Source organism: Mytilus californianus, unplaced genomic scaffold, assembly GCF_021869535.1.
Source record: "Mytilus californianus isolate M0D057914Y unplaced genomic scaffold, xbMytCali1.0.p SCAF_7, whole genome shotgun sequence".
In the NCBI taxonomy this organism is placed as follows: Eukaryota; Metazoa; Mollusca; class Bivalvia; order Mytilida; family Mytilidae; genus Mytilus; species Mytilus californianus.
The window spans coordinates 4,240,157-4,312,245 of NW_026262723.1; the positions used below are offsets into that span (position 1 = coordinate 4,240,157).

The following is a 72,089-nucleotide window of genomic DNA, read 5'->3' on the forward strand; positions in this document are numbered from 1 at the left end:
CCGGTATATCTAAAGTGCTCAGCTGTTAAGGAGTAACCATCCTCTGGTTTTCCTGTATGCAGTTTACAGATGGCTTTTTGATTTCCTCTTCCGTAAATTGTATGATGTCATTTTCATTGATGGTGGATTGCTGTACAATTGTGTTGATTAAATTGAATCTAAATTCGCATTCCTCCATATAATCTGTATCAAAATGTTCCTCTGTTACTGGGGTTGCTAATGTTTCGTAGAAGTCTGCAAATATGTCAGTTTGCTTTTCTTGTTCTACAATATCCTCTCCATTTGTATTCTTTATTATCAATGTTGTTGAATTATCTGTGTGTGCTCTGTTTTTCATAATAAGCCGATGGAAAGTGTTTGAGTCAGGGCTATTCATCATGTTATTGTAAAACCATTTGCTATTCAGATGATCTTCTTTGCGGACTTGTATTCTTACTTTTCTTTTGCAGTTCTTCATTTCAGAATATACTCTGTTGTCCTGATCTTGGTCTCCCATTTTGCTTCCAGATAAACAGGCATTCTTATTTTTTTATTTTAGCGTTAAACCTTCTCCGAGGCTTTCCAATTTGGTCCTTTTAGAGGAACTATTTTTTTCTTGACACTTGTATTGGTGGCTTGAGATAAAAAAATCAATGATGTTGAATCCCTGTTCTTTTATTATTTGTTTTTAAATTACGGTTGTTTCGCTGCTCCTGTAGTGTTTCTGTAGATTTCTGATATGGGTCAGGAATTATCCCATTTGAGTATGGGTTTTTGGTTTTGACTTTTTTCCTTATCGGATGCTATCGATATATTAATTTTTTCTCTTATTGAGACATTGCCTGATTCATTTAGATGGTATTGATCTTCTATTGATGTGCTCCTCAATACATCTGTATCGTTATTTGCTAGTATATAGTCTATTTGTGAGCTTGATTTACCATTATGGTGGTAAACGGTAGAGCCTTGACTGTTTTCTAATGTATGGGTCAGATGATGTTTTCTACAGAACTTTTTCAGAAGTTTATCGTGGTTGTTATTTCTGGTTGATATTAACGCATTTAGGACGCAAGTTATAATAAATCTAGTTATCATATTTGTCTATTATTAATGAGATTTGGTCCAGATGTTCTCTATATTTAGGTTCAGATCCTGTCATCATTGTTGGCACATAATTGTTGATTAGGATAACTTTATGAAGCTCTATACATATTTCAATTACCACTATCCTTTCCTCTTTTGCAAGTTTTTTTTTTATTTTGTGCGAACAAATTTTGGGCCATAGAGTTGTTACACCGCCTTTTCCTCTTCTATTGTGATTTTCTATATCAATTTTATTATTATCAAAACATGAGATATGGAATTCGTTATCGGGGACAACTGTGTGCAGTATATCAGTTTCATCTCCAAGTAACCAATGTTCTTGTAGACACAGAATATTTGAGTCGGACTGTAGTTCTTTGAGATATGGGGTGTTACCTTTGATCCCTTCAGTGTTAAAGGAGACAATCTCTAGCATTGTCTGTTGGTTCTTTCTATTTCGATTTCCTCTTGATTTATATCTGGAGGTATTTTGAAGTACGTCTCATCTCTAAAATATTAAATGATAGATGCGTACAGTTTTTCACATTGTCTTCTGTTCTGGAAGGTTTTCTTTCCGTTTTGTTTTGGTATGGCTTGCTTTCTTTCTGAAGCTGAAGTTATATTGGAGAGGGTTGGTTTGGGATTGCTCTGACTGTATGGTGGTGGTAGTAGAAATTGTCTGTTTAGTTATATTTCTGATGTCGCATGTAGCTTCTGTTCTGTGTATATTTTGATGTTCCATACTTTGTGTTGGCAATTGATTAGCTGGTTTTACTACAGGTTGTTGATAGTTTACTGGTATACAGGTATCTGTTGGGTAATATTTCATCTGATGTAAGTAGTTTGGTGGTTGTCTGTCTTGTTTTAGTTGATGTTGGTTTTGAAATTATTTACTTGGTTCATATGTTTTGTACTTTTCATATGATTGAATTAATCAATATTTCTGGCTTGATGACTTTTATTATGATCTCGGTGGTAAGTGTTCAGGTGGTTTTCTTTTCTGGTCATATGGTTTTGATGTATTCGATCCCTTCTTTGTCGAGGGAAAGCGGGTCTACTGTTTATGTTCTTTAAAAGACCTATTCTAGTAGAGTTATAGTCCCTTTCTGAAAAGTATTTTTTTCATCCTATCTGTTGAGTTTGATGTACTTGCTCAGTTGCATATCCTGGAAAAGATGGTGGACCATTTTTGTTGCCTTATTGACATGTTCTGTTGGATATATTCTGTTTTTGGAATCTGATGATATTGATTGATATTTCCAGCTTAGTGACTTCCATTATGATCATGATGGTAGCTGTTCAGGCCGTTTTCTTGTCTGTATAGGTGGTTTAGATGTTTTTGATCATTTCTTTGTCTTAGAAAAGGTGGTAGATCATTTATGTTGTCTAAAAAAAACTATTCTACTGGATTTATAGTCTGTGTCTGGTCTTAACTGTGACTAAGTTTCTCTTTTGAGCTTTTACATCTACATGGATTAGTGTTTATTGCTATTGCTGTGTTTCTTCCACATTTAGGTTGTCCTTTGTTTTCCAGCAGTTCTATGTATCGTTAAAGAAGATCAATGGTCTGATTTTGTTGATTCCAGTGAGGTTATATGAACTGTTTTATTTTCATCGCTTTTCTGATTTTGATTTTTTGCATACTTTCTTTGGGTAGACTTTGTATTTTTTTATTATTACTAATACTTGATATTAGTATTTCTTATGAGCGCATGCTGTTCACCTCTATTTGTTTTTGTGTTGTCTCTTCAATTTGGTTTATTGCGACTTATTACCGCAACCTTTATTTGCCTAAAGAACACGACTGATGCCAATTTGTCTGCATGACCAATTGATCGAAACAGTAGTTCACATCTATATAAACTTATATCTTCGGTCATGTTTGGGAATTGACGTACATTTATAAACAAATGGCAATGTCTTACATTTATACTGGAGACATTAATTAACGTCTATATAGTGTCGCCATATCTACCGAAGGGTTTACATTGCCCAATATTTTTCTTTTATTATTGTTTGTGTACATGTACTTTTGTATGTTCATTTTTCCGATCTTTATGTCTGTCTCTTGTCGACATACTGTTGTGATAACACCTTTTTATCATCCCTTAATTTTTCCGATTGTTTTCATATTGTATTAGTTCGTAATAGCAGTAAATATTTTGATTTAATGCAAATTGTGTAAAATTCAATCGACAGGAAAATAAGTAATTAAACACGATTTTTAGGCAACAACTACTTCCATTGACCATGCAAACTGCCACACCGTTTGCATTTATTGCTAAATATCAATGCAATTTACATTAAATTCCTAATCATAATAATAATACTGACATGATTTATAACTTTAAGGAAGATATTAAAACAAGAGTTCAAAGTGGTTTAGATACAATCATCATCCCTTCGAAAATTTTACGGACGCCATCACGAGTGTGACCTACTGAATTAGCCTTATCATCGTGTTTGGATGTACATGAGAAACACGACAGATGCCTCCGAGATCCTGAACACCTGCTACCACCCGCGGTTTTTTGGTGGAGTCCTTATTTTTCTATGTTGTGTTTTGTATATTAATGTCTTTTTGGTCTTATTTCAGTTTTTTTAATTGCCATGGCGTTGTCAGTTTATTTCGACATGAGTTTGAATGTCTCATAGTATCTTTTGCATTTCTTTTACACGACCCTGTCTTTTTTTGGTATAGGCAACATCCCAAAAAACTGCATTCATATTATACAAAGGTAGATAATTAGAAATAAGAAAAGTTTTGTAAAAGGTTGACATTTGTCAACTCCTTATATATGAATTGGAAGCATTGAATTTTTTTATCTTATTAAATGTATGTGCTATTGTATTACCTCCATAACATTTGATATCTGTTTCAATTAAAACAAAACATAACACATCGCACAACATTAAAATTTATTTATGAAATATATATAGTCAATTGACAAGAAAGACATTGTGGCCAGGATCAGACACGACATTGGACCCATTTTTTCTCTCCATTAAGAAACAGGTTTTGTTCTTTTTCACGAAGTCTGCAGCATGACATCCGTTCATATAAGCACACATGTATGTACATTGAATATTGCTATTTACGTGTGCTGTTTCAATGTTGCCGTCTTGTACATCATAACTGTGACCTTCAAATCCACATGTATAAGGCAAGGTCACTGAAAATATGTAATAATATCAAATTTATTATTTTTCTTGAAATTAATGCAATCATTAAATAATTGTGTCATGGTTCAAATGTTTCCGTTTTGATTTCGCTAGCCATTTCGACATTTTGTTAATTAGAATCAACTGCTTGTTATTGCATAACTCCTAATGTATTAAAATCTAAAGGTTCCACCTAATTATTGTATTAATGCCCTGGGGATATCAAATCAACGATCACTATGAAATCATTTAATATGCAGATAAATACAACTAACAGGAGAAAACATTGATCAAGCTCAGACTATAACTGGAGTAATTAATTACATTTCAGCAAATGCTAATAACAATTAAGATTAAGACATAATATATAAATTCAATATCGGAGAAGACAGTTTAAGAAATCGAAAACGTGCTCTTACAAAATACGCATCCTCCTTTTTAAGGTAGGCAACATTAGACTCGTTATTGTAAATCAAAACATAAGCCCATGCAATAAGCCACATGCATGAATTATCGTTCAAACTCAATCACTTTACAAGTGTAAATGTAAATACAAACTTATTGAAGGAGAGGCGAAAGATACCAAAGGAATAGTCGAAAACGGACTGACAATGTCATGGCAAAACAAAACAACAGTCTACAAACACAACATAGAAAACTGAAGACTGAGAAATAATAATCCCACCAAAACTCTGGGTGAAATCAGATTCTCCAGAAGGGTAATCAGATTCTGCTCCACATATGGCACCCGTCGTGCTGATCATATTGGCACAAAACCGTTGATAAGTCTTATCGATCTTTTATATAACACATTTCGCAGACTTCTTTACTGGAACTTTGGTGAATAATTGTCTTATTGGTAATCTTACCACATCTCCCTATTTTAATATAATGTAACCAGCGAGTAGATTGAATGAGAATGTGATCTCATGTTTTTTTTTATCGACCACGTTATATACACAGTCAATTTTGTGGAACACTTTTTGAAACATAAAAAAAACTAACCTGAATTTAAATCCTGCATAAATACTCCATGTACCTCAACTTCACATAAGGCTAAAGCATTCGGGTCTTTCAGCTGTATGCGAACATACCTTCCGATTGTCTCATGAGAACAGGTTGCATTTAGATAGATAGTAGCCTCCTGTCTGTGATGACATAGTGATGTTACTCCTTCAAACCAATGAGTTGAGTTTTTGCATGGCCTTATGACGTCAATGTTGAAATTTGAGAGTCTCTCAGCTACAATACATAACAAAGATGACTACAATAACATACAACTTGTCGTAGTCACGTCAACAAAACATATGTACTCGTCTGTAATACAAATATCGGACGCACCAACATCATAAAGTGTTATTTTCAAATCTTTGACAATAAAATGATGATAGAGTTTGCAGAGATCAATCTCTGCAAATTAACCAATAATAATTCTTGGTGTAATAGCTCCATAGTAGGCAGCAATCCTCGATCTAGGAATTCATATCAGAAAGTTAGGCCCGAACCTTCGTAATAATTGGGAATAACATACCGTTAAGGCAGGTGATGGTGGAATATAATTGCAAGTGCTGTATAAGAAAACATTTAAAGTTATGATTTCAACCATGAATACTTGTACATAGGTTTGCATTTTCCGTTTATATATATATATATATATATATATCGCCAATGGCAGTCAGCAGGGTTTAAGAACATCAGTTGTTCGACCTGCTAGTCAAATGCGTTTTGTTAAAATATACTTTTTCACTCATTTGGTCTTTTAGAAAATGTTGTTTGTGCTGTATTAAGACACCTCTACCAGGAAATTTGTTTTGCATGCACACGTATAAAAATTGCGGTTTTTATCCAACGCAATCATAGGTTTGAACGTTGTTTTCAGTTTAGACTTTTTATATTTTTCGTTTGGGATAGTATTATATTTGCTTTTGGGTTTATATAATCCGTTCATCCTATGCTAACTCTTTCAAAATTCAAGAGTCTATTCTAAATTGAGGTAAATTATATGGCCTTCCAAATACCGTTTCGATTCCTTACATCACTGGAGAGACATTAATTGTCGAAATCCGGATATGGTGTACAAATTTGTGCACCTCATGTTTGAGGTATACCATCTTTTCCGCAAGTTTATTGTTTTCTGTTTGGTAATAAATTAATAATAAGATCTATTTTGTTACATCTTGTGATCCGTTTATTTGGCAATCGCCAATGGCAGTCAGCAGGGTGTAAGAACATCATTTGTTCGACCTGCTAGTCAAATGCGTTTTGTTAAAATATACTTTTTCACTCATTTGGTCTTATTGAAAATGATGTTTGTGCTGTATTTAGACCCCTCTACCAGAAAATTTGTTTTGCACGCACACGTATAAAAATTGCGGTTTTTATCCAACGCAATCATAGGTTTGAACTTTGTTTTCAATTTAGATTTGTATATATCTATATATATACATCGAATTCAAGTTATATGAAAACAAATATTAAAAAGTTTTAATCATAAAAAACGTTGTAATATACATTTTAACTAACATAAGTATAGTAAAACTAAAGATTAGTGTTGTCAACAATCATGTGCTGTGAACATTTCGCTTCATTGACTTATGATTAATGAAATTAACATGTTGATCTTTATGACATATGACAGTTGTTTACCATTCGTTCAGTTAGTTGATAAAGTTTAGCTTTTGATCTTGTTAGTTTTTATGGACTTCCCCTTTTTGAATTTACCTTGAAGTTTGGTATTTTTGTTAATACTTTTTTACCTTAACACGCCTTTCATTCGGAATATCGAGACAATCGATAGTAAAAGATTTACAGTAACGGTGATAAATAAAGTATTGTGATTGGGAAAAAAAATTCTGTAAAAATTCATCAAAGATACCAGACATATAGTTGTGTTCACTAGCGGTAACTGTCGTCTATATTTGACTTATTAGTAGCAATCGAATCAAAACTGTTTGAAGACCAAATTAAATAAGAAGTTCACGAGCATTCAAATTGACAATTCCAAAAACATATTTAAGTAATTCGAACAATTCAAAATTTATAAACAGGAAAGATACAGAAAACTAATCTAAAAATGATATTTCATTTCAAAAGCGTCCAGCATTATGATCCCTTTCTGAATACATCAAAGTTAAATCATCCACCATTTCACGAAACCACAAAAGGCGATCTGCCCATAAGCATTTAAATATCATACAAAATGTTCACAAACATATTTATTTGTTTTTAATATAAATGACCAAATTACTTTTCAGTGAACAATGACGTTCGAAATTATTTTTTCAAATGGCTCTTAAAATTGTTTTGCAGAGATTTATGCAAAATGTTTAAAAAATCAGAATATTCATATATAGATTTAATTTCTGATCATGAACACAAAAAAATAGTTTTTAAGATCATCGTTAAAAAGATCATGAAATATGTCTATTTTGCAGCGTTCGTATCATTCTGTAATTATATGATAATTTATCATTTTAGTTTATTGGATTGAAAACTGGACTAACACGACCTATTGATGTTCATTTTTGATTTTGGTTTATTCACGATTTATTCTACTAAACAAACGCGTTAACAAACTATAAGTATATAGCATAACAATATGTAAACGGAACCTTTAGTGTGGTCATTCATTGACTATCACATCCCAAATAAGTCTTTTCTTTTAATAAAATGAACTTTTGTCCATTTAAACTTAAATAAATTCATCATAGATACCAGGATTGATATTTTGTATCTGCGTTAGACGCGCGTTTCGTCTACAAAAGACTCATCAGTGACGCTCGAATCAAACAAAGTTAAAAAGGCAAAATAAAGTACGAAGTTGAAGAGCATTGAGAACCAAAAATTCCTAAAAGTTTTGCCAAATACAGTTAAGGTAATCTATTTCTGAGGTTAAATGTACTTTCAGATACACTGAAGATTTAGTTTCAAATATAGCATGATATATTGGAATGTGAACATACTAAATTCTATATGTTTTTTTATAATACTTTGCGTAAGGATATGAATCGTATTTACTTTTTTTTTATTTAACTAAATGCGCAGTTTCATCGCATGAATGACACTTTTTTGTAACGTATCCAAACTTTTGCTTATTCTAAGAATTTTTTTCACATATTATGATGTTGAATTGTATTCATTATCCGATCGGAAACTTCTTCTATCACGATCATTGTTCGCGATATACTAAATAAAAGGCTTGCTAAAAATAAGGATCAATTTTACATTCGATTTCACAACAATAATCTAAATTAGAATGTTTCGTTTTGTAATCAACGTCGTCAGACAATGTGACTGTTTGATGTTTATATCATTGAATGTTGCCATTAGAATTATTTTGCAGAGCCAAACATAATAGATAGAACGATCTCGCACTATTCATTATACAACTTTTTTATGTTTGTTTTTCAAAAATGATTTACAAAAACTGTTACATTACTGATAATGATTTTACCACATTAAAAATATGAATGTATATTTAAAACAAACATGCCGAGAATAATATCGTTTTGTAATCGTAAGTGAGCAACCTTCAGATTGATCGACAAAACGTGTTTAAAATTTATTAAAGAAATTAAAAGAAAAGTTGCTGTAACATAAACAAGCAATTTTTCAATTTTTTACAACCTTTTTCAACATGTGCAGTGTCGAACAGATATCATTGCGATCATTTGCGCTAATCTCAAATTGATACTTGTGTATAAACTCCGTTGAAACGTACGTTTAAACTTTAGGCGACAGAAGTTTATTGGTGTTCAAATCTCGTAAATCGATTACGAAAAGACATATTAAGGTCACAGACAAAATTTGAGAGAATCAAAAAAGGCGTAGGATAACCATTTCCGCCAAAATTTAAACATTATAATGTTTAACACATTTTACACATGAGACACCTCGTCCTCGACGCCTTGTTTCTTTCAACACTTGCCATTTAACCTTATAAATAATAATGTTTCAAGCCAAGCTGGGGTTGTTAGTTTAAAGCGATTCTGCATACAAATTTAGCAACCATTTTTTTGTTGTTGTTGTGTTTTTTTTTGGGGGGAGGGGTGCAGTTGTATTTATTCAAACAAAAGGACTTCAAAATAACTGAAATACATACTGTATACATAGAATTTATAAAAACTGTCTATATTTCTGACTTTGTACTTTTTGAAGTACATAATAGGTTATACCTGGTTTGACAGCTACCTCAACCTCCCACTTGTAGGACAATTGACTTTAGTTGAATGTTAAAAAATATATAACATAAATATCAAACTCTAAATTAAATTCAAAAAGGGGAAAGACCATCAAACCTGACAAAATCAAACGTTAGACTTTATCAACCAACGGAACGAATAGGAATCAACTGCCATATTCCTGCCCGAAGACATTGGTCGGTTGAACTTGGTGATTTAAATGCTGCATAGTGCATTCAAAAAACAAAATTAATGTGCAAACTTATAGACAAAGTCCAATTTGCTGACTTTTTGATTCGTCTTTAATCTATAAACGAAATATAAATATTACATGGATAATATGAAATCTTAATTATTTTGAAATGATAGCGTAGAGAAGAACGAATGTTATGAACTATTTTACAATTCTTTAAACACTCCAATAAATTAAATGTTCACATTATTTTTTTCTGGTATTTTTTTCTCTGTTTACATTTATGACATAGCAAAACAATATAGCAGTCGACCCGATTAAAGATTAAATACTAAATATTCTTTTAATTTCGTGTTTTTTGTGGATTGAGGAATAACTAGGTTTTTTCTAACAACTAACACATAAGTCTATAAGAAATTGGTATTCCGTTGAACACTCAAATTCTTAGTTCACCTTTATCAATGACATCAATATATTGAGGATTAACTGCGTTTTCGTGGATCTTACTGAAGTGGTATTGTTACATTTTTCACGCAACCCTATAAGAAATTGATATTTCGTTGATTACCTAATTTCTTGGTTCAACAGGTTCAACTATGTGAATGAAATCATAAAAATACATGTACAGATGTGTATTGCCACAAGTAAATATATGAAGTATTATAAGCCTATCATGTCAGTTCAACAGCAATAGTTGGGATGTAATTAAAGCCTTCGTACAATTATGTGAGACCTTATTCAAAATATTAATATAAGGGATAAAAAGTGACCATATCGTACCTTCTCTTTTAAGTAAAGTGTTAATTAGAATTTACCAGTACAGTTTATGTTTCCAAAAAAGAAATTAAGAAATATGTGAGTGAGAACTTACAACAGCAGTCTGTTCTACCAAAAATAACAACATTACTAATAGCATAAATTGCTCCAAGATCCACCGCCCACCAATGACGTTGATCATCAGGTAGAGCAGTGTGTGTACACCCTGATGTTAGCCACATATTTTGTTCGTATTCTCCATCTACTGCATTTGCAGACTTTCTACTGCCGATATCATCATCAGAGAATGTTGACTGGGCGGTTTGTTTGTACTTCGCAATGTTCAATTGCAACTGTAATATAAAATGACGTAAATAAATGAAAACAATTGTTCTCTTATTAAAAACAATTAGTTATGCGTTTAGGAATGAATGATTCTTTCATAATAGGGTGTGTAAATACAAAATTCTCCCAATCTTCCATAATTGCAAGTAATGTGAAGTAAAGATAGTAAAATCATATATTGAAATTTGTACTCGACAGCAGATTGTCACGTATAGATCGAGGCAATGAAGTGCTTTTGTTGACGTTCCTTCGATTTTACGGCTCGAAACCCGTTCTTAACGATTCAAACATTGTTTGGCAACCTGTACCCATTAGAATTTTAAAAAGATATGGAACAGTAGTTTACTTACATTCAATCTCGTATCATTAATTATAAACATATAAAAACGAAGGCGTAGTAAAACAAGTTTTATTTGATAAAAAGTCAATAAACAAAAGTTGTACAAGTAGATATTAAAACAAGAGACTCCTCAGATAGAACTGATAGAAGGCTTGATCCAAAGAAGATTGAAGGAATAGACACCTTGCTCTTTTCACAGCGCTACAATTGAAAATCTATAAACACCAACCTCAACAATAGTTTCCGGTTTGGAGTATTTTTTTGTTAGTTTTATTTTAATAGGGAGGAGCACTTCTGGTCGTTTATTGTGGCGAGATAAGATTATAATTTCGGATCAGCCTCAAAATTTTACGGGGTCAAGTTTTAAACTATTTCATGGGCATGTGTACATAGTGCGCATAAAGTTTGGAAAGATGTGAAGATGTGTGAATATTTTCCAAAGACAGTGAAGTATGTGTAGAGTATTAATGACACCTACTTACTTTACTTTTCTTATAACGAGGATATCATCGTAAAAAGGTAAATCAATCGACCCTGTGATTGCTTGAGTAAAACAAACGAAGGAATCACATAAATATCTAAAACCTGGTGTGTCGATAAGGTAAACGTCATACAATCGAAAAGATGATATTTTATTACGTAGGAACAGGAAGCTGACAATGAGCAATTAGAAATATATAATTACGTTTGCGTAGTTCCTTTTTTTAAAGTTTTGAGATATGAAACTTAAACACTTATATTTTATGTTTTGTCTTTGGGAGTGTTTTATATATTCTGCTCATATGAATACAAATGTAAAGGTCCAGTATATTGCGATGAAATTGTTTGCAGTGTATTTTTCACATATTAGTTATTTCTTCAAAAGTGAGAGGTTCCTTAGAATAAATTATGTTGCTTTAACAATAGAGTTAAGACAGTAATAAAAACATTGAAAAAATACATAATTATATTTTATCAAGATTTTATTAAGTACAATGTAGATAATCTTTAAAGGAGATAAATGACTCACTTTTTCTTCAACATTGTTCAACACAAAATATACTTTAATATTCAAATGAGATAAATTTTTGTATATTAAACACGAAAGATTCAGGTACTTAGAAGTAACAATAAAATGTTCAAATTATGAAAGGACTTTCTTAACTTTTAATTAACTAGTAATTGATCAAACTACGCAGCAGGAAAGAAATCAACAACTAATTAACGTTAAAGACATTGCAGTGTTTATATGCACAAATTTATCAATAAAGTGACATATTTCATAATCATCTATCTGTTTATTTTATTAACAAATAAAAAAGGACAGAATATTAATAGGAAGTAATTAACAACCAAAATTCGGTATTTAATTGTCTGCACTGGTAAATTTATGTTGCTTTTTCACTGTTTATGAGTATCTATTGCATTCTCTCAACCTGTATTATCCACTCTTACCATATACCAATTTGATATGTGCTAAATGTTGTATTCCATCTTTATGAAAAACAGAACTTTACAAATATCCCAAAATAAAGTAATGTTTTCTAATAGAAATTTTGTCCTTGTACAATAATTTACAATTCTCTTTGATTTGTAATTACGTCGTCAACTGTTTTAATAGAAATGGAGTTCATTTTTAAAATATAGGTTATAAATGTGATAAAGAATGAACTACATAGTCAAAATGACATATCAAGACAGATGGTTTAATCTCCATACCGTATTATAAAACATCTAGAGAGAACTATGAAAGTTACGAAATTCAATGTAGTAATATTGATTTAGAGGTAACAGCAGTTTACTACTGTTGGAATCTCATAAATTCAGTAAGAAGGTTAATATCAAAATAAAACAGAACCTTAGTGTATGGTATAAGCTCCACAACTATAAGGAGACAGGTGCGTTGGCATGGTATGTAAGACCTCCGAGGAAATAAAATAAATGTTTGTAACATGCATATTCTGTTTCAGCTAAAATTGTAGAACATTTGTCATTATTAATGATCATTAGTGAGATTTAAAAAAAATGAAATTTAAGTTTAAGGTATTGTGATGCATAATGGTTCTTTGAAAGTCATATGTGAAGATGATTATGAAATGATAAAACTTGTTTCAGTGTGAGTTGGGCGTTTCGATTACCCTGGTTTGATTTATTTAAAGACAATTATATTACAAAAAGGTATAAAGGGCTTACTCAAGTCACAGTGTAACACATTGCATAACTTTATTGCAAAAACACAGCTTATTACTTTACTACGTGATTTTTTTTCTATTTGAAGTCTTATTCATGAAATGTAAGATTTTGTCACAGTGCGAACATTGCTGAAATGTAGATGTTCAACCTTTCAAGGACTATCCTTTGTTCCATGGTTAGTAATTTCAAGAGAGATTTTATATTCTTAACTTATTGATAGTTTTTTTTTTTTTTTTTTTTTGTTATTTCTTCATTTTGTACTTGTAAATGTCTTAGGGATATGTTGTTTGATTTATTTTTGCTTGCTTACCAGTGGCAATTAGTGTGTGCTTATTCGTGACGATAAAAGGGTATGAAAAGACAAAAGACATATATCACTCTACTTTTTTAAGAAGCTTAATCAGCGACATTCTATTTAAAAATATATGTTTTTTTTTGTGGTCAACGTAATGAGGACTAGGTTCGCATTTTAGAAAATAAAGTCTCTTCAGAGACGCTCGAGGTCGGGGTATTTTAACAAACTGATATGCCTGCAAAGACTGACCTTTTATTCTTTCTGTTACTTAAACTGTGATTTTCTTTGTTAAAGTGTTTTGTGAATACATTTTTTTGCTGTTACTTTTTGTCATGTAGGATTTGATTGCCTCTTAAACTTGGTACATCTAGTCGATCGGAAAAAGCATCAATTTCAAACGTTTTCAGAGAGCAAACTTCAAAAACTCTTTGAAAAAAAATTCTGTTCAATTGTACATATTATAGGTGAGAACATTTTTTTTTATCGATTTGAACATTGTCTGCGGATATGTTGTGAAGTATGTATTTACAATCTATTGGATTAACAATAATGTATATGGTTGTCAAATTTTGCATCGCAACATTATTTGTTCTATGGGAAAAGGTTGTGCCGATGGCATATCCTTGATAGCTTCTATTCTGTTCTTATAATCAATTCACAACTTTAAAGACGATTCAGACCTTAAAGATTTGAATAGACTCCTTGCATATTTTATAAAGACATTGCGTTTATTTAGTTATTTCGTTTTGCTGTCTCACTACCATATAAACCATCATCTCTTTCTCCTTGAACGCTTAAAAACTCACCATAGATACCAGGCTTATAATTTGGTACGACAGATGAGCGTTTCGTCTGACTAAGACTCATTCATGGCGCTCGCATCAAAACAGTTGGAAGGCCAAATCAAATACGAAATTAAAGATCATTAAAATTGTATTCTAAAGTTGTGCAAAATACGGCTAAGGCAATCTATGCCTGAAGATAGAAAAACCTATGCCACTTTTACTATGAAGTTTAAAATTAAATCATATGCTGGAATTGAAAGTTCACATGCATCACTTATGTTTGGCTTATTTCAAAACAAAGGGTTGAGTGGCATTTTGTCAACATATATATGTACTTCCTCCCTTTAATTAAAGTCTTCCTGAACACTCAAATTGATAGCTTTGTGTCTGAATGAGATTTAAAAGGAAATGATATGAGATTAAACAAGGAGATCATATCTGGGAAAAAGTCGGTAAACAAATGAAAATATCTAGGAATACTAAGTATCTCCCCAAAAGAGGCGGAGTTAGTGAATCAGCCATTTTTGAATCATAGCCTAAAATGAATTACTACATACACTCTTATCTTTGCCTTTACAGTAAATGTAATATGTCTAATACTCCCACCTTAAATTCCTTAAATCTGTATGAAACTACTTTGAAAAAATTTCCGAACACTATAAATACAAATTTTAATAGTAATTCATTCCAACATTCAAGATTATATAAGATATCAAATCCTGCCACTTTCACCGTATACAATTCAAAGTTTCAAAGTTAACAATTTCTTCCTAAATTGGCCATTTTAAGAAATCGCGTCAAAATCTTTTCAAATCTAACCATACATCTAACATAATGGGGCTAATATATGAGCTTTAAGTGTATGTTTGCAACAGTTGTATTTATGAAGTAACTAGTTTGATATACAAATTCATTAAAAATTTTATACAACTGACTGTTAAAATCAGTGGTTTTCTAAATAAAACTTTATATATTTTTAAACACAAGTGAACCAACGCCTGGTAAATCTTCTGTCAGTAGATTTCATAAAGTGGATACCTCGGGTATGCAGGGTCGTTACGATTAAAAGACATGAAATGTAGAAGGTCCAGTTGCAACAACACTTTAAGGAATTCTCCAGTAATTTATTGAGATCGACATGTTTCGGTGGCTAGGCCACCGTGCCGTCATTCCCTAAAGTGTTGTTGTTACTGGACCGTCTACATTTTATATATTTTTGTATACAAATGACCTTTATAATTATGAAATCACTGCCTCAACATGAAAAATAATTTGTTTTATGAACCAGGAATTATTGACTTTTTCCTAATTCTTCCCCTATGGCCTCAAATTTGCTAAATCATTCTGCTATTTAATTTTACCTAAAACTTGAATAAATTTGAAGCCAAGGCCAACATAAAGCACAGTCAGGGGATACAGATACCTTATTAATTTTCAATAGAACGAAACACCCTAACAAAAATGTTTTGTCAAATATCAATTATTTTCATAGACTGCAAAAGTAAATCAGCATTTCCAAACAGTTCAAACTACATATGCGTATTTCATGAAATTACTAAACATAAAAGGTAAACTATGCATACTGTAAACTGTGATTCTATGTGGAGTCATCATATTTTTAGCCGAGGATCTCTCAATCTTAATCGAATATCTATACATTTATAAATGAAATTAACACTTTATAATTGTATTAAACACTTCATAAATATTTGTGCGTCTAAAGCACTTTAAATTTTTGAATCTATATTCATTACATAACTTTTTAAATGGGTTAATTTTATTGAAATCTCTCATGATAAACGAGATTAGAGGAAATTCTGAATTTTCACTTTTTTCAACTTATTTAACACGTTTTTTTTTTGTCATTTGAATATATTTTACCTTTGTTTTAATATTTGTTAACAAATAAGTGAATTAAAAAGATGCCGATCAAAATTTGTCATCACAATTAGTGAACATTGAGGTTATAAAGTAGGTCATGTATATTTGTATGTATTCAACAATCAAAATATATCATATACTTTATCCCATTTTAATCTCATAACGTATAACAAATTTACTACCTTAAGATTTTTATAATATTGTATTATATTATTAATCGAATATATTTAAGGATTTGTGATTCGTTTAAACTTGATCACATGTACATTTGTATTTACTCAGTCTGCACGCCAATACTGTTGTGTTAAGCTTTTCGTAGGTCAAAAACAGCATATTGCACGGGGCATTCATCATGTTACTAAAAATACATTCTAGAAATCCCCAATTTTACATTGTTCATGCAATAGTTGTTGATTAATAATATAACAATTGTAGCCTTTGGTTGAGGTCAATACGATGTTATATCGATCAAAAGAAGCATATCGACCTCGGACTTCGTCCTCAGTCTATATGCTTCTCTTAGGTCGATATAACCTCGTATCGACCTTATACGTAGGCTATAATTGTTTAATATTAGAAATTAAGGATTTTCTACCCCTGGAATATATTACCTGGCTGTATTTTGCATATACGTTTTTTCGGACTTTTGTCCTAAATGCTCTTCAACTTCGTACTTTGTTTGACTTTTTAACATTTATAATTCGAGCATCACTGAAGAGTAATAACATAAGAGGTACCAGATGCACATTTATACTTTTATTGTCAAAATGTGCATCTGGTACCTCTAATGTTATTACTACCACTAGGTCGATACCTCTGCCGGTGGACTGATAGTCCCCGAGGTTATCACCAGCCCAGTAAACAGAACTTTGGTATTGGCATGAAAATACGGTTATTGTGTTATTAAAATTTTCTGTTAAAAAATTTGGGAAATTATTTTATATTAAGGAATATATCTCTCCCATGCAAATCTCTGATTTCTTGTCCGGTTTTTGCTATAATTTGTGTCCTTCTTGTTTTATGAGCTCTTCGTGTGCGTAATAAGTTTTGGATATGTAAATATTTTGGCCTCGCGCATCCCTAAAGAGACGTTTATTGTCGAAATGCGCATCTGGTGCAAAAATATTGGTACCGTTAATGTTATCACTGTTGAGTCTTTTTGTTTTTGAAACGCGCGCATGCTGCAGATAATTACAAGCCTATTATCGTAGATGATTTTTTATGGATATTTGTGTCTATGATTTTCTATCTAATTGACGTTCTCTCGGCCATATTATTTTCGCAGGGTACTTTTTCACTGTCAGCCCGTTCTAACATTCAAGTTTGTTACAATCGCTACTTTTTATATGTACGTTATTTTTTTACAATTGTTAATCTTTGTATGTGCTTATATGACAGCTCTTGTGGACTTGTCTAAGCAGTGAAAAGGTGATATATTTGTCAACTAAATTATTATGTGAAAAATGGAAAATTTCATACTAGGCTTAAAATTTTGTACGCCAAACACGCGTTTTCGTCAACAAAAGACTCATCAGTAACGCTCGAATCAAACAAGTTAAACAGACCAAATAAAGTGCAAGGTTGAAGAGCATTGAGGACCAAATTATCGTAAGTTTTTTGCCAATCACAGCTTATGTAACCTATTTCTAACTGACAATTCGATGTAAAACAAACGAAAGACGACAAAAAAAAAAACCAAACATATTCACAAAACATTACACAGAAAATTAAGGACTCATGAGCAACATGAACAAAAAAAAACTAAGGGTGATCTCAGTTGCCCTGAATGGGTAGAAAATAATACAGATATTAAGTGTTCAATTTGACGTAGGAAATCATTCAAAATCAGAATATATAAATATTGCAGGCAATTTATTATTACTGATCCGCTTTGTTATTAATAGATTGACAAGAAAGCATATATTTTATTATAACTTTGTTTTACATTTAAAGCAAATCTAAAACAATTGTTTGTTATTTTCTTATAAAATTTGTGAACGTATAGAAATGACAGTGTTTCATTTTTGTCTAAAGCAAACAATTTACTCGATGGCGTATTAAATGGCTGCAAGTAAACTTACCGTAATAATTTGCGAATAAAATACAAGTTGTCCACAAGATAAAAATTGATTTCATAACGGTTTTCAATTGCACGTTTTCATCACCGGCGGTTTGATGGTTATGATATAAACCAGTCAATAACTTTTCAAGCTGGGAAAAATCTGATTTGAAATTATCGAATCAAAACCTTGTTTCGATTCACCTGAGATATGCATGTTTAAGTGTATATAAAATTATGAGAATGAGGAAATGTGGTTTGAATGCCAATAAGACAACTATCCACCAGAGACCAATTGATGATGTTATAAGTAACTTTGAATTAAAAAGGAAAAAATTCGCTTTATTTAAAATAGCATAAAACTCTTATATCCAATGATGTATCGAAAAAGTGTAAAACAAAAATACCGAACTCCAATGCAAATTCATAAAAGAAGTCTATAAAAACTGACAAATTCAAACGCTATCAATCAACAGATCAAGTGAAAAACAATTGCCATATTCTTGACTTGGTACAGTCATTTTCTAAAGCAAATGGTGAGTTACACATGGTTTTATAGCTAGCTTAGCCTCCCACGTGTATGACAGTTGTTGATAGTTAGACTTATATATAGCTAGAAATCTCGGAAGAATACATACATGACATAAAAACAATACAGTCGAAAAAGAACGAAACATTGCGCTACATTAGCCTCACGTATTAGATGATCTATTAAAAAGATTGAGAGCAATACGAGTGTACAGCTTACCTGTTCCTTTGCACAAACCTAAAATAAACGTCAAACACCCCCCAGCAATATCTGATAAGAGACAAAAGACAATTGTACATTATATTCAAGCTCATATCGTTGTAGAAAACACAAATGGCATTAGAGATTAGTATCTTATCAAATTCTAGTTCAAGAAAAGAAAAATATACAGATCTTCGGAAAAAAAAACTACATTATTAGATTAGATATAAAGAGTTTTAAACCAATGACAAGTCATTAAAAAAGATCACTGTGATAGTAAACAAACAAATACAAGTAAACCAAATAATATGAAGTACAGTATGCTATGTGTTTGTCCTTCTCGTAGTTTTTTATGATGATAAGTTCTTATTCTGCCAACAAATCACAGAATAAGTACGAACATCGCACTTGTTTTAAATGAAATTTAATTATAATCCATACACACGTTCCTTTAAACATATGTTTCCGAAGAACTTAAAAAAAACATTGTCAATAATTTATTTTTAAATATCCATATTGCAGTTATTCATGAAAAAATAGAAAAATATACCATCCTCATACATGTCATACATCCAATTGGAGCGCATACAGGTTGATGTCCCTCGCCTCAGTAAGGGACATAGGAGGGTAGTCATAACCAGGGAAATGAAATATATGAACTACTATTTCACCTTAACTCGTTTTTAACATTCATTTAGTCGTTCTTGAAATGCTTTTAACACTCCCGTCATTTTTCTCAGAAAAAAAAACCTAATAGATAAATATTAAGTGTATACTTTACAAATAGTACAGGATGCTGTTGAGTTATGGAAGTTAGGTGTTGACGTTCTGTATCATTTTTTATAATATATACAGTTTTCCCTTCATTTGTCATTGTCCTATTATGTCGCATGAGGTTTTTATAGTGTTGTTTTTATTGTGTATGTCCTTGTATTTATATCTATTTATTTTGTACTTTATCAGGAAAGTATATATTTTTATTATGTTTTACTATACTGTATGTACAATCAATTACAAAACTTAAGTCAGTCGTGACGTATATTTACACAGATTTGGCTTCTAGATCCCGGATACGTTAATCAGTTATGTTTGTTTGGGTTGCTCACCCGATTCTGTTTATATAACGGGACTATAAACAACTGTCATATACAATTGGAAGGTTAAGCGAACTATAAAACCCACCATTTTCTTCGGAAAATGTCAATATCAAGTCAGGAATATGACATTTATTTTCCATTTGTTCTGTTGATTGATATTGTCGAGCGTTTTCTTTTGTCAAGTTTTATGGACTTCAACCTTATTGAATTTATCTTGATATTTTTGCTTAATACTTTTTTTTTAAAACGGATTTTTTTCGACAAAACTGCTTTAAAGTTTGCATTAATAACATTCACAATCTTGTCATCCGCAACAAACGAAAATCAAAAGTCTCAATCAAGACGAAGTGTTGATCACTTTTATTAGTCCACATGCTTTTAAAATTATCATGATCTAGTTATGTATATTAGGTTGTTATCATACTAGTCTATTTCTCATGTCCATAGGTGATTTTTTTAATCGCGTTAAACATTTTAGCAATGAAACACTAGTCCTCCTGTTAATAATTCACAGATAATAAAATTATTAACATATTGTTTGTTGTATAAACATCCTAAAATATAAAAAAAATACTATATAATAAAACTTTTATTTATACAATCAATTTAGAAATGTCAAAAAGTCAATACAATGCATTTAAACAAGTACAAATCCATTATCATCATTGAATCTGAGGGTTTTTTTTCAAATTCGTGTTTTCCCTATTTCCGAGACTTCAACTATTGTCTCACCTCCACGATAATTTTTATTCACCAAATAATAGATAACTTACACCTGTGTGCTTTTTCAACCAAGACAAGAAGAAACTTTCAAAAAAACTGACACAAAGCAGAGAAAAACATAGCTTTGACGGTACCATTCAAGAAGAACATGGACAGCATGTACAATCTAAACCACACACAAACGAGAAATTGTTATTTGCCCAATTTAGGATATTTTAAATCTATTAAGATATAGTTCTTTGCTAAGTAGATTTCAGATGGGACAAAACATTCATAAAATCCCAGGAATAATCATAAGTCCACGTCTTTAAAGACAAAGGAATATGAACGGCAATAATGTTAGATAAACAATAGTGGACTTGAGAATCAATAACAATGTTTACATGTCTAAAGTTCGATGATACACTTAGAAATTGTTATTGTCATGCAAAAAAAATAAATGTATACAACACTTATAAATTTCATGCGTCCGAGGCGCTTTTCTGGATTGATCATCATCAAAAACGCCCAAAGCCGAATATTTGAAAGCCAAGGATGTATAAAAACGGAAACCGTTGAAGAGATCTATGACCAAAAAGGACCTAAAATAATAGCTAAATCAACTAAGGTCAACTTTGCCTGATGGAGTTGAAACCATAGTTTCTTAATTATTTCTAGATTTATAAACGGACAATGTAAGAAAGGTTTGTTATAAATCATGTCAGTACCGAAGTACTGACTACTGAGCTGATGATAACGTGGGTAACGGATAGCAGCGGTATCGACCAGGTTTTATTCTTTATAGTTATTATATTGTCAAGTAATTAACTGATAAAGAAAAAAAAAAAACATAATTTACGTCTCAATTATCAAAAATAGAATTATTATATTCACTTACTTCAGTCATATTCAGAAGTTGAACTAACGAATAACAATGTGTGATTCCTATATCCATTTGTATTAGAATACCTCTATCATATTAGTTTCAAATATGTTCTAAGCATTAACTTTCAACGATACTGTTGGATTTGTAGTTACGATCTTATCATTTAAATCAGACCTGTATCTATTTATTTGCAGACCGAATATTCTGCGACCATTTTGTGAGGCGATGGAGATAAAGAGACAACGACTGTATAACATGTTGTACCGATCTTCCACGAGCGTATCGAAATTGATACCAGAGATAAAAGATCGCACACAATGTTCTTTAAATTTGATAATTGTCTTAGATAATTTTGAACAAACGCATCAATACATATTTATTGTTTTTTAAATATTATTTTGCTTTAGAAAGAAAATTTAGTTTCCATAAGCAGGAATAATATGTGCTAAACAAAAGTAAATTTCGGTTTCATTTCTGACATTCAACTGAATTGTTTTCCCATTATTGTACTGTGTCAGGATATATTTGAAAATTTCTAACGGTGCGTAAAAACTAATATGGAAGATCCCACTGTTGCAAACTTGGCTGGTTAAGTCTATGTATTGGATACCACAATTGTTTTTATAAATGAATTGTGAATCAAATAGGAAATTCCTATATATCTTCAGAACACCCCATCAGTTTATATAGTATTGAACGAATTGGATTTTTTCAAATCTTCTTTTTTACTTGTGCCTTGTTTCATTTTGTTGAAAGGCTTTCAATTTTGTCACTAAAATTTTCATGATAAGAGTCGTAATTTTATTACTGGTAGTCATCAACTGATCAAGGTTTTCCTGTGTTGTGATGATCACATTTCGTGCATCAGTATCTGTTGTTTACAACTTTTATTCTAGTAGATCAATGTCATGATGATAATATAATATTTCGGTATGAAATGCGCATCAACTTCTGTTATTTTGAAATTTGTAAGTATGATAAGTGACATAAGGTCAAGTCTTAATAGGTCAAAGACACAGATAAGGATTTACACAAATATTTACCATCAGAACAAACCCTTTATTTGTTTTCAAACACGAAACATTTTAAAACTTATACAACACATTTTATCTTATTATTTTATTTTTGAAAAAATTTTAGAATGAAATAATCAGTATTCTAACACCCGCGGTAAAATATGAATATATTGTTTGGGCTGTTCCGATCGTACTCCCGCGTCATATGCTTTTTTATGAATGAGCTACCCGACGTCATAGAACGATTACGTAAGAATAAAAGCATTTTACGGGAAAATACACGCTTGTGAAACCGAAAATCATCACAACAAGGAAACGTAAACAAACGATGCTAAAATGTGTTATATAAGCCATTTTGTGTATACATATAAGACATCTAAGTAAAATTATCATTTAGATTAATCCAAACTTATCTAAATATGTTATTGTAAATAGTTTAAGCATGTCATTTACTCAGTTCGCTCCGGTATTTTACGTCAATTTAATAGTGCGTTTATTTATGGAAACGGCAAATTATGCCTTCATCTAGAGAGCTTCGATCCAAAACAATTGCCGTATTTGTCCTATTAGAATCGAAATAATTCATGGGGGCTTGAATATATCGCAATTTTACCACGGGTTGTCCCTTTATGCTGATATCTTACCCCTCGCTATCGCTCAGGGTAAAATATTTGTCATGAAGGGCCAACCCGTGGTAAAATCACGATATATTCAAGCCCCCATGAATTATTTCTTAATTTTTCGCTGAATCAATAAGAGTAATTTACTAATGAAAAGATGCCAGGCCCAGGCCGTAAACTTTTGCGTATTCATGTTGTACTTCCCGTAAATAATGAGGTTTACACCTCTTAAATAGTAGGCGTAGTAGTTAACGCCATTATGAAGAAATTGGGTGAGATTTACAGCAGATTTAAAGTAGACATGGAAATTACGTCAAGGAGACAGCAACCCAGCACCAACAACCATAGATCTCCAAAGAAAAATATATACTGTCTGAAGAGAAAGTAATACCAGGTTTAATCCACCACTGTCTTTAGCTTGCTGTATATGATGTATATAGATAAATCCTTTTATTCATATACCTGCGTAGTAATTTTGTGAATACCTAGTATATCCTACACTAGGTAATCAGATCTTCTTTTACGACGCAAACTCTTCAAAACCTGATTCTTGTTTAAGCCATATATTTTTTTCTCTTTAGCATATCTGATGATAAATCATTTGTGTTGATCTCTGGTTTCCTTTGTTTTTAGCTGATGAGTGTCCTTGTGGCACATGCAAAAGGGAGGTTTTTGCCATTGAACCAGGTTCAACCCACCATTTTTTCTTCAAATGTCCTGTACCAAGTTAGGAATATGGCAGTTGTTATCAAATAGTTCGTTATTATGTATGTTGGTGTTTGTTTTTGTTGCATTTCAGTGGTCCTATTGTTCCTTTGTTTTCCTCTTATAGTTGATGTGTTTCCTCGGTTTTAGTTTGTAACCCGGATTTGTTTTCCCTCAATCGATTTACGACTTTTGAACACCGGTATACTACTGTTGCCTTTATTTGCATTATATGATCTCACCACACTGTGGTTTTACCAAGTCAGGGGATCTGGACCATATGTTTTGTTCGTTGTATATTGTTTAAACTGAAAAAAATCCAATATTGTTTTGTAATTCCTGTTTTTCTTTGTAGACTTAATAGTGTTTTATAATGTATATCACATTTCATGTTAACTTTTCAAGATATTGAGATTGAAGAACACAATCTCCTTTTTTTTCTGTATGAATTGCATAACAACTGTCCATGTCTCGTAAATGTTAGCATCATTCTCCGCTGCATTATTTGTTTAATTTATTTCAAACAGTACTTTCGGTCTGATCATACTATATATATATTAGACTCATAAAGATATGAACCTCCTTGAGATTTGAGACACAAATATGATAAAATCTGTCCTAAATATTTTGAGAAAATAAACATTTGCTTGAACGTTTTTTTTTGTCAGTCAGTCACACATATTGACGCGTAAATTGTCTAAAAGAGATAAGATTATCTTGTTTATTTGAATACATTGTAGCTTGTTTACATTTGGTCAGACCAAGTGGATGTCCCATTGCCGGTAAGGTCATGTATTTTAAAAACTACTAAAACATTATTCGCATGCAATGAAAAAGATGTTTTATATGTAGGCTATGCAATGTAATATGCATGGGTTCTAGACTCATGCAGGATCTTTATTCCGCCCTTGATTAAATATGTCATCTTTATTTATAGTTTTCTTTAAATTATGATTAAACCTGAACTTAATTCATTACTCAAATAATTCCATGTGTAAAAAAAGTAAGGAGGAAGAAGATACCTTAGGGAAAATAATAAAAAAAAACAATAGATCAAAGACGGATAGATACCCTATGACCATAAGCAAACAGACAATCAAGATATCACCAAACACTACCTAGAAAACTAAAAAGATCTCAACCAAAAACATGTTTAATGTATTGAGTTATTGCAGAATTTGCGTAGCCGAATATTTTCATGCAGTTTAAATAAGCGTATCATTTTCATTTTAGTTGTTACTTAATGCTGTTTTCCGGCTCAGGATTCAAACGGTTCCTCTTTACCAGACGCATTTAGTATGATTTGTGTTCCTTTATTTATGTTACTGATTCAGACTATTTTTTTTCAATAATCAGATTAATTAATTTGTTTTTCATTTTCCGAATGTTTGTCAAAAAAACAAGACGCGGAAGATACCACGGGGGCATTCAAAACTTATAAGACAAAAACAAACTGCCAACGCCAAGGCAATAAAAATCCGATAACAACAAATCGACAAAACACTCCATAGAAAACTAAAGATTGAGCAACAGGAATCGCACCATTAATCGGGGTAAACACAGATGCTCCGGGAGGGTGCACAGTTCCTGCTCCACATAATAAGGCAGGTTTATATGTTAATTCTATTTAAAGGCGTTTATTGACGGGCCTTTATCACATTATCAATAACCTGGTTCCATAGTTTTGCGGTATTTACAGCACAGCTGTTTTTTGCAGACTTGTTTTAACACTTTGATCAATGTTTTATTACTATTGATTCTTGTGCTATGTCATTTTTCGGCATTTGCCACTAATTTGAGAAGGGCACTAGTTTCTGGGTCACATTTTTCCATTTAATATTATTTGTCTCTATCATGTGCCCTCTAATAATTCTATATGACAATGTTGGTAATTTTAGATTGATTCTTTAGATTCTTTAGATTTCTTTAGTCTTTCAGGATACTTCATTGGAACCTGGTATATTTCTTTTTTCTATTTTCTGTACATTGTCAATTTTGTCGCTATACTTTTTATGGAGGTTTCCATACTGAACTAGCATACATGTCATGTAAATGTGTTCTCATTGATGTTTTGAATAAGGGAAAGAAGATTTTAGCATTTAGATTTTTTTTTTAATAATCTTCTTCGTGCAGAACAAATTTCGATAGCTTTATTTCCTCTTTCGCAAATATGTTTGGCAAATGTTAGATCTTCATTTATGACCACGTCTTTGTCCTTCTCTTCTTTACTTCTGCTTATGTCTTGGCCTAGTAGAGTGTAATTTGTACATTCGACTCTGGAATATTTGCTTATATTCATGTGTTGACATCATGAGCGAAGTATCACTCTATTTTTTTTAGTATTTCTTGTTATTTTGCAATATATCATGGTCGTTCTTGTCACCTATGATTCTGAATATTTAAGTTTTATCAGTATGATTTAACACATTCTGGTAGTTCATTGATACATGTGATGTAGAGTACAAATAATAGGGGGCCTAATACTGAATCTTTATATAATCTTGAAGTAATCACCTTCCAGTCTAATGTTTCACCATGTATACTGGTACTATGTGTTGCCTACATGCATGTATATGTTACTACATATCTTATCAAATCAAGTATTGGATAAACTTTGCCATAGATTTTACTGTTCGTTACGAGTCTTTTTTCTGGTACTTCATTTATGGATTTAATGAAGTCTGTATATATTATTGTATATGAAACCAGCTTTTATTCCATTTCTGCATTATTCTTCTCAGTAAGTACTCCATGCTGAATTTTTAGAAGCATCATAATTGATTCAAGACGTTTTACATTAAAAGTTGTGTTTTGTGTATGGATTTGAAAATAAATTAGTTTGTCTCTATCTTAGAAGTTGTCGTCTTCTTATCTGCTAGGTAAACCACTACAAAATTATATCATTATGATAGTGCATATCACCCACAATGTCTATTTTAGATTATTTCCAATTCTATGAAATAACTTTATAACTTAGCGTTGTGCTTGTTCTGAACAAACATGCAATATGAGCCACTGGACTTTAAGCAAACTACAATCATCAATTAACCATTCAAAGGTACTGAGAACGAGGCTTCATCACTTAACTCTATTCACTGTTAACGTTTTGCTGATACACAAAACTCCATATAAAGAACGATACATAGATGGGTCATCAAAATGTTCGACTAAACATCTTTTTAAAGTACTGACTACTATTCTTTCTACAGTTAAAGATGGGCTTCAAAAATATTGTGATGAGATATATTCTACCAGTGGTGTTAACCAGATGTGGATTCTCAAAAATTCGAAAGATCTACTGCTTAATCTTCGATCACAATCTTTGCAATTTTGCAGCAACATAAAGACTTTTGATTTTTCTACGCTTTACACTACTATTTCCCATGCTCAGTTGAAAGATCGACTTCGCCATCTCATTAAACAGAGCTTTTTCTATAAAAATGGGAATCGAAGATACAAATTTCTTGTTTTGGGTTACAATAATTCATATTTTGTGAAAAACCACACTGAATCTACCAGAAAATATACTGAAGATGATATTATCAAAATGCTGGACTAAGAAAAATAAACCAAAGTTATTTTCATTTCTTTTTTTAAACAGATCGCTTGTTTTTCAACGGTCGGTGCCTGGCAGCATTTATAAAATCTATCACCATTTTTGCCAGTGAGAAAGCTACATAAAACATGTGAACCCCCCCCCCCCCCCCAACCCCTTTTTGTTTTTACAAACAAATCAATACCTCTAAAATATAATTTTGAAGCATCACCAAAAATTTCACAGATCTTTAGATTAATTTAACTAAGAAGCGTGTAAAGTTTTAAGCAATAAACATAAATCTTTTTTGAGATACGGCGCGACATGTAAAAAAAAACAACCCCTGTTTTAGTTAAAAAGTTCCGTAACTCACACAGTTTTAATCTTATTTTCACCAAAAAGTATACAGATCGTTTGACCATCATAAGAAACAATTATTTTAAGTTTCATGAGATTCGGATAAGTCGTTCTCAAGTTACGGTGCGACATGTGGACGCCGGACAGACGGACAGACAGACAGACGGACGCCGGACATTTGTATACCATAATACGTCCCGTCAAAATTATGATGCGCGTATAAAAAGACATTTATGGAAATGGGGAATATGTCAAAGAGGCAACAACCCGACCAAAGAGCAGATAACAGTCGAAGGCAACCAATGGGTCTTCAATGCAGCGAGAAAATCCCGCACCCGGGGGTGGTCCTCAGATGGCCCCTAAATAAAATTGTGTACTGGTTCAGTGAAAATGGACGTCACACTAAACTCCAAAACATATAAAGGAACTAAAATTAAAAACACATACAAGACTTACAAAGGCCAGAGACTCCTGACTTGGGACAGGCGCAAAAATGCGGCGGGGTTAAACATGTTTTGTGAGATCTCAAGAATTACGCAATTAATCATAATAATTAAGATAACTTATTTGCTTTAATTAACAATCGAGATGTTTCCAATCCAATCTTTCCAATCTAATATAGTCCAAAGGGTGACTAGGGGATAACCCAAAATAAACCATGCATGCAAAGTTTTGGCAAATTAGGTAACTAATCTGGGTATGATCTTTTTTAATTATTTGACTTCGTGTTGTTTGTGTACATGTGAGTTTACTGCTTTTAATATTATATGTTTAATCTTTATATTAATTAATGCAACTCACTCATTAAAATAAAGTAACATAAACAACAAGTAAATAAAGTTTATAAACTGATTTTCTTTAATTCAATCTCAAATAAATCAAAGCATCTAGTATTGTTACTATGAACTTCAAGATAGATAAATAATAATAAAATTGATGCATTGTCATTATATGGCCATTTGAAGTTCTTATATATGATTATTTAAAACTGAATTAGTTTTTTTAATTTATTTTCTAGACACGGACAGTTCAAATCCTTTCTATGTTTAATTTTTTCCCTTTAATTTGTGCCCAATGCAGTGACGGGTGCTATTTTCCAACCAATACATTATACGGGATAAAGGTTCAACTTTTTGAATAGAAGGGCCTTCACTCATGATAAACAACTGATTTTGCAGAGATTCCTGTATTAATATAGTTATAAGTTTACTTAATTCTACTAACTGGTTATTACCAAATTCAGCAAGTTATAATCCCCTGCCAAGAGGCCACTGATGAAAATTAAATATCTGAAGAAGTGAGTTGGGATTTTCAATCAAAGACTTGAATCTTTATTCAATATATTTGATGGTACCATCAATTAATGCATTGAGATCTATATCAGATTTCATGTCAACTGACTAGACATTTCTTGTACTTATTTTTATTTCCCCAAATGTTTGCTTTGTAACATCAATTTTTCTTTGAATTGTGTACAACATTTACCAGTACGATGTTTTAATTGAGTGAGATGGATAACTGCTGCTTCAATGGGATCATTAAGATCAATAATTAAAAAATCTTCAAGCTGGAATGCACGGGATAGCTTGGCCACAATGGGAAGTAGTTCGTCAGGAAATGGAGAAACCTCAGAAATTTGACAGATGTAATTACAGTGTGGTACCATTTTGCTCAATTTGCATCATCAGCATGGGATCCAGTAACAAAATCATGCTCTAGATGACTCACAACAACCTTATATTTTAAAAGCAATGTTTGTACTGCCCTCTTCTTGTTTGACAACCAGCGTACTTGTTTACATCACCAAAGTGCAAAATAATTTGATAAATAATCTCACTTATATATCTGTTAGTTCACGTCTGCGCTTACGAGAATAATAGTAGAACTTGAAAAATCCTTTCAATGTGGTTTCAAATGGTGACATGTATATATATGGAATATATATAGTTTTATTCGCATGAAGTATTGCAATTTCAAGTTTGTGAGCAAAACAGTTAATACATATCGTCGCTTGGCTTCCAAAATGTCGTATATGACTTTATTGGCTAAAACAACTTTTTTGCACAAATCGTCTTGGCAGAAGGAATTCTTTGATATTCCAAAATAGCATACAGTTAGACCAATCAAAAAAACATTTTTAATAAGACATGTGACAAAATTGTCAATCTCAATTGTTTGTAAAGTTTGCTTCCAAAATGATGTATGTAAACTTGAACATTTTTTAAAAGGGCTTTGGGACTCAAATACTGGTACATTTCTTTATTTCTGTAAAAATAAGTTAAGTTTTAGAGTAATCCTGAAATATCAACGTTTTTATTTCACTGCATCTACAAAAATGCTCAAGTTCACATACAACATTTTGAAAGCATGCTATTCAACTAAATTTTCAAAGCCTGTTTGTGAGACATTTGTTTGTTGACAAATTAGTAATTTTCTACATTTTGGAAGCCCAGCGACGATATTGCTTTGGATGCCTCATCTTTCAATCTATTGATGCCCGTAACATATTTTAATTAATCATTTTTAAAAATTAAATGAACTGGCAATTTGGGTACTGTGACGTTACATTCTTAGACTAGACAATCGTATGTCATATCGCTAATGGTCATTTATTGGATTTGGATTAAATGAGAGTTCTCTATTTTTTTTCTTTTTAGTTCATTGACAATTCATTCACAATTTTTATAAACTCTAGACGATTTAAAAATATAAATCCTTTTGCACTAAACTTTTGGTAGGTGACTGTCAGTTTATTGTAAAGGAATCATCCATATTTTTTTTTAATTACGTATAATTGTTTAAAGAAATATGCTTTTAAAGTGACATTTTTGTTTTTAGAAACATATAACAAATGTAAGTGTCATTTGGAGCCCAATCTTGTTTGTTCCTGAAATATTAGCGATGAAAATTTGAAAACAGTGGCAATAAAACATAATTGCTGTATTGTATATGCAAATTAAGACTTTTGTTTTAAACACAGTGAATCTTTTCCATATTTTTATTGCCTAACTTATTGATTGATGTTTACGTTATGTCTAGACGAAATTATTTCAGTACGAACAAGTTATGATGTAAAGTCGTCAATGTTATTGTACTCAGTTCAATTTATTAAGTTGTTATTGTTAACCTGCTTTAATGTTCCATGCATTTTAAAATGCTATATAATAATTACTCTAATCAAGTGTACAATCCCCATTGGAAATTTCCATAGAAAAAGAGCTTAATGATTAAAGATAGAATAGAATAGAACTATAAAAAACCTTTTGAATATTTCAAACGTTTTTATAATTGTACTTATATGAACTTTTTCGAAAAAAAAGACATTACATGTACATTCATCTATAAAAAGTAAGCATGAATGATCGTAATCTTACGATTTATTGAGTGAATTTTATAATTATAAAACAATTAACAAATTTCAACAAACAGATTTGAATAACATTATGTGGTTTTTAAAATGCAGAAATTTAATATATGTAAGTATAAGATTTAACCTGAAGCAGAAAACAATATATCCTTTTTGTCCTCACAAAAATATCTCAGAGTTATTTCATTCCATCCTCCGAAATGACCATCTAATATGATATGCATTCCTTTTATCAACTGACATTATCAAGATTCTTGATTGACAACATATTTGTAACGTTTGGAGGACGTGTTTTTCAAAAAACAATCGGTATTACCATGGGAAACAACTGTGCTCCTCTTCTTGCTAATTTGTTCCTTTATTCATATGAGGCTGACTTCATATATGAGCTTTTTAGGAAGAAAGAAAAGAAAGCAGTATCCTTTAACTTCACTTTCCGCTATATAGATGATGTTCTCTCACTAAATAATTCACAATGTTGAAAGCATCTATCCCATCGAACTTGAGATAAATGATACAACAAATACAGTTAAGTCTGCCTCATATCTTGACCTGCATCTAGAAATTGACAATGATGGTCGGTTGAAAACTAAACTTTACGACAAAAGAGATGATTTCAGCTTCCTAATTGTAAACTTTCCATTTCTATATAGCAACATTCCAGCAGAGCCTGCATACGGAGTATATATTTCCAAGTTAAAACGATATTCCAGGGCTTGTATTTCCTATCATGATTTCCTTTATAGAAGGTTGCTGCTCACAAGGAAGCAATTAAACCAAGAAATCCAAGTGGTGAAGTTGAAATCGTTCCTTCGTCAATTTTACGGACGTCATCACGAGTTGGTTGACCGTTATGAGATATCCGTTTCAAAGATGATAACGGATATGTTCCAAGTGTCGTAACCACAATACCGTCCCTTTTTTTTCCCGAATGTGACCTACCGAATAAGACTTATCACCGGGTTTGTACTATATACATGAGAAACACGATGGGTGCCACATGTGGAGCAGGATCTGCTTACCCTTCCGGAGCTCCAGAGATCACCCTCAGTTTTTGGTGGGGTTCGTGTTGCTCAGTCTTTGGTTTTTCCATGTTGTGTTTTGTGTACTGTTGTTTGTCTGTTTGTCGTTTTCTTTTTTAGCCATGGCGTTGTCAGTTTATTTTCGACTTATGAGTTTGAATGTCCCTTTGGTATCCTTCGCCTCTAGTTCAATTATAAAAAGTAAATTCATATTAAGATTTGAATATAACAATGGGAAAGGATATTTTTTTAATTTCACTCGGAGGTGTGAATTTGTTTTAAATTGGTCAGACATGATGAAGTAATGTCGAACCTATACTTGACAAATAAGTAAATTATATATATTATTTGTAATAGAATCAATTTTTTCACAACTTCACTGAAGAAACAGAAGAGCAGCCTTCAGTTTTAAAAAATACAGTCCTTAAAGGGAAACTCCGCAAAAAAATGAAAAATTGATATTATGTCCATTATGTATAAAAAAAGCACATTCATAAATATTAATGTTTTACTCTCATAGATAAAAGATCAACATCGATTTTAAATTGAGAATATCAATTCTTTACATGTGGCCATCTTGACGGCTTTCCCGATTTAAAAACCGACGTGGTAACTATAAACCACAAAGTACCAAAACAAACGAGGACTAACGTAGTCGTAATTCAGTGTCAAAAAAAAAGTTAAATCACAAAAATACTGAACTCCGAGGAAAATTCAAAACGGAAAGTCCCTAATCAAATGGGAAAATCAAAAGCACAAACACATCAAACGAATGGACAACAACTGTCATATTCCTGACTTGGTACATGCACTTTCGTATGTAGAAAATGGTGGATTTATAGCGCTAAACCTCTCACTTGTATGAAAGTCGCATCAAATTCTATTATATTGACAACGATGCGTGAATAAAACAAACAGACATAATAGGTAATAATGTCAAAATAGGGGTACAGCAGTCAACACCGTGTCACAATCTTAATCACAACAAAAACAAACAAATATTTAAAAAAGAAGCACAAAAAAGCATATATCACGTTTAACAACCTCGTTCATTGCTTACAAATCACTTGTCAAGCGTACGGTTGTTTTACCCGAAAAGGTAATGACAAAAGCATACACTGTTTTTCATGATCATAAAAAAAGAATTATACCAGACATTGTTGTACTACCTATCGACAAACTTTTTAGAATAACTTGATACGGAACAATGTTTAAAAAAAAGAGTCGGAAAAGTCGGCTGTTTGGTTATCTATTTTTTTTTACACAACTATGGTCTGTCGTTTTTAAACGGTTTATTTTTATTAAGTTTATGAAACAGGTAAATATATAGAGGAATTAGTGTAGAGCGATAACTTTTATGAATTGTCTCAAATTTTAAAGTCATAATTAATATGATGAACAAGCGGTGTTCCGTGTATAATTGTTTTCAAATAAATAATTTGTTCATAACTTTTTTATGTTATACATTTATTTAATTCGGTCCTCCCTTAATGAGAAATAAACAATGCCACACAGACTTTTCGTTGCATGGTTGTCGAAATTATTAAGGTAAATAAAAGCTAAAAATATTTTCAGTTCAATATCAGGAAATAATGTGTGTTCAATAAATATTTCCTGAAAAAAACCCTCAACTATTAATTTATTAAATTAAATCGAAAATATACATTGTACATGATATATACCATAAGCATAGAAATTTGTATTTAATAAATGAAACGGTACACGTGTGTTCGTTATCTTTCATTCTTATTTTGTTATAAGCTGTGAGAAAGGTCATCTGTGCGCTTTTAATTAAGCAAAATTTTGATAAGCAGTTAAGACTTTAACTGATTTTAATTTCACACCCAGCATTCAAATCGGGTTAAAACGTCACAACCCGATGACGAAGGTCAACCAAAAAAGTTACTTTTATTCGATTTTCTCCGTTATTAGAAGGAATATAAATCTAAATATTTATGAATTTGTTTTTTATGTTATAATAATCATATTGAGATGAGAAGTAAAAAATCGCAGATTTACCTACATTCAACAGGAAGATATGCTGCAAACCACCATCATATGATTTTCCTAATAGTTAATCAAATTCAAATTCAAAAGTATATTGCCATATAAACTTTAAACAATACGTTTGTGACAAATACAAATTAAGTATACAATATAACTGAAATTCGCATATTTTAAGGATTTTTTGTCGTATAACCCACCAAGAGGTGTCAGCATTGATCAAACGAAAGACTGACCATAGGGGTGTCTTTCTTTGGGAAATCCTGACACCCCAAGGTGTGTTATACGATAAGAAAAAAACCTTAAAATATGCATTATCTGACTTATACAACGTCAAAAAATATTATTTTCTGCAAAGATTTGCAGGATTGTATCCTATTTTACCGATCACATTAAAGTGGGACATTCTTTTCTTATGCGTTTAGGTTTAAATAGGCCCTACGGCTCATTCATTATGTGAAATAAAACTCACTAATTGATATAGATATACACTATAATATACAATATAACTGTTATTACATGAAGAAAAGACCAAATGAATCGTTAAGGTGTATGAAAAATACAAGTTACTTTGTAAGTAATTTATTATATTACTTTTATGAAATGGGAATGCTATGTTTTCTATCTCTTGTTTCATGCCATTTTTACTGAGGATTATTTTTCAACAATTTTTAACAAACTATTCAGAATGATTGTTTCTTCTGTCTGGCAATACAACTTTTTCTATAATAATTAATTATCAGGATAAGATATTATAAACCCCGCCCCCCTTTTTTTATTAAGAAGTACGTGGCTTTTACTTTATAGAACAAAATGAGAATATTTGGTCATTTGATAGAGTAAAAGGTAAAAAAATCATCTATGTACTATTTCCAATACAGTGTGAACCAACAACATTGTATACTTTTGTATTTAAAAAAATTCTACACTTCTTCTTTCTTCGTAAATTCCTCTGCATCGGAGCACCCGTGTCGTAGTAAAATATAAAAACCTTATATTTTATAAATTAAAATATATTTAAAAAGAAAAGTGGTAAGGGGATATATATATATATAGCAGGCCACTATCTATCTGTTTATTATTATAAGTTAATATGAGACATTAGTTATGGTAAGATACTTTAAACGGTGCTAAAACAATAAAAATAAGTAAAATTTGTGCTTAAAATTTACTGTGAGAATATTTACATCAGTGGTTGTAATTGCATTAATTATATAGTTTCAATTGTTACAGTTGTTTTCCATTCGAATGATACGGTTGAGCTATTGTTTTCGCAATTTTATAAGGGACTAATCGTTTTGATTTTTCCTTGGAGTTCGGTATTTTTATTATTTTACTTTTTGTGACTGATCGATGGCAAATACTACGTGCATTCCGATATTATTCTTGGGATAAACTTAGACAGAGTTTAAGAAAATAAAAGAAAATAATATGAGATAAAAAAAAAAGAAGCATTAATGCTCTTTCGGATAAAAAAGAACATTTAAAATTTAAAATTTAAAGTAACTCACAACCTGAAATTCTTATAATCAGATGTAAAATAGTAACTTCCGCGAGTTTATAGTGTCCTCATTCTGTGGCCCAGATCATAAATAGGATTCTCAACCCATATCTTGTCAGTAATTTCAATATAAAGTATAGTAAAATTGAAAATAAAAAGAAAGGGAAATATAGCAAGAAGATTTTGTGCCCATTGTATTAACATCACTTTGACTTAATATTATTTGCCCCAATATTCTCTGAGTATGTAGTCCATAGCAGAGATCTCTACTGAGGCTTTCGATTTGAATTTGGTGTCTCAGGACTAAACTTCATTTCTTGAGCCAGTGTTGTGCAGTCTATAATCATTTGAATAATTACTGCCTGGTCCCCTTGAATATGTCATTCCATTTGTTGTATCCTGAGTTTTTTCAGCTCATGGATAATTTTTTGCCTTTTTTCGTTTAGAGCTTGGCAGCTGAGTAAAAAAGTGTTCTAAAGTTTCTATATCCAAATGACACAGAGTACAGTTTGTTCTTTCTTGTTCCCTTTTGAATTTCTGTATGTCACCTTCTAAACGGTTTGTACCGGTGAGTAATCTGGCTTTGATTTGTGCCTTTTGTACCTCGTATGTAACTGATGGTAAGAAGTTCCATACCGGTTGAATATGATGAATTTTGAGCTCTGTTGTATTGAAGAATTTAAGAGTGTTTTTTCTTTCATTTCGGCTTGTAGATAACTTGTCCATTGATCGGCTACGGCTGTGCTGATTTGTTTCTTCCATTGCAATTTTATTGGAAGGCTTTTTATCAGCTCGTGAATCGGCATTAGATTATAATGTTGTAGGATTTCTTGTACTCTTGGGAAGAAGCTTTCTGGATTTTCTGAGTTGACAATCAGCTCTCTCTTCGTTAAAATTCTTAGTGTAGTATTTTCATTTACTAGGATGGTTTATAGCAAGCTAAGTTGTCTCTTGTTAAGTTTTGCTTCAATTGGTATGACAACAATGAGCATATATACAGCAGCTGGTGAAGTTCTTACTGGTATGGATTGAAAGCAGCTAATAGTTTTGATCTGGAATTGTCTTAATCTTCTATTTGAGTTAGATTCAGAGGTAATATTTCTAGTCCATATAGCAGCCTTGGAAGAACATACGCTTGATAAATCTTGTATGCTGTTTTGGGGTTAAGACCCCCTTCTCATTTAGTCCCACTGGAATTAAAGAATACAGAGTCTTTCTTGCAATACTTATATATTCTTAAATATTTATTCTTGAGTCGTTTTTGAATGATCGTATGATTCCTAAATGTGTCGCTTGGTTGTCAGTTTGTATTGCTTCATTTCCTAGTCTGATATTTTCCGATTGACCTTTTGACTTGATCCTTTCAGTCTTTTTTAGAGTGCTTTTTTGGATATTACACCTGTGTTCACAAGAATATTTATATGCAATATCAAGCATTGCTTGAATCTCTGTTTCGTCAGTTGAAATCAGTACAATATCATCTGCACATTATGGACTGCTACAGAATTTTAGTCCTATTGTTAGTCCTAGGGCTCTTTTTTCTAGTTCCATTGGCTAGTCATTAATATGTGACTTGTAGAAATGAGTGGATAGGATACCTTCTTGCCTAACTCTTTGTTTTATTGGATTTTTTTTACTGATGTGATTATTCAATTTTATTTCTGTTGACAAATTAGAATACAGATTTTGAATTACTTTCGAGACGTCTTCTGGTACTTCATAACATAATTTTTCTAGTAATATCATATGGCGTACAACATCAAACGCTTTTTGGCTGTCATGGGTTGCTTGATATAAGATTTTCTTTCGTTGTTTTGCATGTAGTATGCCTTCAGAAACTAGAAGAGCAGCCATGATTGGAGAGAGACCCTTTGTAAAACCAAATTGGAGTTATGTCTGAATTACATTAAGGTCAGGCATTTTATTCAAGTAATGCGTATTCAAAACAATTCCCTGAAACAGAGGTGACAGTTATTCCTCTGCAGTTGGTTGTTTATGTTGGATCTTTTTTTCTTTTTATGGACTGGTGTAAGAATGTCTGTTTTGAAGATGTCAAATATTGTTCCTGTCAACATGATATTATTAAGAGATTAGCAATATCTGATAAATTGCGTCTCCGGTATATCTAAAGTGCTCAGCTGTTAAGGAGTAACCATCCTCTGTTTTTCCTGTATGCAGTTTACAGATGGCTTTTTGATTTTTATTAATGAGATTTGGTCCAGATGTTCTCTATATTTAGGTTCAGATCCTGTCATCATTGTTGGCACATAATTGTTGATTAGAATAACTTTATGAAGCTCTATACATATTTCAATTACCACTATCCTTTCCTCTTTTGCAAGTTTTTTATTTATTTTGTGCGAACAAATTTTGGGCCATAGAGTTGTTACACCGCCTTTTCCTCTTCTATTGTGATTTATTATATCAATTTTATTATTATCAAAACATGAGATATGGAATTCGTTATCGGGGACAACTTTGTGCAGTATATCAGTCTCATCTCCAAGTAACCAATGTTCTTGTAGACACAGAATATTTGAGTCGGACTGTAGTTCTTTGAGATATGGGGTGTTACCTTTGATCCCTTCAGTGTTAAAGGAGACAATCTCTAGCATTGTCTGTTGGTTCTTTCTATTTCGATTTCCTCTTGATTTATATCTGGAGGTATTTTGAAGTACGTCTCATCTCTAAAATATTAAATGATAGATGCGTACCGTTTTTCACATTGTCTTCTGTTCTGGAAGGTTTTCTTTCCGTTTTGTTTTGGTATGGCTTGCTTTCTTTCTGAAGCTGAAGTTATATTGGAGAGGGTTGGTTTGGAATTGCTCTGACTGTATGGTGGTGGTAGTAGAAATTGTCTGTTTAGTTATATTTCTGATGTCGCATGTAGCTTCTGTTCTGTGTATATTTTGATGTTCCATACTTTGTATTGGCAATTGATTAGCTGGTTTTACTACAGGTTGTTGATAGTTTACTGGTATACAGGTATCTGTTGGGTAATATTTCATCTGATGTAAGTAGTTTGGTGGTTGTCTGTCTTGTTTTAGTTGATGTTGGTTTTGAAATTATTTACTTGGTTCATATGTTTTGTACTTTTCATATGATTGAATTAATCAATATTTCTGGCTTGATGACTTTTATTATGATCTCGGTGGTAAGTGTTCAGGTGGTTTTCTTTTCTGGTCATATGGTTTTGATGTATTCGATCCCTTCTTTGTCGAGGGAAAGCGGGTCTACTGTTTATGTTGTTTAAAAGACCTATTCTAGTAGAGTTATAGTCTCTTTCTGAAAAGTATTTTTTTCATCCTATCTGTTGAGTTTGATGTACTTGCTCAGTTGCATATCCTGGAAAAGGTGGTGGACCATTTTTGTTGCCTTATTGACATGTTCTGTTGGATATATACTGTTTTTGGAATCTGATGATATTGATTGATATTTCCAGCTTAGTGACTTCCATTATGATCATGATGGTAGCTGTTCAGGCCGTTTTCTTGTCTGTATAGGTGGTTTAGATGTTTTTGATCATTTCTTTGTCTTAGAAAAGGTGGTAGATCATTTATGTTGTCTAAAAAAAACTATTCTACTGGATTTATAGTCTGTGTCTGGTCTTAACTGTGACTAAGTTTCTCTTTTGAGCTTTTACATCTACATGGATTAGTGTTTATTGCTATTGCTGTGTTTCTTCCACATTTAGGTTGTTCTTTGTTTTCCAGCAGTTCTATGTATCGTTAAAGAAGATCAATAGTCTGATTTTGTTGATTCCAGTGAGGTTATATGGACTGTTTTATTTTCATCGCTTTTCTGATTTTGATTTTTTGCATACTTTCTTTGGGTAGACTTTGTATTTTTTTTTTATTATTACTAATACTTGATATTAGTATTTCTTATGAGCGCATGCTGTTCACCTCTATTTGTTTTTGTGTTGTCTCTTCAATTTGGTTTATTGCGACTTATTACCGCAACCTTTATTTGCATAAAGAACACGACTGATGCCAATTTGTCTGCATGACCAATTGATCGAAACAGGAGTTCACATCTATATAAACTTATATCTTCGGTCATGTTTGGGAATTGACGTACATTTATAAACAAATGGCAATGTCTTACATTTATACTGGAGACATTAATTAACGTCTATATAGTGTCGCCATATCTACCGAAGGGTTTACATTGCCCAATATTTTTCTTTTATTATTGTTTGTGTACATGTACTTTTGTATGTTCATTTTTCCGATCTTTATGTCTGTCTCTTGTCGACATACTGTTGTGATAACACCTTTTATCATCCCTTAATGTTTCCGATTGTTTTCATATTGTATTAGTTCGTAATAGCAGTAAATATTTTGATTTAATGCAAATTGTGTAAAATTCAATCGACAGGAAAATAAGTAATTAAACACGATTTTTAGGCAACAACTACTTCCATTGACCATGCAAACTGCCACACCGTTTGTATTTATTGCTAAATATCAATGCAATTTACATTAAATTCCTAATCATAATAATAATACTGACATGATTTATAACTTTAAGGAAGATATTAAAACAAGAGTTCCAAGTGGTTTAGATACAATCATCATCCCTTCGAAAATTTTACGGACGCCACCACGAGTGTGACCTACTGAATTAGCCTTATCATCGTGTTTGGATGTACATGAGAAACACGACAGATGCCTCCGAGATCCTGAACACCTGCTACCACCCGCGGTTTTTTGGTGGAGTCCTTATTTTTCTATGTTGTGTTTTGTATATTAATGTCTTTTTGGTCTTATTTCAGTTTTTTTAATTGCCATGGCGTTGTCAGTTTATTTCGACATGAGTTTGAATGTCTCATAGTATCTTTTGCATTTATTTTACACGACCCTGTCTTTTTTTGGTATAGGCAACAACCCAAAAAACTGCATTCATATTATACGATGGTAGATAATTAGAAATAAGAAAAGTTTTGTAAAAGGTTGACATTTGTCAACTCCTTCTATATGAATTGGAAGCATTGAATTTTTTTATCTTATTAAATGTATGTGCTATTGTATTACCTCCATAACATTTGATATCTGTTTCAATTAAAACAAAACATAACACATCGCACAACATTAAAATTTATTTATGAAATATATATATAGTCAATTGACAAGAAAGACATTGTGGCCAGGATCAGACACGACATTGGACCCATTTTTTCTCTCCATTAAGAAACAGGTTTTGTTCTTTTTCGCGAAGTCTGCAGCATGACATCCGTTCATATAAGCACACATGTATGTACATTGAATATCGCTATTTACGTGTGCTGTTTCAATGTTTCCGTCTTGTACATCATAACTGTGACCTTCAAATCCACATGTATAAGGCAAGGTCACTGAAAATATGTAATAATATCAAATTTATTATTTTTCTTGAAATTAATGCAATCATTAAATAATTGTGTCATGGTTCAAATGTTTCAGTTTTGATTTCGCTAGCCATTTCGACATTTTGTTAATTAGAATCAACTGCCTGTTATTGCATAACTCCTAATGTATTAAAATCTAAAGGTTCCACCTAATTATTGTATTAATGCCCTGGGGATATCAAATCAACGATCGCTATGAAATCATTTAATATGCAAATAAATACACCTAACAGGAGAAAACATTGATCAAGTTCAGACTATAACTGGAGTAATTAATTACATTTCAGCAAATGCTAATAACAATTAAGATTAAGACATAATATATAAATTCAATATCGGAGAAGACAGTTTAAGAAATCGAAAACGTGCTCTTACAAAATACGCATCCTCCTTTTTAAGGTAGGCAACATTAGACTCGTTATTGTAAATCAAAACATAAGCCCATGCAATAAGCCACATGCATCAATTATCGTTCAAACTCAATCACTTTACAAGTGTAAATGTAAATACAAAATTATTGAAGGAGAGGCGAAAGATACCAAAGGAATAGTCGAAAACGGACTGACAATGTCATGGCAAAACAAAACAACAGTCTACAAACACAACATAGAAAACTGAAGACTGAGAAATAATAATCCTACCAAAACTCGGGGTGAAATCAGATTCTCCAGAAGGGTAATCAGATTCTGCTCCACATATGGCACCCGTCGTGCTGATCATATTGGCACAAAACCGTTGATAAGTCTTATCGATCTTTTATATAACACATTTCGCAGACTTCTTTACTGGAACTTTGGTGAATAATTGTCTTATTGGTAATCTTACCACATCTCCCTATTTTAATATAATGTAACCAGCGAGTAGATTGAATGAGAATGTGATCTCATGTTTTTTTTTTTATCGACCAAGTTATATACACAGTCAATTTTGTGGAACACTTTTTGAAACATAAAAAAAACTAACCTGAATTTAAATCCTGCATAAATACTCCATGTACCTCAACTTCACATAAGGCTAATGCATTCGGGTCTTTCAGCTGTATGCGAACATACCTTCCGATTGTCTCATGAGAACAGGTTGCATTTAGATAGATAGTAGCCTCCTGTCTGTGATGACATAGTGATGTTACTCCTTCAAACCAAAGAGTTGAGTTTTTGCATGGCCTTATGACGTCAATGTTGAAATTTGAGAGTCTCTCAGCTACAATACATAACAAAGATGACTACAATAACATAAAACTTGTCGTAGTCACGTCAACAAAACATATGTACTCGTCTGTAATACAAATATCGGACGCACCAACATCATAAAGTGTTATTTTCAAATCTTTGACAATAAAATGATGATAGAGTTTGCAGAGATCAATCTCTGCAAATTAACCAATAATAATTCTTGGTGTAATAGCTCCATAGTAGGCAGCAATCCTCGATCTAGGAATTCATATCAGAAAGTTAGGCCCGAACCTTCGTATTAATTGGGAATTACATACCGTAAAGGCAGGTGATGGTGGAATATAATTGCAAGTGCTGTATAAGAAAACATTTAAAGTTATGATTTCAACCATGAATACATGTACATAAGTTTGCATTTTCCGTTTATATATATATATATATATCGCCAATGGCAGTCAGCAGGGTTTAAGAACATCAGTTGTTCGACCTGCTAGTCAAATGCGTTTTGTTAAAATATACTTTTTCACTCATTTGGTCTTTTAGAAAATGTTGTTTGTGCTGTATTAAGACACCTCTACCAGGAAATTTGTTTTGCATGCACACGTATAAAAATTGCGGTTTTTATCCAACGCAATCATAGGTTTGAACGTTGTTTTCAGTTTAGACTTTTTATATTTTTCGTTTGGGCTAGTATTATATTTGCTTTTGGGTTTATATAATCCGTTCATCCTATGCTAACTCTTTCAAAATTCAAGAGTCTATTCTAAATTGAGGTAAATTATATGGCCTTCCAAATACGGTTTCGATTCCTTACATCACTGGAGAGACATTAATTGTCGAAATCCGACCTGCTAGTCAAATGCGTTTTGTTAAAATATACTTTTTCACTCATTTGGTCTTATTGAAAATGTTGTTTGTGCTGTAATTAGAAAATTTGTTTTGCACGCACACGTATAAAAATTGCGGTTTTTATCCAACGCAATCATAGGTTTGAACTTTGTTTTCAATTTAGATTTGTATATATCTATATATATACATCGAATTCAAGTTATATGAAAACAAATATTAAAAAGTTTTAATCATAAAAAACGTTGTAATATACATTTAAACTAACATAAGTATAGTAAAACTAAAGATAAGTGTTGTCAACAATCATGTGCTGTGAACATTTCGCTTCATTGACTTATGATTAATGAAATTAACATGTTGATCTTTATGACATATGACAGTTGTTTACCATTCGTTCAGTTAGTTGATAAAGTTTAGCTTTTGATCTTGTTAGTTTTTATGGACTTCCCCTTTTTGAATTTACCCTGAAGTTTGGTATTTTTGTTAATACTTTTTTACCTTAACACGCCTTTCATTCGGAATATCGAGACAATCGATAGTAAAAGATTTACAGTAACGGTGATAAATAAAGTATTGTGATTGGGAAAAAAAAGTCTGTAAAAATTCATCAAAGATACCAGACATATAGTTATGTTCACTAGCGGTAACTGTCGTCTATATTTGACTTATTAGTAGCAATCGAATCAAAACTGTTTGAAGACCAAATTAAATAAGAAGTTCACGAGCATTCAAATTGACAATTCCAAAAACCTATTTAAGTAATTCGAACAATTCAAAATTTATAAACAGGAAAGATACAGAAAACTAATCTAAAAATGATATTTCATTTCAAAAGCGTCCAGCATTATGATCCCTTTCTGAATGCACCAAAGTTAAATCATCCACCGTTTCACAAAACCACAAAAGGCGATCTGCCCATAAGCATTTAAATATCATACAAAATGTTCACAAACATATTTATTTGTTTTTAATATAAATGACCAAATTACTTTTCAGTGAATAATGATGTTCGAAATTATTTTTTCAAATGGCTCTTAAAATTGTTTTGCAGAGATTTATGCAAAATGTTTAAAAAATCAGAATATTCATATATAGATTTAATTTCTGATCATGAACACAAAAAAATAGTTTTTAAGATCATCGTTAAAAAGATCATGAAATATGTCTATTTTGCAGCGTTCGTATCATTCTGTAATTATATGATAATTTATCATTTTAGTTTATTTGATTGAAAACTGGACTAACACGACCTATTGATGTTCATTTTTGATTTTGGTTTATTCACAATTTATTCTACTAAACAAACGCTTTAACAAACTATAAGTATATAGCATAACAATATGTAAACGGAACCTTTAGTGTGGTCATTCATTGACTATCACATCCCAAATAAGTCTTTTCTTTTAATAAAATGAACCTTTGTCCATTTAAACTTAAATAAATTCATCATAGATACCAGGATTGATATTTTGTATCTGCGTTAGACGCGCGTTTCGTCTACAAAAGACTCATCAGTGACGCTCGAATCAAACAAAGTTAAAAAGGCAAAATAAAGTACGAAGTTGAAGAGCATTGAGAACCAAAAATTCCTAAAAGTTTTGCCAAATACAGTTAAGGTAATCTATTTCTGAGGTTAAATGTACTTTCAGATACACTGAAGATTTAGTTTCAAATATAGCATGATATATTGGAATGTGAACATACTAAATTCTATATGTTTTTTATAATACTTTGCGTAAGGATATGAATCGTATTTACTTTTTTTTTATTTAACTAAATGCGCAGTTTCATCGCATGAATGACACTTTTTTGTAACGTATCCAAACTTTTGCATATTCTAAGAATTTTTTTCACATATTATGATGTTGAATTGTATTCATTATCCGATCGGAAACTTCTTCTATCACGATCATTGTTCGCGATATACTGAATAAAAGGCTTGCTAAAAATAAGGATCAATTTTACATTCGATTTCACAACAATAATCTAAATTAAAATGTTTCGTTTTGTAATGAACGTCGTCAGACAATGTGACTGTTTGATGTTTATATCATTGAATGTTGCCATTAGAATTATTTTGCAGAGCCAAACATAATAGATAGAACGATCTCGCACAATTCATTATACAACTTTTTTATGTTTGTTTTTCAAAAATGATTTAAAAAACTTTTAAATTACTGATAATGATTTTACCACATTAAAAATATGAATGTATATTTAAAACAAACATGCCGAGAATAATATCGTTTTGTAATCGTAAGTAAGCAACCTTCAGATTGATCGACAAAACGTGTTTAAAATTTATTAAAGAAATCAAAAGAAAAGTTGCTGTAACATAAACAAGCAATTTTTCAATTTGATACAACCTTTTTCAACATGTGCAGTGTCGAACAGATATCATTGCGATCATTTGCGCTAATCTCAAATTGATACTTGTGTATAAACTCCGTTGAAACGTACGTTTAAACTTTAGGCGACAGAAGTTTATTGGTGTTCAAATCTCGTAAATCGATTACGAAAAGACATATTAAGGTCACAGACAAAATTTGAGAGAATCAAAAAAGGCGTAGGATAACCATTTCCTGCTATCCGCCAAAATTTAAACATTATAATGTTTAACACATTTTACACATGAGACACCTCGTCCTCGAAGCCTTGTTTCTTTCAACACTTGCCATTTAACCTTATAAATAATAATGTTTCAAGCCAAGCTGGGGTTGTTAGTTTAAAGCGATTCTGCATACAAATTTAGCAACCATTTTTTTGTTGTTGTTGTGTTTTTTTTGGGGGGGAGGGGTGCAGTTGTATTTATTCAAACAAAAGGACTTCAAAATAACTGAAATACATACTGTATACATAGAATTTATAAAAACTGTCTATATTTCTGACTTTGTACTTTTTGAAGTACATAATAGGTTATACCTGGTTTGACAGCTAGCTAAACCTCCCACTTGTAGGACAATTGACTTTAGTTGAATGTTAAAAAATATATAACATAAATATCAAACTCTAAATTAAATTCAAAAAGGGGAAAGACCATCAAACCTGACAAAATCAAACGTTAGACTTTATCAACCAACGGAACGAATAGGAATCAACTGCCATATTCCTGCCCGAAGACATTGGTCGGTTGAACTTGGTGATTTAAATGCTGCATAGTGCATTCAAAAAACAAAATTAATGTGCAAACTTATAGACAAAGTCCAATTTGCTGACTTTTTGATTCGTCTTTAATCTATAAACGAAATATAAATATTACATGGATAATATGAAATCTTAATTATTTTGAAATGATAGCGTAGAGAAGAACGAATGTTATGAACTATTTTACAATTCTTTAAACACTCCAATAAAATAAATGTTCACATTATTTTTTTCTGGTATTTTTTTCTCTGTTTACATTTATGACATAGCAAAACAATATAGCAGTCGACCCGATTAAAGATTAAATACTAAATATTCTTTTAATTTCGTGTTTTTTGTGGATTGAGGAATAACTAGATTTTTTCTAACAACTAACACATAAGTCTATAAGAAATTGGTATTCCGTTGAACACTCAAATTCTTAGTTCACCTTTATCAATGACATCAATATATTGAGGATTAACTGCGTTTTCGTGGATCTTACTGAAGTGGTATTGTTACATTTTTCACGCAACCCTATAAGAAATTGATATTTCGTTGATTACCTTATTTCTTGGTTCAACATGTTCAACTATGTGAATGAAATCATAAAAATACATGTACAGATGTGTATGGCCACAAGTAAATATATGAAGTATTATAAGCCTATCATGTCAGTTCAACAGCAATAGTTGGGATGTAATTAAAGCCTTCGTACAATTATGTGAGACCTTATTCAAAATATTAATATAAGGGATAAAAAGTGACCATATCGTACCTTCTCTTTTAAGTAAAGTGTTAATTAGAATTTACCAGTACAGTTTATGTTTCCAAAAAAGAAATTAAGAAATATGTGAGTGAGAACTTACAACAACAGTCTGTTCTACCAAAAATAACAACATTACTAATAGCATAAATTGCTCCAAGATCCACCGCCCACCAATGACGTTGATCATCAGGTAGAGCAGTGTGTGTACACCCTGATGTTAGCCACATATTTTGTTCGTATTCTCCATCTACTGCATTTGCAGACTTTCTATTGCCGATAGAGAATGTTGACTGGGCGGTTTGTTTGTACTTCGCAATGTTCAATGCAACTGTAATATAAAATGACGTAAATAAATGAAAAGAATTGTTCTCTTATTAAAAACAATTAGTTATGCGTTTAGGAATGATTGATTCTTTCATAATTGGGTGTGTAAATACAAAATTCTCCCAATCTTCCATAATTGCAAGTAATGTGAAGTAAAGATAGTAAAATCATATATTGAAATTTGTACTCGACAGCAGAATGTCACGTATAGATCGAGGCAATGAAGTGCTTTTGTTGACGTTCCTTCGATTTTACGGCTCGAAACCCGTTCCTAACGATTCAAACATTGTTTGGCAACCTGTACCCATTAGAATTTTAAAAAGATATGGAACAGTAGTTTACTTACATTCAATCTCGTATCATTAATTATAAACATATAAAAACGAAGGCGTAGTAAAACAAGTTTTATTTGATAAAAAGTCAATAAACGAAAGTTGTACAAGTAGATATTAAAACAAGAGACTCCTCAGATAGAACTGATAGAAGGCTTGATCCAAAGAAGATTGAAGGAATAGACACCTTGCTCTTTTCACAGCGCTACAATTGAAAATCTATAAACACCAACCTCAACAATAGTTTCCGGTTTGGAGTATTTTTTTTGTTAGTTTTATTTTAATAGGGAGGAGCACTTTTGGTCGTTTATTGTGGCGAGATACGTTTATAATTTCGGATCAGCCTCAAAATTTTACGGGGTCAAGTTTTAAACTATTTCATGGGCATGTGTACATAGTGCGCATAAAGTTTGGAAAGATGTGAAGATGTGTGAATATTTTCCAAAGACAGTGAAGTATGTGTAGAGTATTAATGACACCTACTTACTTTACTTTTCTTATAACGAGGATATCATCGTAAAAAGGTAAATCAATCGACCCTGTGATTGCTTGAGTAAAACAAACAAAGGCATCACATAAATATCTAAAACCTGCTGTGTCGATAAGGTAAACGTCATACAATCGAAAAGATGATATTTTACTACGTAGGAACAGGAAGCTGACAATGAGCAATTAGAAATATATAATTACGTTTGCGTAGTTCCTTTTTTTAAAGTTTTGAGATATGAAACTTAAACACTTGGCCCTATATTTTATGTTTTGTCTTTGGGAGTGTTTTTATATATTCTGCTCATATGAATACAAATGTAAAGGTCCAGTATATTGCGATGAAATTGTTTGCAGTGTATTTTTCACATATTAGTTATTTCTTCAAAAGTGAGAGGTTCCTTAGAATAAATTATGTTGCTTTAACAATAGAGTTAAGACAGTTATAAAAACATTGAAAAAATACATAATTATATTTTATCATGATTTTATTAAGTACAATGTAGATAATCTTTAAAGGAGATAAATGACTCACTTTTTCTTCAACATTGTTCAACACAAAATATACTTTAATATTCAAATGAGATAAATTTTTGTATATAAAACACGAAAGATTCAGGTACTTAGAAGTAACAATAAAATGTTCAAATTATGAAAGGACTTTCTTAACTTTTAATTAACTAGTAATTGATCAAACTACGCAGCAGGAAAGAAATCAACAACTAATTAACGTTAAAGACATTGCAGTGTTTATATGCACAAATTTATCAATAAAGTGACATATTTCATAATCATCTATCTGTTTATTTTATTAACTAATAAAAAAGGACAGAATATTAATAGGAAGTAATTAACAACCAAAATTCGGTATTTAATTTTCTGCACTGGTAAATTTATGTTGCTTTTTCACTGTTTTTGAGTATCTATTGCATTCTCTCAACCTGTATTATCCACTCTTACCATATACCAATTTGATATGTGCTAAATGTTGTATTCCATCTTTATGAAAAACAGAACTTTACAAATATCCCAAAATAAAGTAATGTTTTCTAATAGAAATTTTGTCCTTGTACAATAATTTACAATTCTCTTTGATTTGTAATTACGTCGTCAACTGTTTTAATAGAAATGGAGTTCATTTTTAAAATATATGTTATAAATGTGATAAAGAATGAACTACATAGTCAAAATGACATATCAAGACAGATGGTTTAATCTCCATACCGTATTATAAAACATCTAGAGAGAACTATGAAAGTTACGAAATTCAATGTAGTAATATTGATTTAGAGGTAACAGCAGTTTACTACTGTTGGAATCTCATAAATTCAGTAAGAAGGTTAATATCAAAATAAAACAAAACCTTAGTGTATGGTATAAGCTCCACAACTATAAGGAGACAGGTGCGTTGGCATGGTATGTAAGACGTCCGAGGAAATAAAATAAATGTTTGTAACATGCATATTCTGTTTCAGCTAAAATTGTAGAACATTTGTCATTTTAATGATCATTAGTGAGATTTAAAAAAAAATGAAATCTAAGTTTAAGGTATTGTGATGCATAATGGTTCTTTGAAAGTCATATGTGAAGATGATTATGAAATGATAAAACTTGTTTCAGTGTGAGTTGGGCGTTTCGATTACCCTGGTTTGATTTATTTAAAGACAATTATATTACAAAAAGGTATAAAGGGCTTACTCAAGTCACAGTGTAACACATTGCATAACTTTATTGCAAAAACACAGCTTATTACTTTACTACGTGATTTTTTTTCTATTTGAAGTCTTATTCATGAAATGTAAGATTTTGTCAAAGTGGGAACATTGCTGAAATGTAGATGTTCAACCTTTCAAGGACTATCCTTTGTTCCATGGTTAGTAATTTCAAGAGAGATTTTATATTCTTAACTTATTGATAGTTTTTTTTTTTTTTTTTTTGTTATTTCTTCATTTTGTACTTGTAAATGTCTTAGGGATATGTTGTTTGATTTATTTTTGCTTGCTTACCAGTGGCAATTAGTGTGTGCTTATTCGTGACGATTAAAGGGTATGAAAAGACAAAAGACATATATCACTCTACTTTTTTAAGAAGCTTAATCAGCGACATTCTATTTAAAAATATATGTTTTTTTTTGTGGTCAACGTAATGAGGACTAGGTTCGCATTTTAGAAAATAAAGTCTCTTCAGAGACGCTCGAGGTCGGGGTATTTTAACAAACTGATATGCCTGCAAAGACTGACCTTTTATTCTTTCTGTTACTTAAACTGTGATTTTCTTTGTTAAAGTGTTTTGTGAATACATTTTTTTGCTGTTACTTTTTGTCATGTAGGATTTGATTGCCGCTTAAACTTGGTACATCTAGTCGATCGGAAAAAGCATCAATTTCAAACGTTTTCAGAGAGCAAACTTCAAAAACTCTTTGAAAAAAAATTCTGTTCAATTGTACATATTATAGGTGAGAACATTTTTTTTTTATCGATTTGAACTTTATCTGCGGATATGTTGTGAAGTATGTATTTACAATCTATTGGATTAACAATAATGTATATGGTTGTCAAATTTCGCATCGCAACATTATTTGTTATATGGGAAAAGGTTGTGCTGATGGCATATCCTTGATAGCTTCTATTCTGTTCTTATAATCAATTCACAACTTTAAAGACGATTGAGACCTTAAAGATTTGAATAGACTCCTTGCATATTTTATAAAGACATTGCGTTTATTTAGTTATTTCGTTTTGCTGTCTCACTACCATATAAACCATCATCTCTTTCTCCTTGAACGCTTAAAAACTTACCATAGATACCAGGCTTATAATTTGGTACGACAGATGAGCGTTTCGTCTGACTAAGACTCATTCATGGCGCTCGCATCAAAACAGTTGGAAGGCCAAATCAAATACGAAATTAAAGATCATTAAAATTGTATTCTAAAGTTGTGCAAAATACGGCTAAGGCAATCTATGCCTGAGGATAGAAAAACCTATGCCACTTTTACTATGAAGTTTAAAATTAAATCATATGCTGGAATTGAAAGTTCACATGCATCACTTATGTTTGGCTAATTTCAAAACAAAGGGTTGAGTGGCATTTTGTCAACATATATATGTACTTCCTCCCTTTAATTAAAGTCTTCCTGAACACTCAAATTGATAGCTTTGTGTCTGAATGAGATTTAAAAGGAAATGATATGAGATAAAACAAGGAGATCATATCTGGGAAAAAGTCGGTAAACAAATGAAAATATCTAGGAATACTAAGTATCTCCCCAAAAGAGGCGGAGTTAGTGAATCAGCCATTTTTGAATCATAGCCTAAAATAAATTACTACATACACTCTTATCTTTGCCTTTACAGTAAATGTAATATGTCTAATACTCCCACCTTAAATTCCTTAAATCTGTATGAAACTACTTTGAAAAAATTTCCGAACACTATAAATACAAATTTTAATAGTAATTCATTCCAACATTCAAGATAATATAAGATATCAAATCCTGCCAATACAATTCAAAGTTTCAAAGTTAACAATTTCTTCCTAAATTGGCCATTTTAAGAAATCGCGTCAAAATTTTTTCAAATCTAACCATACATCTAACATAATGGGGCTAATATATGAGCTTTAAGTGTATGTTTGCAACAGTTGTATTTATGAAGTAACTAGTTTGATATACAAATTCATTAAAAATTGTATACAACTGACTGTTAAAATCATTGGTTTTCGAAATAAAACTTTATATCTTTTTAAACACAAGTGAACCAACACCTGGTAAATCTTCTGTCAGTAGATTCCATAAAGTGGATACCTCGGGTATGCAGGGTCGTTACGATTAAAAGACATGAAATGTAGAAGGTCCAGTTGCAACAACACTTTAAGGAATGCTCCAGTAATTTATTGAGATCGACATGTTTCGGTGGCTAGGCCACCGTGCCGTCATTCCCTAAAGTGTTGTTGTTACTGGACCGTCTACATTTTATATATTTTTGTATACAAATGACCTTTATAATTATGAAATCACTGCCTCAACATGAAAAATAATTTGTTTTATGAACCAGGAATTATTGACTTTTCCCTATTTCTTCCCCTATGGCCTCAAATTTGCTAAATCATTCTGCTATTTAATTTTACCTATAACTTGAATAAATTTGAAGCCAAGGCCAACATAAAGCACAGTCAGGGGATACAGATACCTTATTAATTTTCAATAGAACGAAACACCCTAACAAAAATGTTTTATTAAATATCAATTATTTTCATAGACTGCAAAAGTAAATCAGCATTTCCAAACAGTTCAAACTACATATGCGTATTTCATGAAATTACTAAACATAAAAGATAAACTATGCATACTGTAAACTGTGATTCTATGTGGAGTCATCATATTTTTAGCCGAGGATTTCTCAATCTTAATCGAATATCTATAAATTTATAAATGAAATTAACACTTTATAATTGTATTAAACACTTCATAAATATTTGTGCGTCTAAAGCACTTTAAATTTTTGAATCTATATTCATTACATAACTTTTTAAATGGGTAAATTTTATTGAAATCTCTCATGATAAACGAGATTAGAGGAAATTCTGAATTTTCACTTTTTTCAACTTATTTAACACGTTTTTTTTTGTCATTTGAATATATTTTACCTTTGTTTTAATATTTGTTAACAAATAAGTGAATTAAAAAGATGCCGATCAAAATGTGTCATCACAATTAATGAACATTGAGGTTATAAAGTAGGTCATGTATATTTGTATTGTCATCACAATTAGTGAACATTGAGGTTATAAAGTAGGTCATGTATATTTGTATGTATTCAACAATCAAAATATATCATATACTTTATCCCATTTTAATCTCATAACGTATAACAAATTTACTACCTTAAGATTTTTATAATATTGTATTATATTATTAATCGAATATATTTGAGGATTTGTGATTCGTTTAAACTTGATCACATGTACATTTGTATTTACTCAGTCTGCACGCCAATACTGTTGTGTTAAGCTTTTCGTAGGTCAAAAACAGCATATTGCACGGGGCATACATCATGTTACTAAAAATACATTCTAGAAATCCCCAATTTTACATTGTTCATGCAATAGTTGTTGATTAATAATATAACAATTGTAGCCTTTGGTTGAGGTCAATACGATGTTATATCGATCAAAAGAAGCATATCGACCTCGGACTTCGTCCTCAGTCTATATGCTTCTCTTAGGTCGATATAACCTCGTATCGACCTTATAAAAAGGCTATAATTGTTTAATATTAGAAATTCTTCAATATATACCAATAATGTGTTGTGTTTTAGTCACTTTATAAATTAAACATATTTTTAAAAAGTGTACTGTATTAAATAAATATAAAGATGTCGTATGGCAGCACTTATGTGTTGAAATGAATTGTCATTGGTATGTTCATATCTACAAACTAACTGTTTACCAAACTTTGAATTGTTTGTGAAACTAAGGATTTTCTACCCCTGGAATATATTACCTGGCTGTATTTTGCATATACGTTTTTTCGGACTTTTGTCCTAAATGCTCTTCAACTTCGTACTTTGTTTGACTTTTTAACATTTATAATTCGAGCATCACTGAAGAGTAATAACATAAGAGGTACCAGATGCACATTTATACTTTTATTGTTAAAATGTGCATCTGGTACCTCTAATGTTATTACTACCACTGGGTCGATACCTCTGCTGGTGGACTGTTAGTCCCCGAGGTTATCACAAGCCCAGTAAACAGAACTTTGGTATTGGCATGAAAATACGGTTATTGTGTTATTAAAATTTTCTGTTAAAAAATTTGGGAAATTATTTTATATTAAGGAATATATCTCTCCCATGCAAATCTCTGATTTCTTGTCCGGTTTTTGCTATAATTTGTGTCCTTCTTGTTTTATGAGCTCTTCGTGTGCGTAATAAGTTTTGGATATGTAAATATTTTGGCCTCGCGCATCACTAAAGAGACGTTTATTGTCGAAATGCGCATCTGGTGCAAAAATATTGGTACCGTTAATGTTATCACTGTTGAGTCTTTTTGTTTTTGAAACGCGCGCATGCTGCAGATAATTACAAGCCTATTATCGTAGATGATTTTTTATGGATATTTGTGTCTATGATTTTCTATCTAATTGACGTTCTCTCGGCCATATTATTTTCGCAGGGTACTTTTTCACTGTCAGCCCGTTCTAACATTCAAGTTTGTTACAATCGCTACTTTTTATATGTACGTTATTTTTTTACAATTGTTAATCTTTGTATGTGCTTATATGACAGCTCTTGTGGACTTGTCTAAGCAGTGAAAAGGTGATATATTCTTCAACTAAATTATTATGTGAAAAATGGAAAATTTCATACTAGGCTTAAAATTTTGTACGCCAAACACGCGTTTCGTTTTCGTCAACAAAAGACTCATCAGTAACGCTCGAATCAAACAAGTTAAACAGACCAAATAAAGTGCAAGGTTGAAAAGCATTGAGGACCAAATTATCGTAAGTTTTTTGCCAATCACAGCTTATGTAACCTATTTCTAACTGACAATTCGATGTAAAACAAACGAAAGACGACAAAAAAAAACCAAACATATTCACAAAACATTACACAGAAAATTAAGGACTCATGAGCAACATGAACAAAAAAAAAAAACTAAGGGTGATCTCAGTTGCCCCGAATGGGTAGAAAATAATACAGATATTAAGTGTTCAATTTGACGTAGGAAATCATTCAAAATCAGAATATATAAATATTGCAGGCAATTTATTATTACTGATCCGCTTTGTTATTAATAGATTGACAAGAAAGCATATATTTTAATATAACTTTGTTTTACATTTAAAGCAAATCTAAAACAATTGTTTGTTATTTTCTTATAAAATTTGTGAACGTATAGAAATGACAGTGTTTCATTTTTGTCTAAAGCAAAAAATTTACTCGATGGCGTATTAAATGGCTGCAAGTAAACTTACCATAATAATTTGCGAATAAAATACAAGTTGTCCACAAGATCAAAATTGATTTCATAACGGTTTTCAATTGCACGTTTTCATCACCGGCGGTTTGATGGTTATGATATAAACCAGTCAATAACTTTTCAAGCTGGGAAAAATCTGATTTGAAATTATCGAATCAAAACCTTGTTTCGATTCACCTGAGATATGCATGTTTAAGTGTATATAAAATTATGGAAATGAGGAAATGTGGTTTGAATGCCAATAAGACAACTATCCACCAGAGACCAATTGATCATGTTATAAGTAACTATGAATTAAAAAGGAAAAAATTCGCTTTATTTAAAATAGCATAAAACTCTTAATCCAATGATGTATCGAAAAAGTGTAAAACAAAAATACCGAGCTCTAATGCAAATTCATAAAAGAAGTCTATAAAAACTGACAAATTCAAACGCTATCAATCAACAGATCAAGTGAAAAACAATTGCCATATTCTTGACTTGGTACAGTCATTTTCTAAAACAAATGGTGAGTTACACATGGTTTTATAGCTAGCTTAGCCTCCCACGTGTATGACAGTTGTTGATAGTTAGACTTATATATAGCTAGAAATCTCGGAAGAATACATACATGACATAAAAACAATACAGTCGAAAAAGTTCGAAACATTGCGCTACATTAACCTCACGTATTAGATGATCTATTAAAAAGATTGAGAGCAATACGAGTGTACAGCTTACCTGTTCCTTTGCACAAACCTAAAATAAACGTCAAACACCCCCCAGCAATATCTGATAAGAGACAAAAGACAATTGTACATAATATTCAAGCTCATATCGTTGTAGAAAACACAAATGGCATTAGAGATTAGTATCTTATCAAATTCTAGTTCAAGAAAAGAAATATATACAGATCTTCGGAAAAAAAAACTACATTATTAGATTAGATATAAAGAGTTTTAAACCAATGACAAGTCATTAAAAAGGATCACTGTGATAGTAAACGAACAAATACAAGTAAACCAAATAAAATGAAGTATGCTATGTGTTTGTCCTTCTCGTAGTTTTTTATGATGATAAGTTCTTATTCTGCCAACAAATCACAGAATAAGTACGAACATCGCACTTGTTTTAAATGAAATTTAATTATAATCCATACACACGTTCCTTTAAACATATGTTTCCGAAGAACTTAAAAAAAACATTGTCAATAATTTATTTTTAAATATCCATATTGCAGTTATTCATGAAAAAATAGAAAAATATACCATCCTCATACATGTCATACATCCAATTGGAGCGCATACAGGTTGATTTCCCTCGCCTCAGTAAGGGACATAGGAGGGTAGTCATAACCAGGGAAATGAAATATATGAACTACTATTTCACCTTAACTCGTTTTTAACATTCATTTAGTCGTTCTTGAAATGCTTTTAACACTCCCGTCATTTTTCTCAGAAAAAAAACCTAATAGATAAATATTAAGTGTATACTTTATAAATAATACAGGATGCTGTTGAGTTATGGAAGTTAGGTGTTGACGTTCTGTATCATTTTTTATAATATATACAGTTTTCCCTTCATTTGTCATTGTCCTATTATGTCGCATGAGGTTTTTATAGTGTTGTTTTTATTGTGTATGTCCTTGTATTTATATCTATTTATTTTGTACTTTATCAGGAAAGTATATATTTTTATTATGTTTTACTATACTGTATGTACAATCAATTACAAAACTTAAGTCAGTCGTGACGTATATTTACACAGATTTGGCTTCTAGATCCCGGTTACGTTAATCAGTTATGTTTGTTTGGGTTGCTCACCCGATTCTGTTTATATAACGGGACTATAAACAACTGTCATATACAATTGGAAGGTTAAGCGAACTATAAAACCCACCATTTTCTTCGGAAAATGTCAATATCAAGTCAGGAATATGACATTTGTTTTCCATTCGTTCTGTTGATTGATATTGTCGAGCGTTTTCTTTTGTCAAGTTTTATGGACTTCAACCTTATTGAATTTACCTTGATATTTTTGCTTAATACTTTTTTTTTAAGACGGATTTTTTTCGACAAAACTGCTTTAAAGTTTGCATTAATAACATTCACAATCTTGTCATCCGCAACAAACGAAAATCAAAAGTCTCAATCAAGACGAAGTGTTGATCACTTTTATTAGTCCACATGCTTTTAAAATTATCATGATCTAGTTATGTATATTAGGTTGTTATCATACTAGTCTATTTCTCATGTCCATAGGTGATTTTTTTAATCGCGTTAAACATTTTAGCAATGAAACACTAGTCCTCCTGTTAATAATTCACAGATAATAAAATTATTAACATATTGTTTGTTGTATAAACATCCTAAAATATAAAAAAAAGACTATATAATAAAACTTTTATTTATACAATCAATTTAGAAATGTCAAAAAATCAATACAATGCATTAAAACAAGTACAAATCCATTATCATCATTGAATCTGAGGGTTTTTTTTCAAATTCGTTTTTTCCCTATTTCCGAGACTTCAACTATTGTCTCACCTCCACGATAATTTTTATTCACCAAATAATAGACAACTTACACCTGTGTGCTTTTTCAACCAAGACAAGAAGAAACTTTCAAAAAAACTGACACAAAGCAGAGAAAAACATAGCTTTGACGGTACCATTCAAGAAGAACATGGACAGCATGTACAATTTAAACCACACACAAACGAGAAATTGATAGTTGCCTAATTTAGAATATTTTAAATCTATTAAGATATAGTTCTTTGCTAAGTAGATTTCAGATGGGACCAAACATTCATAAAATCCCAGGAATAATCATAAGTCCACGTCTTTAAAGACAAAGGAATATGAACGGCAATAATGTTAGATAAACAATAGTGGACTTGAGAATCAATAACAATGTTTACATGTCTAAAGTTTGCTGATACACTTAGAAATTGTTATTGTCATGCAAAAAAAATAAATATATACAACACTTATAAATTTCATGCGTCCGAGGCGCTTTTCTGGATTGATCATCATCAAAAACGCCCAAAGCCGAATATTTGAAAGCCAAGGATGTATAAAAACGGAAACCGTTGAAGAGATCTATGACCAAAAAGGACCTAAAATAATAGCTAAATCAACTAAGGTCAACTTTGCCTGATGGAGTTGAAACCATAGTTTCTTAATTATTTCTAGATTTATAAACGGACAATGTAAGAAAGATTTGTTATAAATCATGTCAGTACCTAAGTACTGACTACTGAGCTGATGATAACGTGGGTAACGGATAGCAGCGATATCGACCAGGTTTTATTCTTTATAGTTATTATATTGTCAAGTAATTAACTGATAAACACAAAAAAAAACATAATTTACGTCTCAATTATCAAAAATAGAATTATTATATTCACTTACTTCAGTCATATTCAGAAGTTGAACTAACGAATAACAATGTGTGATTCCTATATCCATTTGTATTAGAATACCTCTATCATATTAGTTTCAAATATGTTCTAAGCATTAACTGTCAACGATACTGTTGGATTTGTAGTTACGATCGTATCATTTAAATCAGACCTGTATCTATTTATTTGCAGAACGAATATTCTGCGACCATTTTGAGAGGCGATGGAGATAAAGAGACAACGACTGTATAACATGTTGTACCGATCTTCCACGAGCGTATCGAAATTGATACCAGAGATAAAAGATCGCACACGATGTTCTTTAAATTTGATAATTGTCTTAGATAATTTTGAACAAACGCATCAATACATATTTATTGTTTTTTAAATATTATTTTGCTTTAGAAAGAAAATTTAGTTTCCATAAGCAGGAATAATATATGCTAAACAAAAGTAAATTTCGGTTTCATTTCTGACATTCAACTGAATTGTTTTCCCATTATTGTACTGTGTCAGGATATATTTGAAAATTTCTAACGGTGCGTAAAACTAATATGGAAGATCCCACTGTTGCAAACTTGGCTGGTTAAGTCTATGTATTGGATACCACAATTGTTTTTATAAATGAATTGTGAATCAAATAGGAAATTCCTATATATCTTCAGAACACCCCATCAGTTTATATAGTATTGAACGAATTGGATTTTTTCAAATCTTCTTTTTTACTTGTGCCTTGTTTCATTTTGCTGAAAGGCTTTCAATTTTGTCACTAAAATTTTCATGATAAATAAAGAGTCGTAATTTTATTACTGGTAGTCATCAACTGATCAAGGTTTTCCTGTGTTGTGATGATCACATTTCGTGCATCAGTATCTGTTGTTTACAACTTTTATTCTAGTAGATCAATGTCATGATGATAATATAATATTTCGGTATGAAATGCGCATCAACTTCTGTTGTTTTGAAATTTGTAAGTATGATAAGTGACATAAGGTCTAGTCTTAATAGGTCAAACACACAGATAAGGATTTACACAAATATTTACCATCAGAACAAACCCTTTATTTGTTTTCAACCACGAAACATTTTAAAACTTATACAACACATTTTATCTTATTATTTTATTTTTGAAAAAATTTTAGAATGATATAATCAGTATTCTAACACCCGCAGTAAAATATGAATATATTGTTTGGGCTGTTCCGATCGTACTCCCGCGTCATATGCTTTTTTATGAATGAGCTACCCGACGTCATAGAACGATTACGTAAGAATAAAAGCATTTTACGGGAAAATACACGCTTGTGAAACCGAAAATCATCACAACAAGGAAACGTAAACTAACGATGCTAAAATGTGTTATATAAGCCATTTTGTGTATACATATAAGACATTTAAGTAAAATTATCATTTAGATTAATCCAAACTTATCTAAATATGTTATTGTAAATAGTTTAAGCATGTCATTTATTCAGTTCGCTCCGGTATTTTACGTCAATTTAATAGTGCGTTTATTTATGGAAACGGCAAATTATGCCTTCATCTAGAGAGCTTCGATCCAAAACAATTGCCGTATTTGTCCTATTAGAATCGAAATAATTCATGGGGGCTTGAATATATCGCAATTTTACCACGGGTTGTCCCTTTATGCCGATATTTTACCCCTCGCTATCGCTCAGGGTAAAATATTTGTCATGAAGGGCCAACCCGTGGTAAAATCACGATATATTCAAGCCCCCATGAATTATTTCTTAATTCTTCGCTGAATCAATAAGAGTAATTTACTAATGAAAAGATGCCAGGCCCAGGCCGTAAACTTTTGCGTGTTCATGTTGTACTTCCCGTAAATAATGAGGTTTACACCTCTTAAATATTAGGCGTAGTAGTTAACGCCATTATGAAGAAATTGGGTGAGATTTACAGCAGATTTAAAGTAGACATGGAAATTACGTCAAGGAGACAGCAACCCAGCACCAACAACCATAGATCTCCAGAGAAAAATATATACTGTCTGAAGAGAAAGTAATACCAGGTTTAATCTACCACTGTCTTTAGCTTGCTGTATATGATGTATATAGATAAATCCTTTTATTCATATACCTGCGTAGTAATTTTGTGAATACCTAGTATATCCTACACTAGGTAATCAGATCTTCTTTTACGACGCAAACTCTTCAAAACCTGATTCTTGTTTAAGCCATATATTTTTTCTCTTAAGCATATCTGATGATAAATCATTTGTGTTGATCTCTGGTTTCCTTTGTTTTTTAGCTGATGAGTGTCCTTGTGGCACATGCAAAAGGGAGGTTTTTGCCATTGAACCAGGTTCAACCCACCATTTTTTCTTCAAATGTCCTGTACCAAGTTAGGAATATGGCAGTTGTTATCAAATAGTTCGTTATTATGTATGTTGGTGTTTGTTTTTGTTGCATTTCAGTGGTCCTATTGTTCCTTTGTTTTCCTCTTATAGTTGATGTGTTTCCTCGGTTTTAGTTTTTAACCCGGATTTGTTTTCCCTCAATCGATATACGACTTTTGAACACCGGTATACTACTGTTGCCTTTATTTGCATTATATGATCTCACCACACTGTGGTTTTACCAAGTCAGGGGATCTGGACCATATGTTTTGTTCGTTGTATATTGTTTAAACTGAAAAAAATCCAATATTGTTTTGTAATTCCTGTTTTTCTTTGTAGACTTAATAGTGTTTTATAATGTATATCACATTTCATGTTAACTTTTCAAGATATTTAGATTGAAGAACACAATCTCCTTTTTTTCTGTATGAATTGCATAACAACTGTCCATGTCTCGTAAATGTTAGCAGCATTCTCCCCTGCATTATTTGTTTAATTTATTTCAAACAGTACTTTCGGTCTGATCATACTATATATATATTAGACTCATAAAGATATGAACCTCCTTGAGATTTGAGACACAAATATGATAAAATCTGTCCTAAATATTTTGAGAAAATGAACATTTGCTTGAACGTTTTTTTGTCAGTCAGTCACACATATTGACGCGTAAATTGTCTAAAAGAGATAAGATTATCTTGTTTATTTAAATACATTGTAGCTTGTTTACATTTGGTCAGACCAAGTGGATGTCCCATTGCCGGTAAGGTCATGTATTTTAAAAACTACTAAAACATTATTCGCATGCAATGAAAAAGATGTTTTATATGTAGGCTATGCAATGTAATATGCATGGGTTCTAGACTCATGCAGGGTCTTTATTCCGCCCTTGATTAAATATGTCATCTTTATTTATAGTTTTCTTTAAATTATGATTAAACCTGAACTTAATTCATTACTCAAATAATTCCATGTGTAAAAAAAGTAAGGAGGAAGAATATACCTTAGGGAAAATAATAAAAAAAACAATAGATCAAAGACGGATAGATACCCTATGACCATAAGCAAACAGACAATCAAGAGATCACCAAACACTACCTAGAAAACTAAAAAGATCTCAACCAAAAACATGTTTAATGTATTGAGTTATTGCAGAATTTGCGTAGCCGAATATTTTCATGCAGTTTAAATAAGCGTACCATTTTCATTTTAGTTGTTACTTAATGCTGTTTTCCGGCTCAGGATTCAAACGGTTCCTCTTTACCAGACGCATTTAGTATGATTTGTGTTCCTTTATTTATGTTACTGATTCAGACTATTTTTTTTTCAATAATCAGATTAATTAATTTGTTTTTCATTTTCCGAATGTTTGTCAAAAAAACAAGACGCGGAAGATACCACGGGGGCATTCAAAACTGATAAGACAAAAACAAACTGCCAACGCCAAGGCAATAAAAATCCGATAACAACAAATCGACAAAACACTCCATAGAAAACTAAAGATTGAGCAACACGAATCGCACCATTAATCGGGGTAAACACAGATGCTCCGGAAGGGTGCACAGTTCCTGCTCCACATAATAAGGCAGGTTTATATGTTAATTCTATTGAAAGGCGTTTATTGACGGGCCTTTATCACATTATCAATAACCTGGTTCCATAGTTTTGCGGTATTTACAGCACAGCTGTTTTTTGCAGACTTGTTTTAACACTTTGATCAATGTTTTATTACTATTGATTCTTGTGCTATGTCATTTTTCGGCATTTGCCACTAATTTGAGAAGGGCACTAGTTTCTGGGTCACATTTTTCCATTTAATATTATTTGTCTCTATCATGTGCCCTCTAATAATTCTATATGAAAATGTTGGTAATTTTAGATTGATTCTTTAGATTCTTTAGATTTCTTTAGTCTTTCAGGATACTTCATTGGAACCTGGTATATTTCTTTTTTCTATTTTCTGTACATTGTCAATTTTGTCGCTATACTTTTTATGGAGGTTTCCATACTGAACTAGCATACATGTCATGTAAATGTGTTCTCATTGATGTTTTGAATAAGGGAAATACGATTTTAGCATTTAGATTTTTTTTGAATAATCTTCTTCGTGCAGAACAAATTTCGATAGCTTTATTTCCTCTTTCGCAAATATGTTTGGCAAATGTTAGATCTTCATTTATGACCACGTCTTTGTCCTTCTCTTCTTTACTGCTGCTTATGTCTTGGCCTAGTAGAGTGTAATTTGTACATTTGACTCTGGAATATTTGCTTATATTCATGTGTTGACATCATGAGCGAAGTATCACTCTATTTTTTTTAGTATTTCTTGTTATTTTGCAATATATCATGGTCGTTCTTGTCACCTATGATTCTGAATATTTAAGTTTTATCAGTATAATTTAACACATTCTGGTAGTTCATTGATACATGTGATGTAGAGTACAAATAATAGGGGGCCTAATACTGAATCTTTATATAATCTTGAAGTAACCACCTTCCAGTCTAATGTTTCACCATGTATACTGGTACTATGTGTTGCCTACATGCATGTATATGTTACTACATATCTTATCATATCAAGTATTGGATAAACTTTGCCATAGATTTTACTGTTCGTTACGAGTCTTTTTTTCTGGTACTTCATTTATGGATTTAATGAAGTCTGTATATATTATTGTATATGAAACCAGCTTTTATTCCATTTCTGCAATATTCTTCTCAGTAAGTACTCCATGCTGAATTTTTAGAAGAATCATAATTGATTCAAGACGTTTTACATTAAAAGTTGTGTTTTGTGTATGGATTTGAAAATAAATTAGTTTGTCTCTATCTTAAAAGTTGTCGTCTTCTTATCTGCTAGGTAAACCACTACAAAATTATATCATTATGATAGTGCATATCACCCACAATGTCTATTTTAGATTATTTCCAATTCTATGAAATAACTTTATAACTTAGCGTTGTGCTTGTTCTGAACAAACATGCAATATGAGCCACTGGACTTTAAGCAAACTACAATCATCAATTAACCATTCAAAGGTACTGAGAACGAGGCTTCATCACTTAACTCTATTCACTGTTAACGTTTTGTTGATACACAAAACTCCATATAAAGAACGATACATAGCTGGGTCATCAAAATGTTCGACTAAACATCTTTTTAAAGTACTGACTACTATTCTTTCTACAGTTAAAGATGGGCTTCAAAAATATTGTGATGAGATATATTCTACCAGTGGTGTTAACCAGATGTGGATTCTCAAAAATTCGAAAGATCTACTGCTTAATCTTCGATCACAATCTTTGCAATTTTGCAGCAACATAAAGACTTTTGATTTTTCTACGCTTTACACTACTATTTCCCATGCTCAGTTGAAAGATCGACTTCGCCATCTCATTAAACAGAGCTTTTTCTATAAAAATGGGAATCGTAGATACAAATTTCTTGTTTTGGGTTACAATAATTCATATTTTGTGAAAAACCACACTGAATCTACCAGAAAATATACTGAAGATGATATTATCAAAATGCTGGACTAAGAAAAATAAACCAACGTTATTTTCATTTCTTTTTTTAAACAGATCGCTTGTTTTTCAACGGTCGGTGCCTGGCAGCATTTATAAAATCTATCACCATTTTTGCCAGTAAGAAAGCTACATAAAACATGTGAACCCCCCCCCCCCCCCCTCCCCTTTTTGTTTTTACAAACAAATCAATACCTCTAAAATATAATTTTGAAGCATCACCAAAAATTTCACAGATCTTTAGATTAATTTAACTAAGAAACGTGTAAAGTTTTAAGCAATAAACATAAATCTTTTTTGAGATACGGCGCGACATGTAAAAAAAAACAACCCCTGTTTTAGTTAAAAAGTTCCGTAACTCACAAAGTTTTAATCTTATTTTCACCAAAAAGTATACAGCTCGTTTGACCATCATAAGAAACAATTATTTTAAGTTTCATGAGATTCGGATAAGTCGTTCTCAAGTTACGGTGCGACATGTGGACGCCGGACAGACGGACAGACAGACAGACGGACGCCGGACGTTTGTATACCATAATACGTTCCGTCAAAATTATGATGCGCGTATAAAAAGACATTTATGGAAATGGGGAATATGTCAAAGATACAACAACCCGACCAAAGAGCAGATAACAGTCGAAGGCAACCAATGGGTCTTCAATGCAGCGAGAAAATCCCGCACCCGGGGGTGGTCCTCAGATGGCCCCTAAATAAAATTGTGTACTGGTTCAGTGAAAATGGACGTCACACTAAACTCCAAAACATATAAAGGAACTAAAATTAAAAACACATACAAGACTAACAAAGGCCAGAGACTCCTGACTTGGGACAGGCGCAAAAATGCGGCGGGGTTAAACATGTTTTGTGAGATCTCAAGAATTACGCAATTAATCATAATAATTAAGATAACTTATTTGCTTTAATTAACAATCGAGATGTTTCCAATCCAATCTTTCCAATCTAATATAGTCCAAAGGGTGACTAGGGGATAGAAATATGGTCACTACAGGTCTTCTTCCGGCTGGCAGTACAAGAGACCTTGCCAAAGTGGGGCATCCGTTTGGTTGTTTGGGATATACAAGTACGCAACCAACTATCAATCATCCAATTTAATAATTATTTTTTTTATCCCGCATTTTTTATATTTAATTATTTTAACGCTAAATAATAATTGAAATAACTTTCTGAAATAAAACCCTAATTTATATCATACGCTTAACAAAACGATATACCATACGATAGATGAAACGCTAAACGTTAAACGATATCATATACCATACGATAAACGAAACGCTTAACGCTTAACCAGACCATGTACCATACGACAAATAAAACATATAACGATACCATGAACCATACGATATACAAAACCTTAAACGATGAAATCTACCATACGATGAACGAACGATGAACGAACGATGCCCGAACTCAATACGAACGATTCCCGAACGCTGTATGTACGATCCCCGAAAGTGTTAACTTTTACGTTACAGGGACTGTACGACTGAAGCCACATTTTATACAAATTACCCGATTTTTCTGAGATAATGTGTGGGGTCATCCAGCATCTTGTGCAAATTGGTCCTTGAAAAGCTGCAGAATATCTAACATATGTTTTCTGGAGTTTGCCGGTTGCAAGATCAACAAAAAATGTTTGTGTTTATTTTACATGTTTGGCTACCGTAATTTTCTCAACAACTCAATAAATGTTAGAAAAAAAGTAAATTATAAATTTATAAAGCTTTTTGTTATACAGATTTAGATCGAAGAATGCATTTAATATCAAAGATAAGTTATATTGTAACATAGATTTCCGGCTCAAAAAAGTATTTGAACCGTACTTGGTATAAAAAAAAGTGCTGTTAAGATAGTCCACTACAATAACTACAAGTATGCCCGATACAATTTTCAAAATAGCCTTTGCAACCTTTGAGCTGTCGACTTCTCGTCAAAAACTACTAAATGTCGGTTCAAAATTAGAGTTCAAAAATGTTTCTGGGATTATCCTCCATCAAAACTGGTTCCGATTATTCCGACAAATTTTAAAATGTGGTAACCATGGCCTCTGATGGTTGACTGATTTTTTCAAACCAAACTTGATAGAAATTTACCTGGATTGCCATATTCCAAAATTGTTTTCGATGGCCCATGAAGGTTGTCTGAATGGCCTCTAAAGACACTAAGTGAATGGCACATTTTTTAAGTAATTTTTGTTAGCTCGAATAATCTGCTCCGGCTTCTTCCACTTCCCCCGATTAACTAACTTTCCCTCTATTTTAGTTCAAATCCTTTCTATGTTTAATTTTTCCCTTTAATTTGTGCCCAATGCAGTGACGGGTTCTTGTGCTATTTTCAAACCAATACATTATACGGGATAAAGATTCAACTTTTTGAATAGAAGGGCCTTCACTCATGATAAACAGCTGATTTTGCAGAGATTCCTGTATTAATATAGTTATAAGTTTACTTAATTCTACTAACTGGTTATTACCAAATTCAGCAAGTTATAATCCCCTGCCAAGAGGCCACTGATGGAAATTAAATATCTGAAGAAGTGAGTTAGGTTTTTCAATCAAAGACTTGAATCTTAATTCAATATATGTGATGGTACCATCAATAAATACATTGAGATCTATATCAGATTTCATGTCAACAGACTAGACATTTCTTGTACTTATTTTTTATTTCCCCAAATGTTTGCTTTGTAACATCAATTTTTCTTTGAATTGTGTACAACATTTACCAGTACGATGTTTTAATTGAGTAAGATGGATAACTGCTGCATCAATGGGATCATTAAGATCAAAAATCTTCAAGCTGAGATACACGGGATAGCTTGGCCACAATGGGAAGTAGTTCGTCAGGAAATGGAGAAACCTCAGAAATTTGACAGATGTAATTACAGTGTGGTACCATTTTGCTCAATTTGCATCATCAGCATGGGATCCAGCAACAAAATCATGCTCTAGATGACTCACAACAACCTTATATTTTAAAAGCAATGTTTTTACTGCCATCTTCTTGTTTGACAACCAGCGTACTTGTTTACATCACCAAAGTGCAAAATAATATGATAAAGAATCTCACTTATATATCTGTTAGTTCACGTCTGCGCTTACGAGAATAATAGTAGAACTTGAAAAATCCTTTCAATGTGGTTTCAAATTTTGACATGTATATATATGGAATATATATAGTTTTATTCGCATGAAGTATTGCAATTTCAAGTTTGTGAGCAAAACAGTTAATACATATCGTCGCTTGGCTTCCAAAATGTCGTATATGACTTTATTGGCTAAAACTACTTTTTTGCACAAATCGTCTTGGCAGAAGGAATTCTTTGATATTCCAAAATAGCATACAGTTAGACCAATCAAAAAAACATTTTTAATAAGACATGTGACAAAATTGTCAATCTCAATTGTTTGTAAAGTTTGCATTTTTCAAAAGGGCTTTGGGACTCAAATACTGGTACATTTCTTTATTTCTGTAAAAATAAGTTAAGTTTTAGAGTAATCCTGAAATATCAACGATTTTATTTCACTGCATCTACAAAAATGCTCAAGTTCACATACAACATTTTGAAAGCATGCTATTCAACTAAATTTTCAAAGCCTGTTTCTGAGACATTTGTTTGTTGACAAATTAGTAATTTTCTACATTTTGGAAGCCCAGCGACGATATTGCTTTGGATGCCTCATCTTTCAATCTATTGATGCCCGTAACATATTTTAATTAATCATTTTTAAAAATTAAATGAACTGGCAATTGGGTACTGTGACGTTACATTCTTAGACTAGACAATCGTATGTCATATCCTAATGTTTTTCGTTATTTATTGGATTTGGATTAAATGACAGTTCTCTGATTTTTTTCTTTTTAGTTCATTGACAATTCATTCACAATTTTTATAGACTCTAGACGATTTAAAAATATAAATCCTTTTGCACTAAACTTTGGGTAGATGACTGTCAGTTTATTGTAAAGGAATCATCCATATTTTTTTTTTAATTACGTATAATTGTTTAAAGAAATATGCTTTTAAAGTGATATTTTTGTTTGTAGAAACATATAACAAATTTAAGTGTCATTTGGAGCCCAATCTTGTTTGTTCCTGAAATATTAGCGATGAAAATTTGAAAACAGTGGCAATAAAACATAATTGCTGTATTGTATATGCAAATTAAGACTTTTGTTTTAAGCACAGTGAATCTTTTCCATATTTTTATTGCCTAAGTTATCAAGTATACGTGTTATGAATTATTGATTGATGTTTACGAAATGTCTAGACGAAATTATTTCAGTACGAACAAGTTATGATGTAAAGTCGTCAATGTTATTGTACTCAGTTCAATTTATTAAGTTGTTATTGTTAACCTGCTTTAATTTTCCATGCATTTTAAAATGCTATATAATAATTACTCTAATGAAGTGTACAATCCCCTGAGGAAATTGCCATAGAAAAAGGGCTTAATGATTAAAGATAGAATAGAATAGAACTATAAAAAACCTTTTGAATATTTCAAACGTTTTTATAATTGTACTTATATGAACTTTTTCGAAAAAAAAAGACATTACATGTACATTCATCTATAAAAAGTAAGCATGAATGATCGTAATCTTAAGATTTATTGAGTGAATTTTATAATTATAAAACAATTAACAAATTTCAACAAGCATATTTGAATAACATTGTGTGGTTTTTAAAATGCAGAAATTTAATATATGTAAGTATAAGATTTAACCTGAAGCAGAAAACAATATATCCTTTTTGTCCTCACAAAACTATCTCAGAGTTATTTCATTCCATCCTCCAAAATGACCATCTAATATGATATGCATTCCTTTTATCAACTGAAATTATCAAGATTCTTGATTGACAACATATTTGTAACGTTTGGAGGACGTGTTTTTCAAAAAACAATCGGTATTACCATGGGAAACAACTGTGCTCCTCTTCTTGCTAAATAATTCACAATGTTGAAAGCATCTATCCCATCGAACTTGAGATAAATGATACAACAAATACAGTTAAGTCTGCCTCATATCTTGACCTGCATCTAGAAATTGACAATGATGGTCGGTTGAAAACTAAACTTTACGACAAAAGAGATGATTTCAGCTTCCTAATTGTGAGCTTTCCATTTCTATATAGCAACATTCCAGCAGAGCCTGCATACGGAGTATATATTTCCAAGTTAAAATGATATTCCCTTGTATTTCCTATCATGATTTCCTTTATAGAAGGTTGCTGCTCACAAGGAAGCAATTAAACCAAGAAATCCAAGTGGTGAAGTTGAAATCGTTCCTTCGTCAATTTTACGGACGTCATCACGAGTTGGTTGACCGTTATGAGATATCCGTTTCAAAGATGACAACGGATATGTTCCAAGTGTCGTAACCACAATCCCGTCCCTTTTTCCCGAATGTGACCTACCGAATAAGACTTATCACCGGGTTTGTACTATATACATGAGAAACACGATGGGTGCCACATGTGGAGCAGGATCTGCTTACCCTTCCGGAGTTCCAGAGATCACCCTCAGTTTTTGGTGGGGTTCGTGTTGCTCAGTCTTTGGTTTTCCATGTTGTGTTTTGTGTACTGTTGTTTGTTTGTTTGTCGTTTTCTTTTTTAGCCATGGCGTTGTCAGTTTATTTTCGACTTATGAGTTTGAATGTCCCTTTGGTATCCTTCGCCTCTATTTCAATTATAAAAAGTAAATTCATATTAAGGTTTGAATATAACAATGGGAAAGGATATTTTTTTTAATTTCACTCGAAGGTGTGAATTTGTTTTAAATTGGTCAGACATGATGAAGTAATGTCGAACCTATACTTGACAAATAAGTAAATTATATATATTATATGTAATAGAATAAATTTTTTCACAACTTCACTGAAGAAACAGAAGAGCAGCCTTCAGTTTTAAAAAAATCAGTCCTTAAAGGGAAACTCCGCAAAAAAATGAAAAATTGATATTATGTCCATTATGTATAAAAAAGCACATTCATAAATATTAATGTTTTACTCTCATAGATAAAAGATCAACATCGATTTTAAATTGAGAATATCAATTCTTTACATGTGGCCATCTTGACGGCTTCCCGATTTAAAAAACGACGTGGTAACTATAAACCACAAAGTACCAAAACAAACGAGGACTAACGTAGTCGTAATTCAGTGTCAAAAAAAAAGTTAAATCACAAAAATACTGAACTCCGAGGAAAATTCAAAACCGAAAGTCCCTAATCAAATGGCAAAATCAAAAGCACAAACACATCAAACGAATGGACAACAACTGTCATATTCCTGACTTGGTACATGCACTTTCTTATGTAGAAAATGATGGATTTATAGCGCTAAACCTCTCACTTGTATGAAAGTCGCATCAAATTCTATTATATTGACAACGATGCGTGAATAAAACAAACAGACATAATAGGTAATAATGTCAAAATAGGGGTACAGCAGTCAACACCGTGTCACAATCTTAATCACAACAAAAACAAACAAATATTTAAAAGAGAAGCACAAAAAAGCATATATCACATTTAACAACCTCGTTCATTGCTTACAAATCACTTGTCAAGCGTACGGTTGTTTTACCCGAAAAGGTAATGACAAAAGCATACACTGTTTTTCATGATCATAAAAAAAGAATTATACCAGACATTGTTGTACTACCTATCGACAAATTTTTTAGAATAATTTGATACGGAACAATGTTTAAAAAAAAGAGTCGGAAAAGTCGGCTGTTTGGTTATCTATTTTTTTTACACAACTATGGTCTGTCGTTTTTAAACGGTTTATTTTTATTAAGTTTATGAAACAGGTAAATATATAGAGGAATTAGTGTAGAGCGATTACTTTTATGAATTGTCTCAAATTTTAAAGTCATAATTAATATGATTAACAAGCGGTGTTCCGTGTAAAATTGTTTTCAAATAAATAATTTGTTCATAACTTTTTTATGTTAAACATTTATTTGATTCGGTCCTCCCTTAATGCGAAATAAACAATGCCACACAGACTTTTCGTTGCATGGTTGTCGAAATTATTAAGGTAAATAAAAGCTAAAAATGTTTTCAGTTCAATATCAGGAAATAATTTGTGTTCAATAAATATTTCCTGAAAAAAACCCTCAACTATTAATTTATTAAATTAAATCGAAAATATACATTGTACATGATATATACCATAAGCATAGACATTTGTATTTAATAAATGAAACGGTACACGTGTGTTCGTTATCTTTCATTCTTATTTTGTTATAAGCTGTGAGAAAGGTCATCTGTGCGCTTTTAATTAAGCAAAATTTTGATAAGCAGTTAAGACTTCTAAGTTATTAGAAGGAATATAAATCTAAATCTTTATGAATTTGTTTTTTATGTTATAATAAACATATTAAGATGAGAAGTAAAAAATCGCGGATTTCCCTACATTCAACAGGAAGATATGCTGCAAACCACCATCATATGATTTTCCTAATAGTTAATCAAATTCAAATTCAAAAGTATATTGCCATATAAACTTTAAACAATACGTTTGTGACAAATACAAATTAAGTATACAATATAACTGAAATTCGCATATTTTAAGGATTTTTTGTCGTATAACACACCA

The 72,089-nt window shown here is 31.6% G+C and overlaps 1 long non-coding RNA gene across 1 annotated transcript; it reads right to left on the bottom strand.

Moving 5' to 3' along the window:
• Positions 1–4,188: 4,188 nt before the first annotated feature.
• On the bottom strand, positions 4,189–47,253 carry LOC127708255 (uncharacterized). The gene is made up of 3 exons (XR_007985218.1): positions 47,175–47,253; positions 5,230–5,466; positions 4,189–4,235 (listed from the first exon to the last, which is right to left on the bottom strand). It is a non-coding gene; the product is annotated as an uncharacterized LOC127708255 (long non-coding RNA).
• Positions 47,254–72,089: the final 24,836 nt, after the last annotated feature.